Source organism: Bufo bufo, chromosome 1, assembly GCF_905171765.1.
Source record: "Bufo bufo chromosome 1, aBufBuf1.1, whole genome shotgun sequence".
Lineage (NCBI taxonomy): Eukaryota > Metazoa > Chordata > Amphibia > Anura > Bufonidae > Bufo > Bufo bufo.
In genome coordinates this window covers 201,620,185-201,681,132 of record NC_053389.1, presented here as the reverse complement: position 1 = coordinate 201,681,132, position 60,948 = coordinate 201,620,185, and the positions used below count along the sequence as shown (strand labels likewise).

At 41.2% G+C, this 60,948-nt stretch overlaps 1 protein-coding gene across 1 annotated transcript; it reads right to left on the bottom strand.

The window, feature by feature from the left end:
* Positions 1-251: 251 nt before the first annotated feature.
* Positions 252-37,252, bottom strand: IL11 (interleukin 11). The gene is made up of 5 exons (XM_040415597.1): positions 37,207-37,252; positions 11,912-12,075; positions 10,481-10,567; positions 1,215-1,373; positions 252-419 (listed from the first exon to the last, which is right to left on the bottom strand). Exons 1-5 carry the CDS (start codon positions 37,211-37,213, stop codon positions 252-254), a joined length of 585 nt encoding a protein of 194 aa, XP_040271531.1. The 5' UTR covers positions 37,214-37,252.
* Between the last annotated feature and the right edge of the window lie 23,696 nt (positions 37,253-60,948).

The window sequence follows — 60,948 nt, the reverse complement described above, 5'->3', positions numbered from 1 at the left end:
TTGACTTAAAAAAATTAAATATTAATAAGGAAAATAAATAAATAAATAAATAAACAGCATTATAAATAGACCAGAGACATCAGTGTACCATGCATGAAAAGTACCATAAACCAGGCACAAGAGGAGCAAATCTCTGAAAGAACTGGAACTTCCAGAATCGAGGAATGTCCATTTTGGTTTCATAAAGGCACATTTTCTTATAATTGCAATTCGACCATTTTTGGAGCAGATCTTGAAGTTGGAAGCTTTGTCTACAACTTATTTTTCATCAGAACGACAAGACGTGTTGTATAATCCAAGAAGAGGTGAAAGTGGTGGAATATAGCATGGCCAGTTTGCACTACACCCCACTGGGTGGTTGTGTTAGGAAGCTGCGGCAAAGGAGGGTCACTAACACGTGCGATGTTCATCTTTGTCATCTGAAAGAAGTGAGAAATTAATATATGTTACGCTGCTTTAAAACCTTCGTTTTTCCCTAAATGGGGGGTATACGTTATACGAGATACAGTGTATATCCTGAAAATGCCCATAGGGTATGAGCCGGACATATACCAAGAGTCTTTTTGGCATACATTTGGGAGGCATGCATTAAAGAGGACCCGTCATGCGTGGTGGTGACTGCTTAATATTGTAATTACTTAGAATTGAGTTTTGCATGCCCCTTTTAGGCCATATAAGCCCCCCTGTGGATCCAGCCATCTATGCACTACATGATCCATTTGAATGCCTACTATATCATTCTACATTTCCCCTGCAGTAGCCAGAGACGATGTACCCCAGTCCCAGTATAGTTAGACGTCTGTAAGATGACTGTCCAAAATTGAAAGATGGTCTTTTGTGAGGGTATTCTTCTTAAAGATAAAATGGCTGGTGTGCATAATATACTAAATGGTGGAACTGAAGATCTGTCGCAAGAATTCTACTAGTGATCTTCTCAAGGAGGAGGTCTTTTGTAGAGGTTTTACTGTACTTGATAGCCCAGGCCCTTGATACTTGATAGCCCAGGGGGTAGAGAGGTCAGAGAGGTAAGCTGGTTTTATGACATGACGCTTTTAAACCATATTTTCCCCATATTTAAAATAAAGATACAAGAGGTAAATCATGGCATAGGATTATAATTATTCCTATAATTATAATATAAATATAAAAACTCATATAATGTGTATATTTTCTCTAAACATATCAATTCATTTTAGCAGTCACCATTTGCTTACCAAGAAGTCAATTTTTTTCACCAGCTTGTCAATACGATTGTGGATGCTGGTAAATTCATGGTCTAAGGGGCGGACAACGTGTGCGGCTTTCTTCAGCCAATCAAAATGCTTCTGATATATGAACAATTCTGAGCTGAGCTTCGTTAAACCGGCTGGAATCTGTAATAAAAGAAGAAATGCAGTTATTTCAAACAGCCTCAAGTCACTATCATAGTAACGGAAAAATGTTAGCTCTGCACATTTGTAGACTTTATTTTAAAAGGAACCTGTAACACTCAACATGCAGTCTGATTTGTGGGCATCTTGTTATAGAGCAGGAGGAGCTGAGCACATTAATATATAGGGGTACATTTATCAAGACTGGTATTCTCATACACCAGCCTTGAATCCTGTGCCCAGGAGTGAGATGCACCTAATTTGTTCAGATGCCTCTTACTAAATTACTCGCATCTCTGGCAGTCCGTCCAGCTAGGGGCTGGCATAGGCTTCAGCTATAACTTATGCCAGATTATGGTGTAAGTTATTGTAAACCCAGTGGTCTGCGCAAAGCCCCATACCTTCCCTTAGCCTTCCTTTTTTCTTGCCACTATGCCTGTATTGAATTTCGCTGCATAGTGGTGGGTAATATAGACCTCAGGCCCCCCTGCTACATGAAAGAGACAGTTTGATCACCTGAACCGCAGTAATACTGATTGAGCCCCTTGGCCGAATTTGAGAAAGTTGTACAGGTTATATAGAAAGAGATTCAGAGAGAACTTTATTTGGCTTACTGTATTCTAGATACAACTTTGGCTACTTTCACACTGGCGATTTGGCATTTTCGTTTGTGAGATCCGTTCAGGGCTCTCACAAGCGGACCAAAACGGATCAGTTAGCATTCTAATGTATTCTGAATGGAAAAGGATCCGCTCAGAATGCATCAGTTTGCCTCCGTTCCATCTCCATTCCGCTTTGGAGACAGACACCAAAACGCTGCTTGCTTGTCCGTCTAATGAAACTGAGCCAATCTGGCACAATAGAAAACGGATCCGTCCTCCATTGACTTTCAATGGTGTTCAAGACAGATCCGTCTTGGCTATGTTAAAGATAATACAAACGGATCCATTATGAATGGATGCAGACAGTTGTATTATCTGAACGGATCCGTCTGTGCAGATCCATGACGAATCCACACCAAACGTGAGTGTGAAAGTAGCCTTAGGGAAAGCGAAATATGCAATATGTGTGATAAGAACTGTACCTGCCTTCTAAAAGTGGAGATATTTGTGAGCTGCAGAAGTTTCAAAACTGGCCTCATCATTTGTGGATCACTGCCACACATCCCCAGGACCCTGCCTTGCACCCCACAACTTAACACCAAGGGCACCCCAAACATCCACTAGGCAGAAGAGCCCCATATCATCAGGGTGCGCCCCTCCCATCACTGCATGGCCTGGGGAGCACCAAGGGGAGAACCACCAGTGGCATCACAAATTGCTTCACTAGTGCATAAATTGACTACTTTCATAGGCTTTGCTCTCCACTTTTCCAAATGATGGAGAGTGGGTGCTGGGGCTTGACACCATCTGGCACATTTATTATAATCTATGCCAGAAAATTGGCATATAATATACTTGAAATCTACACATTATTTAGCATATGCCTCTTCATAATTGTGACATATCTGATGCCAGCGGGGGTTAAGACTGGTCAATAAATCACTGAATTTACAAAATGCCCCCCAAATGGTACTAAATCTGGACCTTACTAATGTCTTATATATCTTGCCAAAAAAGATAAATAGGCTAATAGATGACAATGATTACTGCATAATTACTAGTAGCGGGTAGCAGTTGACTCGTGGATCAGGGAGGGTTAAACATTGTTTTACGAGAGTACAGTTCTCAAAAAATGTGGAACAATTTTAAAAAACATTTAAAGTGGTTTAGGGTAGAGTTCTAATGGGACTAATGTCTGTGTATTCAGCTCACTTATGGAAATTAAGCTGACACAGTAATACAGTCATTTGCTTGAAAATGAGAAAACTGCTGGCAGATGAAGGGTTACCTTGTTTCGAGGATGAAGGAGAGACTGACTCAATCATTTGGAAAATCTTAAGGCACAGGACCCTACTTGAAAAAAAAAAAGGTTTTCGTTTCTCCATTGCTGAAACTAATGTGGGAAAAATGGCACGGAATGATCTACTAGGAGAGCAGGCATTAGAAATCTCGAGACATCCTTGTTAGACTCTCTGCTAGTAGATTGAATTATATTAACCCTAGGATTGGGGAAGTGACCTAACTAAGACATCTTGCAAAGAATAAGGCTTCTGTTTAAAGAAGGAAATTAACTAAAATGGATAAAAAAAAAGACAGAGTTGAAGTTGTTTGCTGTCTGCACGCCATACTGTGTACAGCTGTCTACCGAAAGTTTTACTGTAATGACTGACCTGTAACTGCGGATTGCTCATCCTTTCTTTTCATTGAAGTGTTTATGGCTTGACCTGGATTCCTATGATATGGCACCTGATTGTCTGACAGTTTGGTATATTGGAATGCTAATGGAAGTGCTGAGTTTTTCTTCTTAAAAATACTAAAAGAACCCTGTAGCACTTACGTGAGATCTGTTCTCCTGCATCGTAGCATGTTTCAAAGGTGAGGGGAAACATTTTGTAACATTTTCTTGGAAAATGTTTCCCTCTCCTTTTGGCCGATCCTTCTTCTGATCTAGAAAAGGTGTCTGAGAGAACAGATCTGCGGTATTGATGCATTAGGGCCTGACCTTAATAGTTTACCCTCACTAAAGGAAATGCTACAAGTATTTTATTATATCAGTGTTACGTTTTCAATAGCTGTTATTTTGTTATGAGAAAGAAAAAGAAAACACTTCCCAAACTTGAAGAAGGATCCAATTGAAGTCCGAAACGCGTTGTTCACATTAAGCGCATATTAAGAATCAAGAAACAGGTATTCTCTGTAAATTATTGAGGGCAACACCAAAAAGGACCCAGTTTTATGTCACCCGCCACCCTGATTATCTTATTCTGAGTATTGTGGGGATTCGCTCTGGTAGACAGGACAAGTGGACGCAGTATAGAGGCAAAGACCAGTTTGTAACTCAAAAACTTCAGTGTTTTATTCACACTTTTGGCAACAAATCAGTACGACTGTCCATTTGCAGTTTTGGTGTTCGTTCACACCTAGACAGTTTCCTACAGCAAAAGAGTCACCTGTTATCCTAGGTGTTAGTTCACCCCTGATCGGCATTGCTCAGGACAGAGCAGACCTCCCAAACTCAGGCCTCCAGCCTAGCACACGGCTCAGATGCCAATCCAGTGATTGCCAGAGCTCCTCTGTCAGAGAGAGAGGTAATTACCACCAGCTGACACTGCTAGCTGTTTTTTTTCCATATAGGCCAGTCAAGACACTGCCTGGAACGTGGGGAGTAGTCACCCACCCAGCACTTTGACTACTCGCAGTAAGAGCCGTCCCGGATCAGCTATTACAGCTATACTAACTAGCAATGTGTCAAACAGCAACTGCTGCTGACACATGAAAACTGGCTCTTACTCCACCAAGGTCAGGAACCTTGGTGACACATACCTTCCACCAACGACGGTCCCTTGCGCCTTCCTACAGTATATATTACTTCATGTCACTCCCTGTTTACACTAAATATTATTGCAGTATCTTAGATCGTATACACAATAAACATGTGTCATAATAGAAAATTTACCATAAGGGCAAAGAGGTACATGAAGGTAAGCTTTCATAGTTTTTAAGGTTGGAAAAAGACAAAAGTCCCTCAAGTCCGACCTGTAATCCTGCTATATTGATTCACGGAACAAATCCCTGGATCAATGTCTATCTTCCTTAAAGCTCCATGCCTTAAAGATGTCACCTCTGTTGACTGTTTTAGTAGCTACTTGTATTCCCCATGAAATTTACTAAAACACTGGACAAGGCCAAAATGGTACTAGTTTAAACTATTACATTTTATTGATATGTATTAAAACTTTGTCCTTAATCACAAATAAAAGCTTCCTCAAGCACTGTCAGAGTGATAGGAGGTAATTTCTCCTTGTGTGGAAGGTAAAAGAAGTGGATGAGAATAATAAAGGATTCCTCAAGCACTGTCAGAGTGACAGGGGGCATTTCCTCTTGTGTTAAAGGTAAGAGAAGAGTATGAGAATAAGGGCTTCCTCAAGCACTGTCAGAGTGATAGGAGGTAATTTCTCCTTGTGTTGAAGGTAAAAGAAGAGGATGAGAATAAGGGCTTCCTCAAGCACTGTCAGAGTGATAGGAGGTAATTTCTCCTTGTGTTGAAGGTAAAAGAAGAGGATGGGAATTAATAGAGGTTTCCTCAAGCACTGTCAGAGTGACAGGGGGCATTTCCTTTTGTGTTAAAGGTAAGAGAAGAGGATGTGACTTAATAGAGGCTTCCTCAAGCACTGTCAGAGTGACAGGAGGGCATTTCACTATGTGTTGAAAAATCTACACAGAACTTAAGAGATTCCAGAGCATAAATGAAAGGCAGAGAGGAGCAGTAAGCCCTTCTCCTTGACATTGCTCGTAGCTCTGACTCAACAAAAAGTAACTTACCTACCAGAGAAGTCTGATCAACTTTGCCTTACATTTTCACTAGCAGTTAAACTCACCAAAGGTCCAGCTTCAATTATTTTATCAACAGAACACATTCCATAGCCACTTAAAATAACAGAGCACATGTAATATATACTGTGTTAAAATTCAGATTCAGCAAACTGTTCTCATGGACTGGAGCCACGAGGGGAAAAAGAGGTGGTGGAATTGTTTGTTTACACAGGTCTCTTTGGTACAGGGAGCTCCATGCACAGAATACTTCCATTGCTCTCTATGGACATATTCCATGTACACCACTTTGATGATGTTGGACTAGAGGCCCATGTACATCTTGCACGTCAGCACTCACAGTATTTGACTGTGCCGTGTATAGAAAGTATTCATCTACCTTAAACCCTATCTGTGGTGGGACTTACAATCTGTTTCCTTCAGTTCAAAGAGTCAGTTTTATAGTGAGTTGTATTGATATGAAGCATTAGTACTCTGAGGAAACCCACTCAAACATATAAATGATAAAATATATAATATTAACTATAACATATTGCCGTTATCAGGTTAAAAGCCAGGGTCCTAGTGATGCCAGACAGCTGCACCAACCTCCGAGCATCCATAGCATGTGTGTCTAAAGAGATACTTATTAAAATATATTTATTTTTTATACTTTTAAATGTAATAATTACCTTTTATTGTACTATTATGAAAAAAGGATGTTTGCTTTTTTTACTTTTACATTCTTTCTTCTGGCCATTGGGTGTCAGCACAGTTCACTGTCTGGGGAGCGCTGTACAGCTGTGCGTGTGTAGACAAGGTTCACTTTTTTTTTTTTTTGCCTGCGCTTTCCTTTTGGGACTGTGTTGTTTTGACTATTTTCCTGTTGTGACTTTAGATGTGCATTTGCCTAATACATCCACTTACGACAGTGAACGGAGACAGGAAATGATTTTTACTTCACTGCTTGCTTGGATGAACTTTGCTTATGATTGTGGGAGTTTTTGCTAAGCATTGATTTCCTGGGGTCAGGAATTGCGCAGGAAGCCCCATGTTTGCTAGTTGTTTCCAAAAGATTCCAGCTGTCAGTGACATCAAGCTCTTTGAATATTGCATCCCATGTAACATAAAACTGGGATTATATCACATGTCCATGTGACATCATCTATTTAATACACATTGCCCCCAAATGACAAGTTATTGTTTTTCTTCAATGACACAACTTAAGCTGGGAGTCTTATTCTCTTGGAACATGATATCATTTCACATGCGTAATTTTTATAAAAATAGAACTGGCATTTACAATTCATGATAAATTACACTGGAGCTCCTATTTTGTATTCAAGTTGTGTCTCTTTCCAAATTGTAGATTTTCCCAGCACTCTGTTTATACGTTATGAGGTCATATTACTGATACTTGTGTCACTTACAGAATATACATTTTAATCAGCATTTTCCAGTCACTCTTGGTTAAATCAGATTACACACTCTAGAAATAGTGTGCATGGGAAATTACAGAAGCACTCCCACAAAAGTTATCCTTTGGTCCATTAGTAATACATATGATGTAAACTGTAGTGCAGGTAATCTTTATTGTTGAGTTATACGCAGGTGCGTATGCAAATCTCGTAACACCCCATAGAAAATTTTGTATGGCCCCCTTACCCCACCCAGTTTGCCTGTAGGTGTGCGTCAAACACTTCCAGGCAAAGTGCGACGCCCCAAATTCATTAAAAAATTGTAATAAAAAGAAGTCATCCTTGCCCTCAGCTACTTTATCCAACTTCTCTGTTGGAAAAAGTGGAACAGGTGATTCAAAAATATGCCACTCTTTCTGTACAGCATACTCTCAATGTATTTACACCAGACAACTGGTAGTTATTGAATCTTTAGATCTGACCCTAATGGCAGACAAAGAAATAGAAGGGATTAAGATTGCCGATAACTTACCTATGTGCGTGAATAATATAGATAAGATAATGACGACTTTAACAGTCTTTAGTGAGCTTTCTGGTTACCAAATAAATCAAACAAAATCAGAAATACTGATACCTGTAAGGGACTCCGACATGTTGTGGAACGGGGGGCTGAATTTACACATAGCCAAGGAAGAGATTGAATATCTTGAGATTATGATCAATGGAGATATAAATAAGATATACCATGTTGATTCCCCTCCAGTTATTGAAAAAAAATCAAGAAAGAGCTACAGAAATAGAGGGATCTTCCCCTATCCAATTTTGGAAGTTGCCAACTGATAAAGATGATTAGTTTTACTCAAATTATGGGACATTAGATCAATAAAAAAGTCCTTTCTCAGCTTTATTCGGAGAAATAAGAAACCTAGGGTGACAAGGGATGTCTCGTGTGGGAGTACAATGAATTGCATTTCCCGAGTAACATACTTATAATTTAGCATGTATTTTGTTGAGATATATAAAAGAATGGTTTAAGGGTGGGGTGTGTCTAACTGCCCAGAAGTGGAGAGAGAGTTGGCAAAGCCCATATCACTACAGTGTCTTGTGTATTCATTTATACCAGACAATTGGCATAAATACATTGATAAATATCCCACACGCAGCTCTAAATCACTGCTTACACATAATATATTATAAAGCTGGATGCCTGCATCCACCACTAGGGGGAGCTCAGTTTATAGGAATGTATACAGTTACTGTAATAATCTCTTTGCATTGTGCTCCCGCTAGTGGCAGCTGCATGAAAATATGGTGGACGTTGTTCTCCCCAGGCGCCAAAGCAATTGGGCGGTCTGCTTCCATTGAAGGTACAATACTGGTTATGTGCGCTCTGGCCTGCCAAACCTTACAGCGTCTTTGTGTGGACTGGAAGTTAGTTTAACCATGCATTCCTGTGAGATACAGATTAAGAGGATAAATCAAATATTACCCTCAAAATACATTACCTCCTAAGTATCTTATAGGAATGAACAAAGAAATTGTCTTCCACACAAAGATAATACAAGATTTGATTGGTGAGAGTGCCGGTTACGTGGTACAACAGAGGAACAATAACCAATAAAGACACCGCTTAGTGGATTACTGCACTACAATCATGTACATTAGTGACAGACCAAAGGATAACACTTTTTGTCAGAATGCTTCTTGTATGGGATTGAAAACCTTTCTGTTGCGCATCCACATGGTATGCAAATTCCTGCGAAATCCTGTGTGCGGTGACGTATGACGTCATCACTCCGGCCGACATAATGATGTCATCACGGGCCATGCAAGATTTCGCACTGGATCTTCAAACAAGATGGCGGACTCTTCGCGATCAAATGGATAAGTATGATTATTTTTTTTATTTTTTATATAGACTTAAATATTAAAGTCAGATGCTGCAATCAGCGATGAATGCGGCATCTGAGGAGTTCAATGACAGGGGCGGCTCAATCGCTGTTCCCTGTCATTGCACCCGCTATTTACAAAGAAATGCGCTTTGTGACAAAGTAATTTGTCACAAAGCGAATTTTTTGAAAAATTCGGCGAAGCAGCCAAATCGAGTTTTAAAAACTTTGCTTAACACTTATCAGAATTCAAGGAATCACAAGTGTGAATTACTATAAAATCACATGATATATTCTGTTTAGCTTCAAAAATAAGATACCAGGGCTCAATCAGTTTAATTTCCTTATTTCAGATATGGAATGCATTAGTTAATCCACATTGCCCTCATCATTAATGATTGTGATTGACCAATGGCTAATTTGACCCGTAGGCTTAATGCCTTATAACTATTTCCCCTTGTCCATTCCTAACTTTACAGTGCAAACGATTCAGTAAGTTAATGCTCACATGCATTACTATGAAGCGCTTGCATTGCACACATCGAAACCTACACTGACTCCAACATCTGTAACACTGCGTAAAGTCGAGAGGTCAGGCTTAGTAAAAGCTTTACAAACAGCAGTTTAATGCGGGTAGCATTTAGCAAGCTTTCCTTTTGGACTCGTGAGTATAAGGCCTACAGTTTTCCGTGTCACTTTATATATAAAATAACAAAGTTCCAGAGATCTTGTAGTTTTCATGCTGACCACTAAGCCTCATAATAGGCTGACACTTCCTGTTCCTGTTCTGTAGAGATTACTTTGCAGCAGTCATCTCACTATCACCACAGGAAGGAGTACAATCAAATGTAACACCTTTATATAGCTAATAGGATTTACAATTCACAATAGGTGATGGACACATCTGTTCTATTACCCCTCCCTGGACAAAGACCTCTGCATAGGTTATAGGGTAAACCCACTACACTCTCCCATTGAAGTCAATGAGTCATCTCTAGACTACAGGCTCCTTTGGTCTATATGGCTGCTTTAATGTATATCTCTGAATGCTCTTAACAGCAGCACAGGCAATTTGACCACCCTCGTAATAATGTACAGAAAGCAGAATACACAAATATACATAAAATACATAAAATTTAAAAAAATAATATTATCAGTATCTAGTTTTAATTGGTATATATATCTAGGTAACCCCATTTCCTTTTATGCATTTGTGCCAAATAAAAAAAAAATACTGTTTGTGGCATGTGTACCTATTTTTGGTTCATGCTAGCCAAGTGGCCATATTTAGAAACGGAGATACTCTTTAGCTATATTCATGAAATGCAATTAAAAAATAGAGGGAGAAAGGTGTTAAAAGGATATTTAAAAACCAAATGTGTCCAGATTACCTGAATAGTAGACAATTCTGCAGCATTGATCGAGAGTACAGGTAAGCTTTCTAACTTGTGCTCTCCTTCATAAGGATACTTGGTTTTCTGCAAAATACACATAACCCAAGGACATAAGATATAGAATGATCACATAGGCATTACTGTAGATAATATACTAAACAAATATACACACAGAGCAGCAGTAATCATTAGGCCAAGTGTTCTAGCAAAAAGGCTTCAACCTCTTAAAATACATTTACTTTAAGAAATTGTTGTGTCAAAGAGTTGGTTTTGAAAAGAATTATAGTCCTCAATGCATAAAGGCAAAGTGGTGTGCCGAATCCACACAATGTGACCTGTATGCTCCAACCCACATCTAGGTCTCCAGGAATAGTAAGAAGTAGGTATCAGTGGACAGCTTTCAGGCATGAATATAATGATTTTTTCAAGAAAGCGCAGCAAAGAAGCATGTGTAACCATCTGGCTGTCCATTGAAAATGCTAAAAATATAGTATTGCAGCAATATTCTTGGCAACATGACTTACTTAAAGGGGTTGTCCGGGAATATAACACTTCTAACAGTTGCCGGCAGCCTGCCTCCCATTCTGCATGGATCATACTTACCTTCTCCACTCGAGTCCTTTGTGCTGGTTCCTGTGTCTCCATTTTCCGGTCTGGGGTTTGATCTCTTCCCATCCAGTATGGACATGGTCAGCTGCTCTTCTTCAGCCAGCCACTGGCTCTAGCACTTGACCTGGCGGCTGAAGAAGATCAGTTGACCATACCCATGCCGGGAGGAAGCAAACAAACACCAGGTAAGTATGATCCTTTCAGTATGAAAGGCAGGCTGTTAGAAGTCATGTATTCCAAGACAACTTCTTTAAAGGGGTTGTGCCACTATTAAATTTTTTAAAAATATAATTAACTAGTTACTTTTGTAATTTACTTTGTTATAAAAATGTTCCATTTAAGGGATATTCTCTTTACTTCACCATAATGGTACCCCTTTGTGTCTTATTTGTATAGTAATGTGCATGCCCAGCTACCGAGATGGTCACACATGCTCAGTTCAATCCTCGAACAGACACCATCCCTGTCTTCTGCTAAAAGCTCTGACACTTCGATGGAGAAAGCTGCAGCAAAAAGGACACTCCCACTGCAAAAGGATACACCCCATGAGAAATTACACACCCCTGAGGTGCCAGACTGAATAAAATCTAGCAGAGTCCTAAAGTTTTCTGTTGTTTTTTTTATGAACTGAATATATTGTAAAACACACAAAACACACACACACCCTAAATTTATTATTATGCAATATGATGGATGATCAAACCTTCACAGAACAAACCTATAAAAACGATATATATTTTCTCATTGTTCATTTAACTGAGAAGAGTACATGGACTTTGCCTACTGATCGATAAATATAATATTAGATAATACACTTACAAAGTTGTTGTACAGATGCTTGGTATCGCTTAAAAGATGCTTTGCCATGCTCAATACACTGTCAAATTCTGCTTTGGGGTCTGAAGGCTTTGGTTTTATAAGAGGAATTGACCATATTCCTTCACATATACTCATAATAGCTAGAATTATCTGGTAGAAGGTGCCTGTAAAAAGAAGAGAAAGCCTCAGTGTAAGTAATATATAAATAAGCAAGAATTGTTGTGTGGAGGTATGATGACAAGGTGGTTAACAGTTCAGTTACAAACATACATAAGTGATACATTTCTCATCAGGATCAAACGACATAATGGGTGTCCACTGTTATCTTATTAGGAACTCAATTAAGGACTTCAGTTTAGGGTCCATTCACACGTCCGCAAAATGAGTCCGCATCCGTTCCGCAATTTTGCATAACGGGTGCAGACCCATTCATTTTAAATGGGTCCGCAAATGATGCGGACAGCATACCGTGTGCTGTCTGCATCCGCACTTCCGTTCCGCGGCCCCGCAAATTTTTTTTTTTACAAATGCCCCTAATGTCATGGATAGTGTCCCTAAAAGACTATTCACGCTAATTTGGAATGCTATCCATACCAATTAAGTACAGTACTCCTGCCCATTAGGGGCACAGTCCACACCAATTAGGGACAGTATCCATACCTCTTAGGAACACTATCAATGCCTATTACGGACAGTATCCATGCTTATTATGGACAGTATCCATGCTCATTATGGACAGTATCCATGCTTAGTATGGACAGTATCCATGCTCATTATGGACAGTATCCATGCTTAGTATGGACAGTATCCATGCTTATTATAGACAGTATCTATGCCTATTAGGGACAGTGTTCTTGCTAATTAGGGACGCTAACCATCATGGCAATTAGGGGCACTATCCGTGCATTATGGTTTATTCTGTGGAGAGTTAAATGCAATTATGTACAGTTATAAGAAGGTCACTAATGGTATTTGTTGTATTACTATAATGTGATTTTTTTTTGTCTTAGTAGCTTATACACTATATCAACCAAATATGAACTGAGCCAGTGAAGCACATGCTTAAGTGGCTGACGTTTTATCAGTTGTCCAATCAGTCTTATTCCTCATGCACACAGCCATGTTATTGTTCAGTGCAGCCTCCGAGTTGTACAGAGCCATAATGTTACAATCTTAAAATTCTGTAGGACACTATGGAACCCCTGTCTTCCTCTGATTTTACCTAGAGATATAGTTTTTTTTTAATGTAGTTTTCAAATAGGAGGAAAAAGGCATATATGGTAATTCAAGGAGTCTCTTTGGCCAGTACAGCCATAGAGACTCTATGTAGCTCCATCCAAGCTCCACATACACAAAGCTCTGCCTAGTGCATAAAGACAAATCAACTACATAAAATACAAAAAAAAAAACTCTACGCCACTTTCACACGGTCAGAATTTAGGTTCGTTTTTTTTGTATTAGCAATTAGCCAAAACCAGGAGTGGAACCTACAGAAAAATTACATTTTTATACAAAAAGTATAATGGAAAGATTTACATTTCTTCTATGCTTTGGGCCCACCTCTGGTTTTGGCTTAGAAACAATGACCAAAATACTGCCTTGTGGAAGCATCCTTATTCTGACATAGATGAAACACATTAAACTGAGGTCAGGTTGAACAGTCATGTATTCAGGATGCTCTCAGTGTTGTTAAGTATCAGTCAGGCGTCCCTACATGCTGTGCAAATTTAATTGGCCAATAAAGTTTAACTGTACAGAAAACAGCAATAAAAGTGATACTTTACTCTTTCTCATTTTATTTGTCCCATTCCAACAGGGTCTTTGAAGCTAGGTATCTCATACCTTATGTAGTTTTCTGCAGGAATACTGTATACAAGTTAAAAGGTGCCTTAAAGAGCTGTAGTCAGATCTAAAGGACTATAAATCTTGACTCTTGCATTCAACTAAAAGAATAACATTACGAAATGTATTTACGTAACAGTTTTTCTCATAATGACTAGGACAAATTAATATTAGAATATTCTGGTACAAGCCAATAAAAAAAAGTTGCCGGATATATGGTGGGAAAGTGACTTGATATAGGAACCATGTTAGATTGAAAGTCTTACTTTGTCTGGGTGAACTAATAAGGGACCAGTGCCATAACCACTGTTGTAAACATGCCACCTAATTAAAAGAGAAGGAGGTGTGTGGGCCACGATGTTTATTTAAGTGGTCTCGAACAGCTGGATAACAGAATATTGGCCGTCATCCACCCAAAAGGCAATGTTTCTTCTACATACTGGGGAACACCAGAGAGGAAGAAAGTGATACAAATATGGAACATGGCAAATGTAAATTGCTTACTAGTAATGGCACATTTTCTTTCAATTACCAAGCAACTGCAGCTGTTCAGGAAGGAAAATCCTTTCTCATGTACATGTTCAGAAGAGGACACAAAGACCCCTATTTCAAATCTGGGCATCCAAGGCAACTGCCAGGCCCAAAGCAATGAAATTACAGTATATTCCTATTGCTGTTATTACTGTCTTAAAGACTGATTGTATTCACATTTAGTTCCCACCAAAAATGTATATAATGAGCTGTTAGTGTGCCAGTCACCGCATTAAAGGGAACCTGCAAGGAGATTCATGTTGCCCCAAGCACGAGAAGCATGAAATTGCAAAAGACTCCCTGGTTACAAACAGATATGTTTCACTAGGAAACGCTAAGAAACAAAGCTGAAAAACCAGCTGGGAACAGGGAGAAGACTGACCAGGGTGGATTGCCCCTGTGTTCTCCCTACTCAACTCAGCTTGATTGACAGACCTATCCCCATACACAAACAGGGAAGGACCTGTCAATCGAGCTGAGTCAGGTGGGAAGAGGCTAGCCAAAAGAGAATAGTCATAGTGCGAGTTTCTCTCAGCCCTGCTCAGCTAGGTTTACAGATTGACTAGATTGTATACATGGAGAGACCTGTCAGTCAATCTGCACTGGGCAGGGATAAGCTGTCAGGGAGCTGCCCAGAGGCTATTCTCCATGATTCTTACTCGTCTTTAAACTGTGATTTATTTGAAATTTTTGGAGTAAAATATGACTGTAATTAACCAGGGAACCTGTCAGGATTTCAAGTTGGGCATCCTTTGGGACAGGTTCCCTTTAAGGATTTCTGACTATATTGCTTTTATGGTATTTAGAGCTGCTTTGATATCACTTTTAGACCACAAACATTCTTTACTAAACCAATAGAAACTAAATATTTCTTCCACACATGTTTGCTCTACATTGTATGCAGAGTTTTATTTCGGAGAACCTCCTACTCATTAATCCAATTATGCACGCTATAATAAGCTGTGCGCTGCCCTGAAACTCTGCAGCGATCAGAGAGTTCAAAAGTTGCTTAACAGCCTCTAAACTAATAGGGAGATTTATGAATGGACAGTCTTTTGTTCCCAGCTCTCCCTGTCATTGTGACGTATATTCCTGGCATCCTTGGCAGAGCACTCAACCTTAGCTGCCAGATCAGTAACAGTAACAGTAATGTGAAAATTCTAGCCTGCTGTTCTTTTGTCTGTTTTTTTTTTCTAGTTGGAAAAACTAGAGTGAAGATAAAGAAAAGTAACAAAATGAAAAATGTGACACATTACATGTGTTTTCCTTGGGTCTTTTTAGCATATACTGAATTACTTTTACTTGACAAAAAGAAAGAAAACAAAAACTAAAAGAAAATAGCGAACATTCCTTTTATCCATTCTTCTCTCTTTTCTTTTTACCCCACATCTAAATTTCCTATAGTCAGTTAACATAGAATATATGAAAGAAATATATATATATAATATATATTGTTTCATGTAAAAACCCGTAAAGTTAATTTCTGATGTTTGCTACACATTATATGAAAAATTTGTTTAATATGGAGATAAATGGAAATGTCCTTATAAATACTTTGCGATTTTTATTATTATTTAAAGACATAATTGTCCTTCTTAAGGGTATATTAGACAGGCAGATTGTCTGCCAGATCATCGCTACGAGCATTCGTAGGAACGCTCGTTAGCGATTAACTGACAGTGTAATACTGCCGCCGATTACCCGATGAACGAGAAAATGCTCATTCATTGCGCAATCCCAATCTTTCAACAGGTTTAAAAATCATTGTTTGCCGAAGGCAGATAATGGTGTCTAGTCATGATCTGCTGCCGGCAAACAATGATTCAATATAGGCAACAGTGATGGTATTAGTGATCCCTCCTCCCCATACAGTGGAGGAGATTGCTGCATGTAATAGCAGAGGTCTCCTCCACTGACTAGCAGGCAATTGCCAGTAAGGAACACTTCCCTCCGGACAGTCACCTACCTAATTTGCCAGTCTAATACAAGCTTTATTTAAAACTAAAACACTTACCAATTAGGAATAATAAAAACATTTCCAGCATTGTACTTTGCCTCACTTGAAAGACATTTGTCATATACCGAGCCTTATATACAGTATTCAAATAGACACATCTTTCCTTATGTATAGCAAGTATAGAAAGTTCATTCCATATACAAAGCTGAGGGGCAATTCAACTACGAAAGAAACCAATTAAAAGTTTTCCAGAAAATTGCTGTTCACTAGTTCCTGATCTCTCTCGATACACAAAGGAAACAACTGCTCAGCCAATCGAATTCTATACTTTATTTTAAAAAATTAGCCAAATACCCCTTTAAGGATTTTCTGTCTGCATGATCAGTCTTGTTAAACTAGGCAGATTTCCTGCCAAGGTTGATCATGCTGATTAAAACAATACCTTAGTTATCTTTGCAAGTGGTAGCATTGCAGAGATATGAGGATTTTCATTTTTATGCAAATCAGGCATTTGGAGCACCAAGGGGCAGGGTGTAGCACTTTGAGCACCACTACAGTACGCGAATAGTGCTCATTAGACTCCCCCCTCCACTTTGATAGTCCTGTCTATTGGTGCCTGTACTGTGACTCTCAAATAATCATTGGTGGGTCAGCGTTAATATATTATATGGAGTCATTGGTGTCAGTGGGTTTTAACAAAATCATGCATTCCCCTAGGAATACGTGCTGTGGTGTATATGTTTGCAATCATTGGTGGCAGTGGAGCCTCTACAGAGAGGAGCAAGTGCTGTGCGGGAAGGAAAGGATACTTACCTTTCCATCCTGTCGGCAGCTACATTATTTGTGTGAAGCCACTGGCGACTATAGTCCATCCAGAAGTGGAGGTGCTGGCAGCTTCACACATGGCTGAGGAGCACAGCTTCTGGCAGTATAGAAAGGTAAGTATTCTCACCTTCTGGCACAGCGCTCACTCCTTTCTGCCACCAGTGATTCATTGACAAAGATAAAAATCCTCGTTTCTCTTCAACGTTGCAACGTACGTGTACAAAGATAAATAAGCTATATTTTTAATCAGCATGAGCAACCCTAATAGGCGATATACCTGGTTTAGTAGGGTTGATCATGCTGACAGAGGCTTGTTAAGTTGAACAAGTATTGAAATATATAATGAATATAAATGAGTTCAGTGTTTTCAGTAATATAAATATTAACTCAACCATTTTTTTCATCAAATGATCTTTTCTGTAATTATTTTCTTGAACGTTTCAAGAAAAATATAAAAGTAGAAATGGAGTAAATCATATGTAGAAAATGATTTAAAGAAAATCAATTAACCCTCTTAAAGTCATCACACCAGGAAATATGTTTTCTCTGGTCTTTTCCCTAATTGGCCTTAGAGACTGAAAGCATCTAAACTAAACCTGGTTTAAAGATCACTGAATCCCCTTTGGGCTATTTAAATCACTTGAACTCTGGAGCACGGCCAGCTATTCATAAGTGTACACAGGGCTGACATACAATTTCCTTGCACTTACATAGGCTTCCCTATTTCCTGCTCTTCTTAACAGCTTTGTGCACATTCTTCTCGCCTTTGAAGAGCAATTCCACACATATAGTACTGGAATTTAGGATCATAATGTCTTACAGCTAGTAGTCACCATATTGAAATGTTTCAAAGAGTAGCCGTACGCATAGTCATGTCATCATTCAAAACATTCTTTCGGAAGAGGGCAAAATCATTTCACGATTCTATTTCATGCTGCCTATAAAAATTACTAATATATTCCGGAGTCCACCACACATTCACATCAGTCCATCTGATGGTGCTGACACTGTAATTTCCCTAATTCAGATGGACATCTAAGAAGGGAAAACTACATACCCTCATTTGAAGGTAAAAGGACGCTATCACATTCAACATGGTGTCTGGTCTGATCTGATATAGAGCAGCTTGATATATTGTTTTGTGGGTAAGAATTGGCATAACTTGTGTTTATTAATTTACATTGCTGCTATTTCTATGTGTAGGGGTCTAGTGGGCAGTCCTACCCATCCCTTTCCTTTATCAGAGTGCATACAGAAGTAGCTGTCAGTAGGACCACCCACTGGACTCCTTAGCATAGGAAGAGCAGGAATTTTCACCCCAAAACTAGTCCAAAACGGACTGCCGGAGAATGCGCCTTATTTATCACAAGGTCTGCCCCATAGAAAATGCATAGAATACATCGGTCTTGCTAAATATCTCACACTGTATCAGTTAGAGAATCAGAGTGATGAATACATGACACAGCTGAGGATCAGAGGGGATCGGATAACCTTAAAGGGGTTATGCCATGACTAATGTAAAATATGAAAATCAGACATCATATAGAACACGACAATCTCTTTCTAACAAAGCCAGAACCAGCCCTGCACCTCACATGGATCCAGAGATCTCCCCATTCATTGCTGTGCCAGATTTATATCAAGCTGACAGCTCAAGGGGAGTGTCTTTTCTGCTGCAGCTAAGGGGGCGTGTCCATGGTCTCCCTATCACAGCTCAGGAGGCCTTTGAATGATGAAACTGAGCATGTGCGGCCTTCTCAGTGAGCAGGGCAAAGAAATAAGAAAAAAACAGCAGGTGGCGCTATACAGATACATTTTATTGAATAACTCATTGGCTATACTGAATATTTATTTCCTTGCACTTACAAAAGTATTCACATCCAGGTGCTGGTTTGAAAACTAGAATATTTTTTTGTGGGACAACCCCTTTACATCATGTACCTTTCTAGCAGGCCAGAGAATAAATCATTTGTCGGAGTGCTTCGTTAAGGCTCAGACTAGGTTGTCATAGATTTCACTGCACTTAAAGGGGTTGTCCGGGTTCAGAGCTGAACCCAGACATACCCTTATTTTCACCCAGGCAGCCCCCCTGAGGCTAGCATCAGAGCATCTCATGCTCCGATGCGCTCCGTTGTCCTGCGCTAGATCTCTTTTGTTTATCATAACACACTGTCGGGTGGAAGCTTCCGCCCGGCAGTGTGTTCGGTGATGTCACCGACTCTGATGGGCGGGCTTTAGCACAGGGCAAAGGAGAGCATCGGAGCATGAACTGCTCCGATGCTCAAGTCATGGGGGCTGACGGGGTGAAAATGGAGGTATGTCCGGATTCAGCTCTGAACCCGGACAACCCCTTTAATGTATGATATTCTAATAAATACACTGCATAATTGTGCACAGAGAGGTGTTTCTGTGTTTCCTTGTGTATTTAAATGCAATGGTTTTTCAAACGTTATCATAAGATTTTTATCACTTTTGAACTCTATGGAAACTACACGCTCATATTGCTGAACTAAGCCTTTGAGGTTTGGCTAACATTCCAAGTTTCATTTCATTCCCTATTTTAGCCAAAAAGGCAGTGAGATAAAGGTCTTGTCTGATGAGCTTAGCAATGGGTAAGCCTTAGGCATTCGGAACATTCTTTATATTGCTTGCTGTCCTCCTGACACGCAGTAATTAATAGGATTAAATTCCAGTTACCTCTACACTACATCCTGCCACTCGCTAACACCATCCCAAGAGCCTAATAAAAATGTCTGCCTCGTAACTATTAAAGTACTACTAAATCTGTCTATCATAGATGCTGTTACACTGTTGTCAGAAGTATCGCTGGCATCCCTTCCCCGTAGTTTTGCTAGATTTGAAACACTCGCCCAAGAAAAAATGTTGCTTCGGGGAAAGAATATTTATTTCAAAAATGAAATCTGTGCTACCTGACAAAAGCTGACTGTGTTGAGTGTGATTGTGACAGCAAAGGCGACATTTTGGCACAACTGGTATGGACAGAAAGCCAAGATGCATATTCAAAGACTGTGTGTGGTCCCAGGAATGAGATGACTGACAGTTCTGCTTAGCAGCATTACAGCATAGAGCCACGTGTGGGGTCAGACATGAGACTTCCTTGTCAGTGCTGTACAGATAGCCTCAATTCTCATCCTTTTACAATATTTGCTGCATGATAGCTTGCTTAGTTGAATTTGCATTTTTGTGTCTTTTTAATCACTAAAAACTATATACATTAAGAAAAGAACCAATGTGTCTATAAATTATTTTTCTGACCTTCTGTTATAATGTATCATATTAAAAATGCATTAAAAATTAAGGGGATTTTTAGGTGTAGTTATCCCAGTGTCAGACTGGGGTGCCCAGAGCCCACCTGTAAAGTTCATTTTGGGGGCCCACTATTCAGATAAATGGAAATAAAACCTGCTCATACAGAGGTAGCAAGATGCTACAAGATGATTATGGGGCAGCCTGCAGCAAATTCAAGAAGGTGGGTTCCTAGAAAAACAGAATACTGGCTGGTATGCTTCTGTACTTAGAAGTCATCCCAGCCACCCAATGAATCTATAATAATAATCTGGGTACTTTGTTAAGCTGTCTACCTATGAACATTGGCTGGATGACATGCTGTACGCTGCCTATTTCTATTCAGTGCAGTCAGTCTACTGTGTTATGAGCCACTTGTGCGGACTAGGGGCCCACCTTACTCATGGGCACCCTGGGAGATTCACCTGTACTCCTGTGGGCCAATGTGAGCCTGGGTTATACTATAACTAGGTTCACACAGAGCTTTTTGGAGAAGGTTTTGAGGCTCACATCCCTGCTGGTTTTTCACCCAAAGCCAGAAGTGGATCCAGCACGAAGAAGTAGCACACCGTATTTTTCGCCCATAAGACGCACCTAGGTTTTTGAGGAGGAAAATAAGAAAAAAAAATTTTTTAACCAAAAGGTGTGCTTTTGGTGGGTTTTGAACTAATGGTGGTCTGTGCATGATACTACTATGGGGGATCTGTGGTTGGCACTGTTATGGGGGGGATCTGTGGATGGCACTGTTATGGGGGATCTTTGGATGGCACTGTTATGGGGGGATCTGAGGGGGGCATTGTTATGGGGGGATCTGTAGATGGCACTGTTATGGGGGGGGGTGATCTGTGGATGGCACTGTTATGGGGGGTGATCTGTGGATGGCACTGTTATGGGGGGTCATCTGTGGATGGCACTGTTATGGGGGGGATCTGTGGATGGCACTGTTATGGAGGGGATCTGTGGATGGCACTGTTATGGGGGGTGGATCTGTGGATGGCACTGCTATATATGTGTCACCCACAGATCCCCCACCCCATAACAGTGCCATCCACATATCCCCACCCCATAATAGTGGCCTCCACAGATGCCCTAATATACCGGAGCTAAACCTGTGGGAGGGGCCGGTGGCATGCAAATGCGGCGGGGCCGGTGTGGTCACTGTACTCCGGCCCCGCTGCTCACTCACTGCTTTATTGCCTAAACCTTTTATAATAATAACTTTAATTGAAGTTTTGATCCCCAGCCCCATCTGTACTACTTACTAAATGTCCTGTAGCAGGCAGAGCAGGGAGGCCGGTCGGCCTTAACTCACTAATGTCACGTGCCTGCGCCGCCTACTTTATGAATGAAGTAGGCGGCGCAGGCACGTGACATCAGTGAGTTACGGCCGGCCGCCCGCCCTGCTCTGCCTGCTACAGGACATTTAGTAAGTAGAACAGATGGGGCTGGGGATCGGAACTTCAATTAAAGTTATTATCATAAAAGGTTTAGGCATTAAAGAAGTGAGTGAGCGGCGGGGCCGGAGTACAGTGACCGCACCGGCCCCACTGCATTTGCATGACACCGGCCCCTCCTCCCTTCCCCCTCCAGCTGATACATTGCAGACTGCAATGTAAAATGGCAGCATTCGCCCCATAAGACGCAGGGGCATTTCCCCCCCACTTTTGGGGGGGAAAAAGTGCGTCTTATGGGGGCGAAAAATACGGTAAGTCTTTTGTTTATTATTGAATCCACTTCCTGCAGGAAAATCTGCCTCAAAACCTGTTCCAAAAAAACTTAGTGTGAAACTACCCTTAAGGGGTTGTCCCACGAGTATACCTCATATTAATATTTCCTTTCAGGACATATGGCTCTCATAGAAGTGATCCCTCACTCAGCCAATCACTGTCTATAGCAGGTCATCGCTGAAGGACAAGCTGAGCTATCACATTTCCATGTTGAGAGGAACTTGGAAATACAGAGACTGGTGGAGGACACGGGAAACATTGGGATGGGGGGCAGGGTATTTGTGATGCGAGTGCTACTTTTAATTTTTTAACCGTTCTGAGCCTTTAAAAAACAAAAAACATCTGTATGCCTTAATCTTGAGACCACTTTAATATATTAGGTATGCATGTGTTAATTTTATTAATTAATTATATATTTTATATTAGTTATATAAAAATATTGACTTCCTTTATAGCTGTTGTTGTAGTCAATATGCGTCATAAATGCAAGTCCTGTCAAAGTGGTTAGGTTCACCTGCTGATAACCGTATAACATAGTAACATATGGGGTCATTTATCAAAGGTGTAAAGTAGAACTGGCTTAGTTGTTCATAGCAACCAATCAAATTCAACATTTCATTTTCCAAAGGACCTGTCAAAATGAAAGGAGGAATCTGATTGGTTGCTATGGGCAGCTAAGCCAGTTCTACTTTACACCAGTTTGATAAATGACCCCAATAGTCTGAGAAAAGACATCTGTCCATCCAGTTCAACCTGTTATTCTGCAAGTTGATCCAGAGGAAGGGGGAAAAAAACTGTGAAGTAGAAGCAAATTTTCCTCATTTTAGGGCGAAAACTTCCTTCCTGACTCCAATCAGGCAATCAGAATAACTCCCTGTAGTAGCTGAAATTTCAAAGATGTAAAAGGACTCAACAATTATTTCTTTCCTGTGAAGAATAAAGCTATTTAAAAATTAATCTGTCGGGACCATTTGAAAATGGTTTGCCAAATATATGACCTAAATGTATACATCTACATGCCCATATAGTTTCATATTTATACCATTGCTGTATGCCTTTTTGTAAAGTTGCATTGAATAGCATGCTTGACTGCACTTCTAAATACTGCTAAGGCTGCAGGACCAAACATATGTCAAAAGTACCCTCTGATGTAGTAAAGTCAATAGTCACATTGGCGTGAGAATCTGTGCTCCACAGAAGTGGTGTGAATTTAGTCTTGGTTACCATGGAAGCTTCTGACGTCATGAAGATGATGTTGAATGGTTTCTGGTGACGCAGACAGGTAGAATAAATGTTTAAGAGACTGAAGTTTCCATTACAATAAATGACCGCTTGCAGTAAAGTCCTACTGAGATAGTTTAAGAAAAAACCTAGATAAGGTCAAAGGACGTTTAGACTCTATATTATGGCTCTCTCACACCTCTAGTCTGCTGGTAAAACCAAGAAAAAGAATGCAAAGTTTTTGATAATGGAAAAAAAATTAAATACAAAATAAAATAGGCAAAATGAATTGTGGAGAACACTGACAAACTCCACAATTCCAAGAAGTAATCATCGACTTTGCCATGATGAGAGAAAAAAACTGTTAAAAAGATAGCAAAGACCTACCAAGTATAGTAAGTATGTGAATTTCTAGATTGGAGTAAAGTTTATTTTATCCTTAAAGGAAACCTGTCATGTGGATATTTGATTATAATCTAACTAATTATATACAATCATTAAGTACTAAAAAGTGCCTTAGATGTAGTCACTTACTGGTGTGACAGATGGTTACCTCATAATATACACACAAAAATGCCACATGCCGCATGCTAATGAGCTGATTTGAGTCCAGTGTGATGTCAGTGAGTCCAGCGTTTTTTTAATTCAGAGCTATAGCCACTCCCCTGCCCACCTGCTGCTGATTCATATGGAAAATAACTGTCAATCAGCAGCAGGTAGGCGGGGAGAGTCAGGAGCTCATGAATATTCAGGACACATCATTATGAGCTGGAGCTTTTCAATACAAGACGCTGGCAGATTGACTGGGTCAATTAAAGAAAGTGACCCAGCATTTTGCTAAGAGAATCAGTCACTTATTTATGTTGCCCTTAGTTAGGACACCATAAAACTGGTGACGGGTTCCCTTTAAGTTATGATCATCATAGTCACCAGAGGTAATTATCCTTTGGCAGCAAGGTGAGGTTTCTTGATAATTGCCTTTTTTTAAATCTAAGTGCCTGGTAATGTGATGTAGATTATAAAATGTAGTATTGTGTATGCTAAAGTACATTTCTAAACAGCTATCTGCAGATGAGGTTTTGGCTTAGTTATTATCTAAGCATGCCTCAAGGCCTGTTTAAAAGGTTGAACATTGACTTATAGGATAGCTACCTTATATCTGGTCGCATTAGAGGCAGAGCTTACGACGAGCTGATTTGCATAATTCTGGTATTCGTTGATTTGCACTTTTGAATTTTTAAAACTTAAAAGTATATAACTGCCATCAGTGGGATGTATATTTAGAATTAGCTCTGAGGTGTATTGGTTCTTATTGAAGAGACCCTGGTATATGGAGACTTACAGCCAATGCTCCATGGGAAAAAAAATATGCAAATGAGTTCTCTTATTAGTTTCCAAAAGGAAGAGACACCTATCTGTAGACAGCTGTTTTGTGGTTCCTCCTCCTTGAGCAGGGTACTCTTTAGCTGGATGAGATATCTTGCATGCAGCTCTTGGGTGGTGGGGGTTACTGGTTCTTACTGAAGAGTCTCAGCTAGCATATGTAGACTTACATACAGATAATGATTCATGGGAAAACTATGCAAAATTGTTTTTTTCAAGGAAGAAAACTCATATCAGCCAAACCAGAGCCTTCTCCAAAAGAAAAAGATACCCATCTGTTGACAGTTGCTTTGAGGCTCTTGCCCTCTGGTGGTACAGAACAGGGGCCACCAAAGGCTGATTGAGATGATGCAGCTCTCATTGGAAACTAGTCATACTTGAGCAGACCCAGCTGGTATATGGAGAACTCCGATGTGTGGTCAATCTTGAAGTGTGACTCTAGATGCTTTATACTTTTTCTTTGGTGTTTCATACCTTCACCGCATAATAATGTGTGTGTGTTTTTGAACACTCCTTTGAAAATGCATTTAATCCTGTGGTAGTGACTGTTTCAAGTTTTCTGTATACCTGGCCTATACATTTAATAATCATGTAATCCTGTCCTTCAGACTACACACAGGGAATGCTAACAACCCTAAATAGGCTTGCGTAGCTCAGTAAAAAAGTGTTTTTGACAAAAAGAATAAAGCATAGATCAATTCCTTTCTGCCAACTTAACTGGCAGAGACATGCCTTTCAGGCAGTCATTCAACAAACCTATTAGAACAGACCCATGAGGACATCATTAGGCAGGGCGGGGTTGACCGGTGAATGGGTTTTGCATTCGTGTTGAGACGTCCAAAAAAATTTTTTGCCATGTGAGAACATCTCATGTCTCCATAGCAATTCCTCCACGCCGTAAAAGAGGTAAAGCAATGTAGAAGAGGGAAAAAAAAGGACAGAGAAAGGCTAAAGTGAAATTCGGAAACACTGATGGTGTTCAAGCTTTCCAAGGAGGCGAGGCTGGATGAAGTCAAATATTTTATGGAAAGTGGACTGTAAAGAGCAAGGAAAATGGCATTTAGAAAGAGGTGCCATTGAATGGGCCATTCTTTTTCCAACTAAACCAAATCTTATTGGAACACTTCATGTTCTTCCAGTAGTAGAGACACTAAGTCTGCTCCTAAATATGCTGCAATAGGCAAAATGCTGTTGCTTTTTAAGAGAATCCTATATTACACTCAGTGCTGTGATAGTTAATCTCTTAGCATAATGAATGCTTTTATACAGAAGTTCACAGTGTAGGTGAAATCACTGTGGTAGGGTGGGCGGATCACAAATACCCAGACCAGCTGTGCAGTCTTTAGGGTTTTGCTTACTGTCATGTAAAATTAAGAAAAACTGAATATTAACAAGAAAATACAAGTGTAAATAGTAAAACACTTTTTATCACATAGATTATATACATTACTGGGAGTGGTCTTTTGTGCTGCCAGATCCATTCCACACTGAAGAAATTGGGAGGATTGTGTTTCTAAACTACTGATAAGGTAACTTTATAGAAGAATTTAAGAAAGACCAGACCTGCTTCACAAATAGTGCTCATAAGAGTCAATGGTAGTTAAAGAACAATCCAAACATACTGTTCTGTATATCAAATGGATAGCTTCTTGCTGGAAGATCCCATCCACCCCAGGAAAGACGATCAGCATGTATGGATGTACATGATCTGCATTGATGGATTCATACCCAAATCGGTTGAGATTGCCTTCCACATGGATGAGTGGGTACAAAGAATGCCACAAAAACATTCCCTAGACTATAATGCTGCCAACACCAGCTTGTGTTCTTCCATCAATGGTTACAGGGTGTTTGTTCTCTGATGTTTCTCACCTGACACACCAGTGTCCATCCGTTTGATGAAGCAGATAACATGACTCATCAGAGAAGGCAATCTTTGCCAATCAGCAGAGGTCCAATTCCAATATTGCCACGAAAATTGAGGACGTTTCTGCTGATGCAACTTTAGCAGAGCTGCAGTAGGGTTGACTGAACTGTTGTTTTAGACACACTTCTGGTAGCCCTTTGGTTCATTTTGGTGGTAAACTGCTCCACTGTAGAATGTATGTCTACCCTTGCTTAGCTTCATAGCCAACGTTCACCTCTAACATCATTTGGCACGTGGTGCTCTGCAGTTTCCACATTGCTTATTCGCAATGGTGCCATTTGTCCACTCACAATACACTTTCATCACAGCAGCATGCGAACAGTTCACAAACTGCGCAGTGTCAGAAATACTGCCACCCTTGACCCAAAAGCCAATTATCATCCCTTCCTGCAACTCTGATAAATGGCACCTTTTATCCATGACAACAATGAGGGATATGTGTGCAGACAGCCTGTCACGCACCTTACATATCTAACCACTTAGCCAGCTCACGGCACGTGACTTCCTTCATGAGCTAAGTTTTGTGTGGTCATAATAATGTGACTTGACTGTGTATTTCTTAGGCCAATGTTACCAACTTGTCAATGTGACTATGAGACAACAAGTGGAAGAAATCCAAAACTTCTGGGGTTTAGCCTCATTCACCACTATTTGTTGCAATTCTGGCTGTGTTATGTTATGATCGTGCGGACATACATTGGTGTGTGGCTTATTAGACAGAGCAACAACTTTGCTACATTTTAGAAACAGCTCCAGCTGATCAACATAAGCCAGGCATCCTCAAACTGCGGCCCTCCAGCTGTTGCAAAACTACAACTCCCAGCATGCCCAAACAGCCTACAGGTATCAGCCTACAGCAGGGCATTGTGGGAGTTGTAGTTTTACAACAGCTGGACGGCCGCAGTTTGAGGATGCCTGACATAAGCCATGAGAGCACTGCAAAAAGCATGTGGGATGCATTGCAAAAATAGAAAGATCCAATTTAGGCTGGAATCACACATGCAATTTGTGATGCTTTTTTTTTTTTTTTTTTTTTAGCCAAAGAAGTGGATCTAACACAAAGAAGTACAGGTCCTTCAATGACATTTCACACTTCTTGCTTTGGCTCAAAAAGTCCATAAAAAACTGCATCAAAACTTCCACAAAACTGAAAAAATGTCTGATTCCAAGGAAATTTTTCAGAATTCAGATGCAACAAATAGGGACACTTAAGAAAACGCTGTACAGTATAGAAAAAAGAATAGCAAAAGGGATTTCCAAAATGGACGAAAAAAAAGTAAAAGCTACAGTTTCGGATACATGTGCAGGTGGCAACGTTAAAGTGACAAATAGTCAGAAGTTGCAAGGCTGGTGCATTGACATAACAAGTCCCATGGCAAGTAAAAGAAACTTTTCATCAAACTTTAGGAAACGCTCTGTTTTGCAGATGGGAGCAGAATAAATGCAGAAGGAATTGGGCAGGGAATACCCTTGTACTTCCAAAAAAATGGACGCAAGTAAAAGACATATTATATGTTCCCATTCTAGGAGGAGGATTGTTATCCATAAGATGTATGACAGCTAAAGGACTCACTCTAAAATGCAACAAAGATGTGTATGCTATCCTGGATGCAAAGCAGATAGCAGCCAGTGCCAAAGCGGATGAACATTTGCATAACCAGTGGCGGAACTGGTTAAACTCATGCACACATGGACTTTCTATCCACATGTGGCACAGGTCTAGATCACAGACATCCAGAAAGCAAAATAAAAATAAAAGTGGATCCTGTCAAAATGATCTTTTACTGTCCACTTGTTGTTACAATCAGTGGGTTTGGAACCACAGTGTCAACAAACTAGTTTGACTTTGGGCTAATCCTGTCAGTCCCCTGGTACTAACTGTTTAACCCCTATACAGGGGTCTAGACTTTACTGCAGGGGATCCACCAGGCCACTACCTTCTAGAGTAGTCCTGGTGTGGTTAACAGCTGATCTATGGGGGTCAGAGATACTGGTGCGGGGCACCTAGGGATCATGTGAAACTCATAGTAGCAGGCTGAGGTCAGGGCAGGCAGAGTTTGTGCAAATTCAAGAAACAAGTCTGAGGTCAGGGCAGGCAGCAGCAGATCAATACAGTAATTAGGCAGAGGTCAGGTAGCAGAGGGTCATAGTTAGGAATCAGACACAGGTTGGTGCACAGGCAGACAAATGGAACAGCACACCTTTCTCAGGCAGAGAATGAGACAAACAGCATGGCATATATAGCAAACACTGATTAACACATTAGAAGCAGCTTGATGCTAATGTCTGTAAAGGGCTAAGGAACATATTAGCACTATATAAGTGCATAAAATAAATAAATAAGCAGCTTCACACAGAACCAAAAGAGGATTTAACCCTTGCACTGGACCTGCGACAGACACAGGGTAAGTGGAGCAGCTAAGGCTGCCGACATAACACTTGTCAGTTCTGATTGCTGCATTAAATTTAAAGCTGCATTTTCTAAAAGTCAGAATAAGGTCTCATGATGTGTGTGGTCCCATGTAACTAGCTACACCTGGAGGTAACAGATATATAGTGACTTTTACTTCTTTAACTTTACCTTTTCCATTAACTCCTATTCATATATGTTAGGAGGATCCTCACTTCTGTTGTTGCTATGTTCAGTATATCCTGATCAGAATACATTTGTGTCTTCTGCACAAGTGGCTGAAGTCAGTGCAAGCCCAAACTCAAGTTAGCAGACACAACTAAGCCGAGATACAGAGCCAAGATGCTCACATCTCTTACACAAGTTAAGCACAGTCATTGTATATGATTCCACAACTTGGAAAGACATATCTCAACTCTCAGGAGAAGCCATAAATAAAAATCATGCATAACACCATGCTATTATTAGGTTAAATATTTGCTAGTTTTTGGCAGGGACTGTATGGCAACCTCAACTTCCTATGATATATATGCTATATATTAGGTGAGCTAGTTACAAGGGTTGTTTAGCAGGAAAAATATATATATATTCCATTGTATCTGAAATGTCAAATAGTTGTACTTACTGATATCTTTTATTGATCCTAGGTCCACCGATCTTCCACTTTCAGCCCTGGTTCCAGGTTCTGGCACTTCTTCTTCTGGCCTGGTCTTGCCAAATTAGAGAGCTTCTTCTCTCCTCCCTGATGTCAGTGACATGCTTGCAGAGGATGATTGACAGGCTCATTTCAACAGCTAAGTCAGCACGCTGATGCAAGGAGCCAGTCAGTCAACATGTCACCGGCTGATAGATGGGAGAGGAAGCTCTCTCCTGTTTCAAAACCAGGCTGGAAGAATTGGTGCCCAGACCCAGGCCCAGGGCTAAGAGTAGGAGATGAGTGCAGCTTTGATCAGTAAAGTATATTAAGTATAAACACAATGGAAATGTTTTAGGTTTTTTTTCTGCTGGAAAGAGATGGGTAAGACACCATGCTAAGCAAGTGGCAATGTCTATATACGTTGCCATGTCAACATTCAGCTTGTCACCATATAGTCCCAATGTAGCTTTACTGGCAAAGTCACAAGAAATAAGTGTAACATGAGCATAAAATGCCCAACTACTATCTACCTATAAACATACTACAATATGTAATGATGTATTGTATATCTTGTAAATGTGAGTATACACTGTATTATTTACCAATGCTTAGAACACTTACACTGCATCTGTATCTATACTGCAGAGTATATCGGTACATATACAGGTGAAACACGAGAAATTTGAATATCGTGCAAAAGTCCATTTATTTCAGTAATGCAAATTAAAAGGAATTGCATTAATGCAGCTTAAAATTTGAATTTTGTGAAAAGGTTCAATATTCTAGGCTCAAAGTGTCACACTCTAGTCAGCTAATTAATCCATACCCCCTGAGCAAAGGGTACCTCAAAATTGTGACTTTGAGGTTTCATAAGCTGAAAGCCATAGTCATCCAAATGATAACAAATAAAGGCTTTAAATATCTCGCTTTGCATGTAATGAGTCTATCTCATATGTTAGTCTCACCTTTTAAGTTGCATTACTGAAATAAATGAACTTTGCACGATATTCTAATTTTTTGAGTTTCACCTGTATGTGTATTTGTTTGCAGAGGTGGACTCCACCTCCTTTCATGGTTTTGGACAGAGAATTCCCAGTCCATCTCCAAAGGATGTTATTACGAGCTCATGATCTTCAATAAGAAGTTGTCTAATGAGTGAATATAAATGAAGCAGACAGGGAGTTTACAATTGTCACTAGTGTTGAGTGAAGCGAAGCATTCAAAGCGGAATTAGGTCCAAAGTGTAGGAAAACTTCGATTTGAAACAAATCCGAATTTTCTCGTGCTTCATGGTAACAAATCAGGTTTTCCTAAAATGGTGGCTGCACGTGTTATAAAGCGAAACTAAGTGTAGAGGAGACAAGCCTGGGAACACAAGATCACCCGTAATGCTGTGCAGCCAGCCAATCCCCAGATAGCTATTCCCTGTCATGTCACAGCCCTATAAAACCCTCATCCCGCATGGTCTCCTCCATTGTCCTGTGAGCTGAGAATAGGGATAGACGTGGAAAGCGCTCATGTGCAGGGAGACTCATTCTGTGTCAGTTTTATTTTATTCCTACATTTACTTATTCCCACATCAGCCATAAACTAAGATATGCAATTCAATAGCAATAAGATGGAAGCCTTTATTATTCCACTGCCAGTGTGCCAACCAATACCATCCAGGCGGCACCCCTTGTAAGGGGGGGCAGGAATTAATGATGACCGTCCTTATCTTTTGCTGGCTTTACTTCTTCCAAATCATCCTTCAAAGTCTCCATGTCCTAGAAAAGTCAGAAAGATTTAGAGAGAGGAGGAGCTGGATGTTCCTGATGGCATATTCTCATCGATATTAGATGATGTGGAAAAGGAGGAAAAGCAGATGTCAGAAGGGCTCCCACCTGTAGGGCAGGAGAGCGCTGGGGTTGGAGAAGTGGGTATGCCAGAGCCGATTAATATTCTATGTTTACTGTCAAATAACCTGCAGGAGATTTCAGGCCTGAACAGCAATAATATGCATTTTGTCCCCCCACCTAACCAGCCAAACCCTATACCAGCAACAGCCCCTTCTAAAGGTGCCGCACAGCCATTAACAATGAAGACGGACTATACAGTGCGGTCTTCACTATTAAATGGAAGGCAGCTGAGGGCTAATTGGCGGCACGGTTCTTCACCGCAGCATGGCCGCAACCCAACCCGAGTGGCCATACCCTAAGGCAGAGTGGCCTGGGTATACCTGATTTATAGCAATTCGTGACAAATTCATTTTAAAACTAATAAAATTTCTTGGCGAACTGTAATTCACCATTACATCTGTAATTGTCACCAAAGACTAGAAAAGTAAAAAAAAAGATATATAAAAATTTTGGCTCAAATGAATTAATAACAGTGTGGTCATGCTCCAGTAATTCTCGAAATGTATACACTGCGTGCAGAATTATTAGGCAAATGAGTATTTTGACCACATCATCCTCTTTATGCATGTTGTCTTACTCCAAGCTGTATAGGCTCGAAAGCCTACTACCAATTAAGCATATTAGGTGATGTGCATCTCTGTAATGAGAAGGGGTGTGGTCTAATGACATCAACACCCTATATCAGGTGTGCATAATTATTAGGCAACTTCCTTTCCTTTGGCAAAATGGGTCAAAAGAAGGACTTGACAGGCTCAGAAAAGTCAAAAATAGTGAGATATCTTGCAGAGGGATGCAGCACTATTAAAATTGCAAAGCTTCTGAAGCGTGATCATCGAACAATCAAGCGTTTAATTCAAAATAGTCAACAGGGTCGCAAGAAGCGTGTGGAAAAACCAAGGCGCAAAATAACTGCCCATGAACTGAGAAAAGTCAAGCGTGCAGCTGCCAAGATGCCACTTGCCACCAGTTTGGCCATATTTCAGAGCTGCAACATCACTGGAGTGCCCAAAAGCACAAGGTGTGTAATACTCAGAGACATGGCCAAGGTAAGAAAGGCTGAAAGACGACCACCACTGAACAAGACACACAAGCTGAAACGTCAAGACTGGGCCAAGAAATATCTCAAGACTGATTTTTCTAAGGTTTTATGGACTGATGAAATGAGAGTGAGTCTTGATGGGCCAGATGGATGGGCCCGTGGCTGGATTGGTAAAGGGCAGAGAGCTCCAGTCCGACTTAGACGCCAGCAAGGTGGAGGTGGAGTACTGGTTTGGGCTGGTATCATCAAAGATGAGCTTGTGGGGCCTTTTCAGGTTGAGGATGGAGTCAAGCTCAACTCCCAGTCCTACTGCCAGTTTCTGGAAGACACGTTCTTCAAGCAGTGGTACAGGAAGAAGTCTGCATCCTTCAAGAAAAACATGATTTTCATGCAGGACAATGCTCCATCACACGCGTCCAAGTACTCCACAGCGTGGCTGGCAAGAAAGGGTATAAAAGAAGAAAATCTAATGACATGGCCTCCTTGTTCACCTGATCTGAACCCCATTGAGAACCTGTGGTCCATCATCAAATGTGAGATTTACAAGGAGGGAAAACAGTACCCCTCTCTGAACAGTGTCTGGGAGGCTGTGGTTGCTGCTGCACGCAATGTTGATGGTGAACAGATCAAAACACTGACAGAATCCATGGATGGCAGGCTTTTGAGTGTCCTTGCAAAGAAAGGTGGCTATATTGGTCACTGATTTGTTTTTGTTTTGTTTTTGAATGTCAGAAATGTATATTTGTGAATGTTGAGATGTTATATTGGTTTCACTGGTAAAAATAAATAATTGAAATGGGTATATATTTGTTTTTTGTTAAGTTGCCTAATAATTATGCACAGTAATAGTCACCTGCACACACAGATATCCCCCTAAAATAGCTAAAACTAAAAACAAACTAAAAACTACTTCCAAAAATATTCAGCTTTGATATTAATGAGTTTTTTGGGTTCATTGAGAACATGGTTGTTGTTCAATAATAAAATTGATCCTCAAAAATACAACTTGCCTAATAATTCTGCACTCCCTGTACATGGAACACTCAGCGGACGCTCGCTTTTTTTGATGCCTGTCCTGGTTATCTGACCACATCTTATATATGTATAGGGAAGTGCTTTCTAGCAGCACGCAAATGGGAGACATGTTTTTGGTGTTTACAACTGTAAAACCTACTTATGTAAGCATTGCTTGCACATTCTGCAGAAACAGACCCAGGATGTGGAGCAATATATGAATCTGTCATGTGTGAACAGATCCAAAGGGCTTGTTCGCATGTGGCATATTTCGGCAGTGTGTTTTTTTAGTGAAAATAAAAAATGGCAGTAACATGTTTGAGGACATACGAGTAGCATTGTCAGCGGCGCCTGTTGCATTATTGCTGAACCCTGAAGTAACAGATATCTGCACTGTTGGTAAAGAAGAAAGGCTCTTGTGTACAGAGCCGCACAAAACGATTCACTCCACTCACAATGTTACCCAATGATGACAGCACTAGCTGAAGAAATTGGATTGTTGAAAGCGAATTTGTGGCTTTGAGCCACTATTTTATGAATATATTAGAAAGTTATCATCAACTGTATAGCAATTCCAATAGATAACGTTGTTGCTGTAAAGACATCACATTACACTAAAGTTGAGGAAAATGGCCTCAACTTTCAGGTGGAATTTAACAATGAACAAACTTTTTAGCCACCGTCATTGTCTGGAATGAAGTCGGCTATTACTTAATTTTTTGGCCAACTGTGTGTTTGATCAATGTTCAGTCAACTGCTATTTAATGTATGTGGTCACCTTTAAAAGGTTGAGTAATGTGACTTTTAAAGTTAACCTTAAACACCACAATATAATCTGTTATTAATATTGGAAAAAAAACTAAAAAACTTAATTTAATATTTAGCGAATTTCAATGAAAACAGTGGCAGTGTCTGGTAGTAATGGTGAATTAGAAAAGTGCCCTTTTTGCACGAGGCATTACACTGTAGTCTGGTTTAAGAAAAATTACTTTGCCCCTTCATTAAGACATTAAAGGGGGGCTTCTTAATGTAGGTGTATTTGAGGTTTGACTGGAGTGGCTATGCACACCTGTGCCAAATTTATGAAAAATGGAGCATGGTGAAATTTTACTCAAGTGCAATATAGTTGCAGCTATTTCAAAGATAGTACGCCTGGGGGGTGCCTGGTGTGGAGTTGCAACTTTTTTAAAAAAAAGTTGCATTTCATAAATGTGACACAAAAATTATCTATGATACAGAAAGAAGAATGGAACCACAATTGCGGCTCTGTCAGCAGGGGACTGGATACTTCGTAGGTATAAGTAAATATGTTTATTAACCGTCAACGCGTTTCAAGGGCGAACAGCCCCTTTCGTCAGGATAAAAATGATCTACTCTGAAATCCGGACCAAACTTTCCCTCTCCATCTGTAGGTAGTCACAAAATTTTCTGCCCAACTTTTTGAAGCCAGAATTCTGGCGTGCAGGGCTTGATAAATTACAAAGCTCAGCTAAACTTATAGAGGCGCCTGTTGTCAAAGCAGAACTTTGAATACAGCTCTGGGCTATAACATTAGATGCAATTCAGGAGGGTCGGCACAAGATAAGTAATACAATGTATCTACAAAGTTACAACGTGTAAGTCTGTTTATAATAACATAATAAAATATTTACATATAACTGGGAAATTTTGTGAAAGTACAACACCCTAAACACTGTACTACAGTATATTAGCGAGCACCGATACATAACATGAAATGTTTTTCACTTTGGGCATCGTCTTATACAGGATTCTATTAGAAGCGCTGTCTCATGTGGGAATAGTTGCATCATAATATTTATTTTCCAAATGGCGTTCTGCCCTGACTTAATGCGGTTCTAATGTTCAAACCTAGGAGATTAAACGCCACAATTGCAGCCAGACATTTATTCTGTGATTGCTGGTTTGGAAGTAGCAGCGATGCTTTGCTGCAAGACATTATCAGGCGGGATATCGTATATCACAGTCTTCATTTGCAGATGAAAACATAATAAGGTAACATAATTAGTTAAAATCATTCAAATCAATTAACTCCCACAAATGAAAGCAACTGCCATATCACCTCATATCAGATCCAAAAGCTGAACCCGCTCTTGGTACTAAATACAGTGTGACAGAAAAATTATATCATTTACAGTAATTTTGGTAATGAACTGCGTATGTATTTTAGGATGCATTATAATGGCAATTGGATAAAGGAAGGACGCCAATAGCAATGAAAGTGTCTGACAATGCATTGTATGCACTCGACGTACCTTCTATACATCTGTGTATTGGTGTGAGGTGGTCCTTCCAATATAATGGGGGAGATAATGGACGTTACATGGTACTGTTGCAAAAGTTACAATTTTTGGTTCATGGACACTGCTACTTTAAATCACGTTTAATATACAGTAATAGCAAACGTTGACACTTCATGCATTAAGTACACAGTTGCAGCAAACCTTGACTTGCCATTTTTCAATGTCTTTTGTTGTCTTAAGCGTCGGTTTAAAGTTTGCTGAAACAGTCCATAGAATGTGTTAAGTGTAACGTTAATGTTTGCTATATGTGCCCCCAAAGGAGTTGTCCCGCTTTGGCAAATGCCATTTACCATGTAGAGAAAGTTAATACAAAGCACTTACTAATGTATTGTGTCCTATGTTGGCTTCATTCATTTTTCCATCACTTTAGACATGGCTATGACCACCCTGCAATCCAGCAGCGGTGGTCGTGCTTGCACACCATAGAAAAGTGCCAGCCTCTCTGGTGGGGGCGGGACCGTGGGAGTACGTATAGGTCCCGTCCACCTTGTATCTGCGCTACAGCTCTGGCCGTACCCCCCTGGAAAGGAGCCATGAATAATGTGATGGAAAAATGAATCCAGCCAGCAAAGGAGGCAATATGGAGAATCACAATACATTAGTATTAACTTCCTCTACATGAAAAATGCCATTTGTTGAAGTGAGACACCCCCTTTAATAAAATCTGAATTTAGAGCCATTACTACGGCTACGTAAAACAATGCTTTCTTCCAGTACCTACAGTACAGTACTATTACTCCAGTCATACGTACCACTCTTACATTATTGTTTAGCAATTCTGTACACCATTTGGCGGCAGTCAATATCTACCGTACCGTACATGTCTGTAATGCCATTCTTTTGGTAATGATACAGTATCCTATCTAAGTCATTTTGTTTTTAAGCACATTTTTAAGTGGCAATGTCATTTACAAATGATATAGTAACAACGTTACCAGGAGATAAACTTTGGATTTGCTTTCCTGAAGTACAAAGAGGAATTTCCTCTCTAAACAGCAGGCGGCGCTATGGCTTCACCGAGCTTAGCTGGACCAGTTGCTTCTGCTGAGGTGATTCCCCCAGAGGTGTCTCTGGGTACCAAGCATCAGGATGCCCTAAGTTACAACATTCGCAGTCTTCTCTCAGAGTGGAAGAAATCTTAGGCATACCGTGAAATCCTGACCCTTAAAGCATTTCAGCTGACAGCCTAGCGAATATGGTTCCAAAGTACGCACACAAGGAAACTTCAGAAAACGGACATGTTGTAGATTTACTTACTTTTCATAGTTCGAGTTGCTTCGGTAAGATGTTTTCTGTTCTGACGATTTTCTCCCTGCGTATTAGTTGTTCCTATTTATCTTTCCACAAGCTATGCCGCACCTTTATCAGGGTTGGTCAGGGTTCCACTTTAATTCACCTGCTCCCCGGCTGTGAGGTAGAAAACAGCAAAGCAAATCCCTGTATTCGCTATGCACAGTGTCTGACAGAGAGAGTGAGTGTGACTGACTTGAGTGGATATATGTGTGAGCATTTGAACTCACACCACTACAAATTGGGGGTTTATATACACCACTGATGGAAGAAAGCAAGTCTCACTATGTGGATGTGTGTGTGTGTTTTTTTTTTTTTTTTTTTTCAGAAGATGACACATCTTGAGTCACATCTTTTCCATTGAAAAAAAAAAATACCTCATACCCAAACCCCTCCTTCTAAAAGTTAAATTTGCATGGGCGTCATGCATTAAAGACTATGACACATTCTACTGCAATTTACTTGCTCTCTTTAAAATGTAAGCTTGAAAGGAGTGGGTGCAGGATGCAGCAGGAAGAAAGGTTGATAAGGTCACTGAAGATACGCTGCCCTGTCCTTTTTCCACTTACTTCATTGTGTCTGCTTCTAAGCAAAGTCTTCTCTTTATCTCTGGGTCATTGTCATACATTTTTTATTACTAATCAAACTGACGGATATTAGCATACCTAGGAGCGATCAAGAACATTCCAAAAAAAATTGGATCGTTTCTTGATTAGATTTTTTTTTTTCCAGGATAGATTTACCTTGTGTCTACATGTACATAGACATTGAAAGAGGACCTGTTACCTCTCCTGTCTGATGTGGTAACTACTTGTATTCCCCATGTAATAATAAAAAACTAAAGCAAACTCTGAAGCATCTATGTTGTGTCATTCCTCTATTATTCCTGCTAGAAGTGTAGGAATGAATTGCTAGCAGTCTTCAATAAAGTTCCAGCTGGGCGTTACCCTGCACGGTCTGCCACCATCTATTTCACCTCAGCGTTATGAGTTCCGTTATTGCTTTCTGTTATAACGTGGTCGACAGGACTTTCTTTTCCGTCCTGCATAACGGAAACCAGACGGATCCGTTCTGCTTGCCCATAGTCCTCTATTTTGATGGATCAAAACGCAATGTCTCTAAGGCCTTGTTGTTGTGTTCCGTTCCGCAAAATGGGGTTCCGTGATCCGTTTCCGTTATTGTTTCCGTGTGTTTTCCTTTTTTTTTTAGTGGTCCCATTGATTTGAATGGGTCCGAAAACCGTTTTCTGCGGAAATAATAGGACAGGTTATATTTTTTTGACGGACTGGAACCACGGATCACGGACGCGGATGGCAAACGGTGCACTATCCGCATTTTCAACGGCTCCATAGAAATAAATGGGTCCGCCCCTGAAGGGCTAAAATCGGCGGAACGGACGCGGAAGCAAACAACGGTCGTGTGCATGAGGCCTAAAGGTTTCAGTTTTGAGGAACAACGTCTCACGAATTCCGTTATTTTCCGAAAGCAATAACGGAATGCATAACGAGCTGATGTTAACCCGCCCTGAATAGATGGTGGCAGACGGTGCAGGGTAACACCCAGTTGGAACTTTATTGAAGACTGCAGGCAATTTATTCGGAACGTTCTAGTAGGAATAATGGAGAAGTGGCAGAACATGGTGTTAGATGAAAAGATGTCCCAGAATGATTATTACATGGGGAACGCAAGTAGTTACTAAAACTGGCATTTCAAGGAAAGGTGACTCTTTAAGGGACAGAGAAGGAAACCTATTTTTTCATATTAGATGTATAGATATATCCTCCTTATACCTGACATATACCATGATGTATAGCGCAAGAAGTTAAACATGAAAAAAAAGCATAAAGTACGTCCACCCATTATATGTCAGCCGTAGGATCCCATTAAAAAAACATACTCAATGTGTATAACATATACCGTTTTTCTACCAGACTATTACACAAGATTGTATTTAATTTGTATCATGACTAACTCTGCTCCAGCACTGCTACTCCAATCCTCCCCGCGGTTCCTGGTTTCAGTGAGGATTTGAGGTAAGTAATTGGCTACAGTGATCATTTATGTAAAGACAAGATGGAAGGATCAAAGCAGTGGCACTATAGCATGCTTTTTTTAAAGGACGTCTGTTCGCATCTTTGTCCTATGTACCTGTCTGACCTGTTGTATGTGCACTTGGCAGCTGAAGACATCTGTGTTGGTCCCGTGTTCATATGAGCCCAAATTGCTAAGAAAAATGATGTTTTAATATATGCAAATGAGCCTCTAGGAGCAATGGGGGCGTTACCATTACACTTAGAAGCTCAGGTTTGTCTGCAACTGCGGCACCCTCTGCACTTTGATTGACAGAGTCAATGTAATGACATTTTCACTGCCTGTCCCTGTCAATCAAAGTGCAGAGGGCTTGGCAGTTGCAGAGAGAGCAGAGCCTCTAGGAGTAACAAGAACGCCCCCGTTGCTCCTAGAGGCTCGTTTGCATATATTAAAACTTAATTTTTCTTAGCAATGCGGGCACATATGAACATGGGACCAACACAGATGTCTTGAGCTTTCAAACGCACATGTAACAGGTCAGCCAGTGTCATAAGTAAAAATCTGCTGACAGATGTCCTTTATGTGGAACAACCTTTTTAACACAATTTAGGAACAGTTAAAGGTTTTTTCAGGGTTTTTATACTCTCAGGATAGGGCATCAATATCAGGGTCCAACCTCCCCCAATGAGCTATTCTCAATTAGTCCCGATGCTGGAAGTACGTAGGTGCTGAAACTACACAGATCCATCCATCCATAGATACTGCAGCACTGCTCCCATTGAACTGAATTTGGGAACAGCTGATCAGTGGGGATGTGGGGTGTCGGACTCCCACCAATTTAATATTGATCAGTATAAAAATCATGGAAATCCCCTTTTAAGGTCTTTGACGTCAAGGAGACAGTCCTATCAATGACTGACAGCAACCTGTGTATCTACAGTCATAGAGGGAAGGCTGTCAATCACTGATAGGACCATCTCCTTCACTTCAAAGCCCAGAATGAGCGGAGATTTTAATGAATGAAATCCAAGTTTTACAGCATCTTTTTCCACAAAACTAAATATCAATCTGCTCAGCTCCTCCTGCTCTATAACATGCTGCGTGCAGCTTACATTGCATTTTCCTGGTGCCAGGTTCCCTTTAAAGGGGTTTTCTCATCTTAGACAATAGGGGCATATCGCTAGGATATGCCCCCATTGTCTTATAGATCGAGAACGGAGCCTCGAAAGTAAAGTAGAGTGCACTGCGCATGCGCAGCTGCCGTCTATTCATTTCTATGGGGCCGCCGAAAATAGCCGAGCATGGGAATGGGAGCATGGGCCGCGCATTCACTTCTATGGGAGAGTCGGGGATTTGCGCTTGGTGGTGGACGGACCTCGGGAAATCTGGGGTCCTCCAGCCACAGCGCTCCCCGCTCCATTCTCGATATAGGTGCGGGTCCCAGCGATATGCCCCCATTGTCTAAGATGGGAATACCCCTTTAAGGGTAGATGTATTTGTATAGGTTGTAGCAATTGTATGCAGTAGTCCTTTTGTATTGTTTTATGTGTATATACGGTAATATATTTGCCCCCTCCAGTTTAGCAATAGGAAGGATCATGCAATACTGAAACAACCTCACATTAGTATTACTTCTCCTGAATATTAGTAAAGTGTTCCCTCTACTGTTTAGTTATTTCCATGAAGTCTGTTCATAGACAGCTCAAGGCTCATGAACAATTAGCATAATATCCTTTACGTGTACACAGTGTGAGAAATAAGTAGTAATGTTGGTCTGAGGTCTCTATTTGCCAACGATTGGCGCTCACAATGAATCATGTGATATTTGCTTTATCTCAGCATGACAACATTGTAACTTTCAAGGTTTGTTTTGATTGCCTTACATTTGTATTACTGAATACTTGTAGATTTATGTCATGTCTACAGGATCTGCGTGTGGAAGTCAGCTCCAAATTGTGGTTTTAAATATCTCTCCCCTACAAAGCTTAGGCTGTACGCATGAGATAGCTGTCACCAAATACTTGTTTGGCTGACAGCGATCTCTCCCGACCCTCCACACAAATGCACGCTCCAGGTCAGGGGGTGCACAACCTTTTCTGGTTGGGGGCCACATTGTCAGACTGAAGGAATCCCAAGGGCCGAAAAGAAAAATTAAAGGGGTATTACCAACTAAACTACTGTATTTATGGCATATTGTACATACAGTATATACTATAAATGTCTGGTTACATATTCAGGATTCCCATCTAATGAGAGAAGACATGAAAAATGCATGAGAGCAGCCACAAGACATAGTCATAGCTGTCTGTTACCAGATGGTTGGGGGCCGCATAGAATGATACCGAGGGCTGCATGTGGCTGTAGGAGCATGGAGAAGATGAGTGGAGAAAGCTGCTGCAAGACACCTGTGATGGTGGCTCATCTTCACGAGAAGCATCTGAATGGGCATTTGAAATCTAAAATCTGCCATCGGGGTGAGGTTGGGAGGTCCTTGTGCACATCAGATAGTTGGCCGAAATCATGCGTATGGCCACATGTGACAAATTAATTGCAGAAATTTTGCAGACGGAAAAACCCATTCCATATTATGTGCAGTATGTGCATGGATTTCTGCAAGACCAAGTCAAACATGCCAGGAAATGCTACTGAATCTTCAGAATAGTAACCAAAATCTAGAAACAGGTTGTCTAGTTTCAGGAGTTCTCTGTACAGCATTCAAAAGTATGGGCTCCGGCGAGGGAAATTCGTTATTCCCAAAGTCTCGCGGGTTTGATTTTTCAACTTTAAAACCATTTTAAAACTTGGATCCAAAGACGGCTTCGTAAAGTTTAAAAATCAATGAGCGAAGTTAATCACCGTAGTCTCTTGAGAATTTGGGAATAATTTACTTCACCTTGATGGAGCTCATACATTTTAGCTTGCACTAATCCGTGGCCTCTTCAAACAGCTGATCGGCGGGAGTGCCAGGAGTCATACCCCCACCCATATGATATTGATGACCTATCCCGTGGCTAGGTTATCTATATCATGACAATGATAATGACAGCAGTTTCCAGCATTAAGCTGGCCATACAAAGTCTCTTGTTGGCCGAACCTGTCAAGAATGGCGGGTTCAGCCGAAACTTCAATAAACGCAACACTTTCGGTTTTGCTCCCATTTAGTATGAGCTGAACTCAAAGATCTGAAACATTTTCTACATACACAAAAGATCCATTACTCTCAAATATTGTTCACAAATCTGTCTAAATCTGTGTTAATGAGAACTTCTCCTTTGCCGAGATAATCCATCCCACCTCTCAGGTGTGACATATCAAGGTGCTGATTAGACAGCATGAATATTGCACAGGTGTGCCTTAGACTTCTCACAATAAAAGACCACTCTGAAATGTGCAGTTTGATCACACAGCACAATGCCACAGATGTCGCAACGTTTGAAGGAGCATGCAAAAGGCATGCTGACTGCAGGAATGTCTACAGCTGTTGCCCGTGCAATGAATGTTCATTTCTCTACCATAAGCCATCTCCAAAGGCGTTTCAGAGAATTTGGCAGTACATCCAACCGGCCTCACAACCACAGACCACGAGTAACCACACCAGCCTAGGACCTCCACATCCAGCATGTTCACCTCCATGATCGTCTGAGACCAGCCACCCGGACAGCAGCAGCAACAATTGGTTTGCATAACCAAAGAATTTCTGCACAAACTGTCAGAAACCGTCTCAGGGAAGCTCATCTGCATGCTCGTCATCCTCATCGGGGTCTGGACCTGACTGCGTTCGCCTTTGTAACCGACTTGAGTGGGCAAATGCTCACATTCGCTGGCGTCTGGCACATTGGAGAGGTGTTCTGTTCATGGATGAGTCCCGGTTTTCACTGTTCAGGGCAGATGGCAGATAGCATGTGTGGCATCTTGTGGGTGAGCGGTTTTCTGACGTCAATGTTGTGGATCGAATAGCCCATGGTGGCGGTGGGGTTATGGTATGGGCAGGTGTATGTTATGGACAACGAACACAGCTGCATTTTATTGATGGCATTTTGAATGCACAGAGATACCGTGACGAGATCCTTTTGTTGTGCCCTCCATCCACAACTATCACCTCATGTTGCAGCATGATAATGCACGGCCCCATATTGCAAGGATCTGTACACAATTCCTGGAAGCTGAAAACATCCCAGTTCTTGCATAGCCAGCATACTCACCGGACATGTCACCCATTGAGCATGTTTGGGATGCTCTGGATCGGCGTATAAGACAGTGTGTTCCAGTTCCTGACAGTATTCTGCAACTTCGCACAGCTATTGAAGAGGAGTGGGCCAACACTTCACAGGCTACAATCAACAGCCTGATCAACTCTATGCGACGGAGATGTGTTGCACTGCGGGAGGCAAATGGTGGCCACACCAGATACAGTAAGGCAAAATTGTGCACATTTCAGAGTGGCCTTTATTGTGGGCAGTCTAAGGCACACCTGTGCAATATTCATGCTGTCTAATCAGCACCTTCATATGCCACACCTGTGAGGTGGGATGGGTTATCTCGTCAAAAGGAGAAGTGCTTACTAACACAGATTTAGACAGATTTGTGAACAATATTTGAGAGTAATGGGTCTTTTGTGTATGTAGAAAATGTTTCAGATCTTTGAGTCCAGCTCATGCAAAATGGGAGCAAAACCGAACGTGTTGCGTTTATATTTTTGCTCAGTGTATGTGGGGAGGTCTCCCGAGCCAGACGTGTATGAGGAAGCCGGGAGGGAGTCGGGAGAGAAAGAAGTTCAGCAGACACTCTATTGAATGTGTGTGGGAGCCTTTATTACTGAACTCCTTAGATGTGGCCACACTTATGTTATTGAGATATGAATATTAAGGTCTTGTACGTAAAACCTGTATGACACTGTAGGCTGTGCCTGAGATGTTTCACCTCAAAAGTTGTGTCTTTATGTTATCACAAGTAAGTATCCGTAGTGCTTTTCTTTTAAAGGGAATCTGCAGTAGTCCTGCAGATGAAGACTCCAGATCACTAGTTTTAATTTTCCTACTGCCTCTAGTTAATTTACTGTCAGTGCTTAGAGCTGCACTTAAATACACAGTCAGAACTGCTGTGCAAACATAATGGAGAGCACCCTTGTGCTCTCCATTATGTAAATATAATATAAATATAATGTGTTAAATGGCTTCTGTGCTCTCTGCTGGGTCCTTTTCGTCGGTTGGTCCCAGCAGAGAGCACAGATCACAGTGAGTACACCAAGCACTACATATTTAGCCCCAGATCACCCCCCCCCTCCCCCATCACCCCAATTAACCCCTTGATCACCCCTGTCAATCACTAGTGAAAGGGAAAAAAGTGATCAGTGCAAACTGTCACTTTTTTCCCCCCACCAGTATTGACTGTTAGGTTTAGGGTAGTTTAGGCCCTTTTGTAGGTAGTTAGCTTCAGTTAGCGCCCAGCCCACCGCACTGCAGTCACTGATTCGCTGATTAGTGTATCGCTAATCAGCATTGGTACTTTATAGTATCTGTAAGTGATCAGAACTGATCACAGTCAGATCTATAATAGTATTAGTGTCACCTTAGCTCGCCCTCCACCCAAAACGCAGTGTTTGTCCGATCAGGCCTGATCGGTCGCCCACACGTGCGTTCACCCACGCCCGCCCCGCCGCAGTGACAAAAATTTTATATTTTTTTTTTATCACTGCACAATCACTACACAAGCCCTGCGGCAATAAAAAAAAATCAGTTTTGATATTTTTTATCAATCGCAGCGGCTTCCTGTACTTCACTAGCCTCCCATTTGTAAGACAGGCTTGCTTTTTTTCTTGGGTAGTCTCAGGGAATACCCCCTAAATTTAGTTGACCAAATGGCAAGGAAGGGGTATTCTTCTGAAGAGGCCTACAGGTTTCTGACACAGTCGGATGAGGAATGGGAATCCTCATCTGACGAATCCAGCGGGTCAGAATACGAACCTGTAGAAAGCAGTGGCAGTCTGACCCAAAGTTCGGACAATGAGGTTGAGGTCCCTGATACCACCAGGCGTACCCGCCCCCCGTGTTGCTAGACCACAGGTTGCGCAGGATGCGCTTCAAGGGCAGCAGAGTGGGGCTGGCGCTGTCGGATTACGTGGTGAGGCATACACCAGCAGCGCAGCCCATCCTGGACCTAGTACCAGCACTGCCGTAGAACATGGTGAAGTAGCGAGCACCAGAAGGGCAGTTGAAGCTGGTACGGTGGCACGTGCAGTAGTTCCCCCGTCGCAGCCACCGCACAGACAGGCCCGTAGAGCCCCTAGAGTCCCTGAGGTGCTGGCAAACCCTGATTGGCAGCCCCCATCTTCAGCCGCTCCAGTAGTTCCCCCTTTCACCACCCAGTCTGGAGTTCGGGTTGAGACAGCTCAGATCGGATCGGCACTGGGGTTTTTTGAGCTGTTCTTCACTGCGGAGCTCTTTGACTTAGTCGTGGCAGAAACAAACCGGTATGCCACTCAATTCATAGCCGCCAATCCGGGTAGCTTTTCTGCCCAGTCTTTCCGGTGGAAACCCGTCCAAGTTTCCGAACTTAAGACTTTTCTGGGCCTTCTCCTCAACATGGGCCTGACAAAAAAGCATGAATTGCGGTCATATTGGTCCACGAACCCAATTCATCACATGCCCATGTTCTCTGCTGCCATGTCCAGGACACGATTTGAGACCATCCTGCGTTTCCTGCACTTTAGTGATAACAGCACCTCTCGTCCCAGAGGCCACCCAGCTTTTGACCGGCTCCACAAAATTCGGCCCCTCATAGACCACTTTAACACCAAATTTGCAGATTTGTATACCCCTGAGTAAAACATCTGCATAGACGAGTCCCTGATACATTTTACCGGGCCCCTTGGCTTTAAACAATACATCCAAAGCAAGCGCGCCCAGTATGGGGTCAAATTGTATAAACTCTTTGTATATAAAAAAAGAAAAATTCCGGCAATGATTTATTCATCCTCATCGATTGATGTGAATGGAGAAATCGGGTTTGCCAGGGCATACGGGCTGAGTGGGTTTGGATGTTGGGCGGAGCTCCTATGTCCTGGCAGACGCCTTTCCCCTCTTTTTTTTTTGCACATTTTTTGGCAGAGATTTTTTCATCCACATTGATCGATGCGAATAAAGAAATCTGTGCCGTTCATTTTTTCTTTCAGCCCAGAGGCTGAACGGAAAAAAAAATCTCATTACCCGTATACTCAATATAAGGAGAATAGCAGAAACGCCTAATGCTGGCCATACATGTAATGATTGCGGAGACCCTCAAATGCCAGGGCAGTACAAACACCCCACAAATGACCCCATTTTGGAAAGAAGACACCCCAAGGTATTCGCTGAGGGGCATATTGAGTCCATGAAAGATTGAACTTTTTGTCACAAGTTAGCGGAAAGGGAGACTTTGCGAGAAAAAACAAAAAAAATCAATTTCTGCACTTTGACTTTCTGAGCACCTGTCATGTTTCCTGAGGTTCTACAATGCCCAGACAGTAGAAACACCCCACAAATGACCCCATTTCGGAAAGTAGACACCCTAAGGTATTTGCTGATGGGCATAGTGAGTTCATGGAAGTTTTTATTTTTTGTCACAAGTTAGCGGAAATGGAATTTATTATTTTTTTTCTTACAAAGTCTCATATTCCACTAACTTGTGCCCAAAAAAAAAAACTTCTATGAACTCGCCATGCCCCTCACAGAATACCTTAGGGTGTCTTCTTTCCAAAATGGGGTCACATGTGGGGTATTTATACTGCCCTGGCATTTTAGGGGCCCTAAAGCGTGAGAAGAAGTCTGGAATCCAAATGCCTAAAAATGCCCTCCTAAAAGGTACTCATTGGAATTTGGGCCGTTTGCGCACCTAGGCTGTAAAAGGTGTCACACATGTGGTATTGCCGTACTCAGGAGAAGTAGGGCAATGTGGTTTGGGGTGTATTTTTACATATACCCATGCTGGGTGAGAGAAATATCTCTGTAAATTGACAACTTTGTATAAAAAAATTTAAAAAGTTGTCATTTACAGAGATATTTCTCACACACTGTATGGGTATATGTAAAAATACACCCCAAAACACATTGCCCTACTTTTCCTGAGTACGGCGATACCACATGAGTGACACTTTTTTGCAGCCAAGATGCGCAAAGGGACCCAAATTCCAATGAGTACTTTTAGGATTTCAGAGGGCATTTTTACACATTTGGATTCCAAACTACTTCTCACGCTTTAGGGCCCCTAAAATGCAAGTGAAGTATAAATACCCCACAAGTGACCCAATTTTAGAAAGAAGACACCCCAAGGTATTCCGTGAGGGGTATGGTGAGTTCATGTAAAATTTTATTTTTTGTCACAAGTTAGTGGAATATGAGACTTTGTAAGAAAAAAATAAATAAATTCCATTTCCGCTAACTTGTGACAAAAAATAAAAACTTCCATGAACTCACTATGCCCATCAGCAAATACCTTAGGGTGTCTACTTTCCGAAATGGGGTCATTTGTGGGGTGTTTCTACTGTCTGGGCATTGTAGAACCTCAGGAAACATGACAGGTGCTCAGAAAGTCAAAGTGCGTAAATTAATTTTTTTGCACCATAGTTTTTTTCACTATAGTTTGTAAACCAATAAATATACACTTATTGCATTTTTTTTTTTTTATCAAAGACATGTAGAACAATAAATTTAGAGAAAAATTTATATAGAAATGTAAAATTCATTTGGGTGGTAAGTTGTATGACCGAGCAATAAACCGTGAAAGTAGTGTAGTGCAGAATTGTAAAAAGTGGTCTGGTCATTAAGGGGCTTTAAGCTAGGGGGGCTGAGGTGGTTAAGGAAGCAGTCAGCCCCATTTTTCACCTGCATTGTACATAGTTAACACAATATAGAAACATTGTTACAAATATTAGAAAAGTACAATAAAGGTTAACCCCCTGACAACCGTATTAAAATTGTAAAAACCCTCCATAAAATGTCACTTTTGTATTGTAGATTTCAAGTTTATGTCTCAAATAAATATAGTTGGGGCACAACTCAGATGCCTCAAATGTATTTTAACCCCTCAATTATGTAATTAATTTAAATTTTAAAAGGGTTGGCCACATAATCTGTATTGCTAGTGGCAGGCTGTAGCCAATGAGCTTAAAAGGCTTTCCTGCAGATTGGCGGGGGTCTCAGGTGTCTGACCCCCAACGATCAAATACTGATGACCTATCCAGAGGTCATTAGTATTAAAGTCTCAGAAAACCCCTTTAATCCTTAACTACAGCATTGATTACATACTTGCATCCAGTCCCAAAATGGCCTCTAATGGAGGGTCATGTGACCAGTTCCGTCCATCAGCAGCCTCCATTGACTAACATTGCAGTCATACAAGGGAACTAGCACTTGTACAATCTGTCTGCAGTTTTTCGTCAGTAGAGGCCATGGATAGATGGGACAGGTCATATGACCCTCCATCAGCAGTAATTTTGGTCCCAGAGACCCTGGCTGCGAGTAACTATCAGACATTGGCACAGATGGTTTAACTCCTTCACGACCACTGTTGTATTTCTTGAGAACGCAGCCGGCACCATAGCCACTGGGTTTGTTTCTGCTGTTTCAAACAGCAGACACCCAGGGCTAATGTCTGCAATCACCGATAACGCCAATCACAGACATTTTGCCCCACAGAAGTGGCTTTCAGTTCCACCATATGGAGATCAAGGGAGCTGTTCATTTTCTGCAATAGCCTGGGTCTATCAGAAGAAACCTATGCTATTATAGCTGCAGTTCTTATGGAAGCCTGCAAGTGGCTGTAGTTCTTATGGATACTTATGGAAGCCTGCAAGTGGCAGGGCTCCATAAGCACATAGTAAGTCTGAAGATTGCATGTTCAGGTCTTCTAAGAGGCAAAAAAAAAAGGTAGAAAAAAGTAATAAAAAAATTATATACGTATATATACAGTATGTAAATCCAAATCACTCCCCTTTCCCCATAATTAAAAAAAACAATAAAAAAAATAAACACCATAGGCCTTGAGGTTGGACTTTTTCCAACCTTAACAACTATGTAACTATGCATCTCTGCATCCCAAAATGCCTAAACTATTAAAATATAAATGTATCCCATACAGCGAATGCTATAAAAAACTAAAAATCAAAGTGGACGATTTTTTAGTTGCTTCACCTTCTCAAAAAATTGAATAAAATGTGTTTAAAACGTCATACACACTCCAGATGGTATCAATAAAAACTTCAGATCACACTTAAAAAAACGAGCCCTCACACAGCTCCATAGACTTAAAGGGTTGTCTGGCTGAATTGCGCAGGGCAAAGGCATTTTCTAGAGTCCCGGTGACGAACCGAGCTCTCCTTAGAGCTGTCAGGCTGAGGCTTCCGCCCAGCAGTAAGCCTGTGACGTCACTGGCACTGATGGGCGAGCTTTAGCGCTGCCCTAGCCTGTAAAACGGCTAGGGCAGCACTAAAGCCGGCCCATCAGAGCTGGGGACGTCACCAAACACAATGCTGAGCGGAAGCCTCCGCTCGGCTGTGTGTTATTGTAAATAAAAGATTCCTTGCCCTGCGCGATCCAGTGCAGCACAAAGGAGAGTATCAGAGCATGAAATTCTCTTGTGCTAACATCAGGGGAGCTGCCTTGGTGAAATTATGGGTATGTCGGGTTCAGAGCTGAATCCAGACAACCCCTTTAACTATAAAAAATGATGGAGATAAGAATTTTTTCAAAAAATTTATTTTTATTAAAACACAAAAAAGCTATATAAATATATAAATTGGTATTGTTGCAATCATACTGACCTGGAGAATGAAGGTAAAAGGTCAGTTTTACCGAATAGGGAATGCCAGCAAAACAAAACAGATAAAAACTGTGGCAGAATTTTGTTTATTTTTTTTCAATTTCACACCATTTGCATTTTCTTCCAGTTTCCCACTACATCATATGCAAAATTAAATGATGTCATTAGAAAATACAGCTTGTCCTGCAAAAAAATAAATCCTCATATGACTATGTGAATGTAAAAATAAAAATACTATAGCTCCAGGAAGAATGAAAATGCAAAAATGAAAAGTTGCCCAAGGTAGAAGGGGTTAATAACAGTCTGTCACTAGCTGCCTTGATGTGCTGTCCCCAGCACATGTGAAGCAATACACATGAAATGGTCAGCTCTTTTTGGACCAGTATTATCTTCCTATGCTCTAATGTTAAGAGTTTTTTTGTATTTTCTCCAGTGTAGCCATTTTGTGCTAAATTTCTATAGTTTTTATGTTCTACTGCTTGCAAAATAAAAGCTTTTTTATTTTCAAAATAATTTGTTTTTGTGTTGCCCCAATCCAAGACCCATAACATAGTATTCAATGGCGCCCATTTTGATTGTTTTTTATTCTGTTTGTGGCCTGTGAATTGAATAGTAAATAGCAATTCTGGTATTTATTATGTGTTTACTGTTACTGAAATAATGTATTTGGTTTATAGTATGGGCCATTACGGAAGCAGCATATGTTTTTAATTTTTTTTTCAATAATAAAAAATTGCATATGGGAGAAAAGTTTATTTGCAATATTTTTTCTGGAAAACCACCTTGGTCCTGTGGTCAACATCGACCGTGACATCTGTCGAGTTAAACAGCTAGTTAGATGTAGAGGAGTGATTTTAAAAGACCCATCTGCCCCAAATTAAAAATCATAAAGCAGTTATGCTATGATTGATATGAGGGAGATACCATGAAAAATTTATCTCATTCCTCTGCCTAAGATACCCATATAGAAACAGGAGGAAGATCTGACCTGTGAGCTTCCTCCTCTCCCTGTATGCTGACTGCTTGTCTCCGTTCAGGCTCTCTGCTCCTCCTCTACACAGAATGAAATGAGAGCTTCAAGAATAGTATAACCTAATTCAGGCTAGATCATTGCTCAATTTGAATATTCTTGCCTTTAAAACTAGACCACGGCTGTAGCTGCATACTAGCATGAGATAGAGCTCTCCGAAATGACCCTCCTTTGCAGCCACACAATCCGAGCTGGAGTCATTCAACAGTATTTTCCTGTTCTGCTTGAACGAATCAAACTTGGGATAATCGGTAGGAGGATTAAAGGAGCTTTCTAGTGTTGGAAAAAATAGACAAAATTGAAGAAATGATATAAAATAAAAAAAAGTTGAAAAGTTGCTTAGTCTCACATTGCTTACTATGTTGTTTAGATTTCTAGGAGTCGGTTCCCACCCCATCAGATAATATGTAGAAAAACTCCAGAAATATCACGATTCGTAGTTTCTTTGAATATTACGTGCTTTATTAAATGCGGCTGATTTTAGTTACGTTTCTGACTATTTTGGCCTTTACCAAACTATAACAGAATAGAAAAAATATCATAAATAACATGATTCATCTATGTACACAATGGCAGTGGTGGGTATTGTATAAGGACATGGTATCTTATATAATCATAGTTAGTCACATGATTTAAATGTTCCAGATCTCATGATACATCTGAAGTGTACCGGAAAAAAGTAAATACAGTAAACTGGAATGTAAAAATAAATACAATTTTATAAACAAGTATAGATACAGTAAAAGGGTCCTGAAACCGCGCTGGCCACAAAGTGAAAGCACCACTAATTATCCCTGTGTATTTAGCAGGGAAGTGGTTAATAGATACTACTAGTTGGATGATCGAAACTTGGTCCAAATAGGGATCTATTGATGGATGGAAGGACTACACTAACTCTAAAATGGCACTGGAGTAGTCGCTTTAAGGTAGGAGACTGTCATGCCCTGCTCAGGCTATGTGCGGAGGTCTGCCAGATTAGTAGCAAGTGTGTAGCCTTTTGTTTTTGTTTGGAGTTGAGCTATATCCGCCTCCCTTCAGGTGCACTGGGTGGGGTCGTTGGTTTGAGTTTTAATTATGCCCACTCCCAGTGTCCTGTGCGGGTTATAGCTTTTGTCTGGCTCAGAGGAAGGAAGGAAGGAATAGCTGTTCCTGCTCAGAAAGATAAGTTGGTGTTGCTTTCTTGTGGTTGACTGACAAGGCTGTTGGAGAGACGCCTGCCCCCTCCAGGTCTGAGGGAGCAGGCAGCCTCTTTCCCCCTTTCACCATCTTAGGGATTTTAGGGTATCTTCAGCCTAGGCACGGGGACACGGTCATTCCCACCTTCAGGGTCTGAATGTGGGCATAGAAGTCTAGGGAGAGCTGGTAGGGATTTGTCAGGAGGTGACCTTCATCCCCAGCTTCTTGCCTAGACACTTGTTTGTTTATATTCTGTGCATCTTGTATCCTGTCCGCCGTGACATTATAACCCGCCAATACTTTGACTGCCATTTCTCAGCTGTTTTGAGATGGAGTCAATTGATGCGCTAGTGATCGCATGCAGGGATTATCCCTAGAGGTTGCGGATCTGCGTAATTCGGTCACACGGTGTCAGAATGCGCTGGCATCTGGTGCAATAGGAGGAAGTCAAATTTATGGGGAGCCTAAGGTCACTGTCCCTGATAGATTTGCAGGGGGTGTGGATGACTTTATCCGCTTTAAAGAGTCATGCAAGTTGTATTTTCGGCTGCGCCCATCTTCGTCTGGTGATGAGAGTCAGAGGGTAGGGATAATCATTTCCCTGCTTAAAGGGGACGCGCAATCCTGGGCCTTTTCTCTGCCGTCCAGTTCTCTGGCCCTCCGGTCGGTGGAAGAATTTTTTAAAGCCTTGGGATTAATTTATGATGATCTAGATCGGGTCTCGATGGCGGAGTCTAAATTGCGCAATTTATTACAAGGTGAAAATACTGCAGAGGCTTACTGCGTTGAGTTTAGGAGATGGGCTACCGAGTCAGAGTGGAATGACCCCGCGTTACGTAGTCAGTTTTGTCAGGGGTTATCTGAGAGATTGAAAGATGCTCTTGCTTTTCATGAGTACCCAGATACATTGGAAAATGCTACGTCTTTGGCAATACGGTTAGATAGACGTATTAGAGAGAGGTGTAAGGTTCCCTCCGCGCAAGGGATCCCTTCTGTGAGTGGTTTTGTCTCACCTGCTCCCCAGGGTTATATGGCAGGTAAATCTGGGGTAGGGGAGGAACCAATGCAGCTGGGTCAGGTATCTATCCGTTCTGGTAGTAGGAACTTTAGGAGGTTGCATAAACTATGTTATTACTGTGGAAAAAGTGGTAATTTTATTTTTGCTTGTCCTTTTGTTAAACCGTATGTTGATGAGAAAGAATCGCAAAGAGGTTTACTTAAAGAAAAAAAAAAAATCCCTGACTCTTGGTAGTGTGAATGGGGTGGTGGAGCAAGCAGGTATGCAAGCTCCCTGTAATACTCGTTTTCTCCTTCCAGCTATGGTGGCGCTAGACTCAAGATTTTTTTTTGTTAAAGTATTCATTGACTGTGGTGCTGGGGTAAACGTTATTGATTTTCTTTTTCTTTAAAATTTGGGTCTAAGTACTTGCACTTTAGAAAGAGAGATTCCGGTGTTCGCAATTGATTCTTCCCCTCTTTCTCAAAGGAGTCTCACTCATATTGCTCACGGTATTCTGTTAAGGGTGGGTGATTCACATGTTGAGATCATGTCTTGTTTTGTCATGAAGGACTTGCCCGCTCCTATAGTCTTAGGGTTACCGTGGTTGACAAAACATAACCCAATTATAGATTGGCAAGCAAGACAGATCATTGGTTTGAGTGAATTTTGTTCGGACAATTGTCTTGGTACATCTATCTCTGGTGTGTCTACTACGGCCTTACCTCAGTATCTCTCAGATTTTGCGGATGTCTTTTCGGAGGGTGGGGCTCAGGAATTGCCCCCTCATCGTGACTATGATTGTCCAGTTAATCTCATCCCAGGGGCTAAGTTGCCAAAGTCTCGGCTTTACAATCTTTCTCAACCTGAAAGAGAGATCATGCGGAAGTATATTGCCGAGAGTTTGGCAAAAGGTCATATTAGGCCATCTAAGTCTCCGGTTGCAGCGGGTTTATTCTTTGTAAAAAAAAAGGATGGATCGCTGAGACCTTGTCTGGATTTCCGGGAATTGAACCGTATTACGGTCCGTGATCCGTATCCCCTCCCTTTGATCTCCGATCTTTTTGATCAGATTGTTTGAGCCAAGGTGTTCTCCAAGTTGGATTTAAGAGGGGCCTACAATCTGATCAGAATCAAGGAAGGGGATGAGTGGAAAACGGCCTTCAACACGCACGAGGGTTATTTCGAGAATCTGGTTATGACTTTTGGGTTAACTAACGCGCCAGCGGTATTTCAGCGATTCGTCAATGACATTTTCCATCATTTTGTGGGGAGGTTCGTGGTAGTTTACTTGGATGACATTCTAATTTACTCTCCTCATCTGAAGACCCATCAGGATCACTTGAGACAGGTTTTGTCGATCCTTCGGGATAATAAATTATATGCCAAATTGGAGAAATGTGTGTTTTCTGTGCAGGAGCTTCCGTTTCTGGGTTATCTGCTTTCTGACTCTGGTTTTCGTATGGACCCCGAAAAGGTCCGGGCAGTGCTGGAATGAGACCGACCGGAGAATCAGAAAGCTTTGATGCGGTTTTTGGGGTTTACTAATTATTCTAGAAAATTTATCTTGAACTATTCTACCATTGTAAAACCTCTGACCGATATGACTAAGAAGGGCGCCGACATCTCTGTCTGGTCGGATGAGGCATTGCAGGCCTTTTCGGCTATTAAGGAATGTTTTGCGTCTGCTCCCATTCTGGTGCAGCCCGATGTGTCTCAACCATTCGTGGTGGAGGTTGATGCATCAGAAGTGGGGGTTTGAGCAGTGCTGTCGCAGGGTTCATCTCCTGGCAAATGAGTTCCGTGTGCTTTTTTTTCCAAGAAGCTCTCGGTCGCCGAGAGGAATTATGATGTAGGAGATAGGGAATGGCTGGCCATCAAATTGGCCTTTGAGGAATGGCGTCACTGGTTGGAGGGGGCTTCTCATCCCGTTACAGTATATGCGCATCATAAGAATTTGGCTTATCTACAATCTGCCAAGCGTCTGAATCCTAGACAGGCCAGATGGTCACTGTTCTTTACCAGGTTCAATTTTGTGGTTACTTTTCGCCCGGGGGTTAAAAACGTCAAGGTTGATGCGTTGTCTCGCAGTTTTCCTGGGGGATGTGATTCAGAGGATCCTGCTCCGATTTTGGCTGATGGGGTGGTGGCCTCCGCTCTGTACCCCGAATTGGAGATGGAGGTGTTGGGAGCCCAGGAGGGGGCTCCTGGTTCTTGTCCCCCAGGGAGGTTGTTTGTTCCTGATGGACTGCGATACAAGGTATTCAAGGAACATCACGATACTGTCCTTGCTGGACATCCTGGTGGTAAGTCCACCTTTGATCTTGTGTCCCGGAGGTTCTGGTGGCCCGGGTTACGTAAGAGTGTTGAGGATTACGTAGCAGCTTGTGAAACCTGTGCATGGTCAAAGGTTGCTCACACTCGACCTGCTGGTTCACTTCTTCCTTTGTCTATTCTGTCTCGTCCTTGGACGCACTTGTCTATGGACTTTATTACGGATCTGCCGAGTTCCTCCGGGAAAACAGTAATTTTGGTGGTTGTTGACCGTTTTAGTAAAATGGCTCACTTTGTATAGTTAGCCAGTCTGCCCAATGCCAAGACTCTAGCTCAGATCTTTGTTGATAATATCGTGAAATTGCATGGCATTCGCTCGGATGTGGTTTCTGATAGGGGCACGCAGTTTGTCTCCACGTTTTGGAGGGCGTTCTGCTCTCGGCTTGGCATTCAACTTTCGTTCTCTTCGGCTTTTCATCTGCAGTCGAATGGGCAGACAGAGCGTACTAATCAAAACCTGGAGACCTACTAATCAAAACCTGGAGGTGCTTTGTTGCTGAGAATCAGGAGGACTGGTCCTCATTCTTGTCCCTAGCAGAGTTTGCTTTGAATAACCGTAGGCAGGAGTCCACGGGTAAGTCACCATTTTTTGGCGCATACGGTTTTCATCCTCAGTTTGGTACCTTTTCTGGGACTGGTTCCTCTGGGATGCCAGACGAGGAGAGATTTTCTTCTGCCTTGTCTTCTATCTGGCGGAGGATCCAAGTGAATTTGGAGAAGATGGGTGAGAGGTATAAGCGAATGGCTGACAAGAGACGTGTGACTGGTCCGGACCTGTGTGTGGGTGATCTGGTGTGGTTGTCTACTAAAAATATTAAACTGAGATTACCAACTTGGAAACTGGGTCCAAGATTTATTGGACCTTACAAAATATCTGCGGTGGTCAATCCAGTAGCGTTTCGTCTGGATCTTCCGCAGACTTGGAGGATCCATGATGTGTTCCACAAGTCTTTACTGAAGAAATATGTGAAACCGGTGGAACCATCGCCATTGCCTCCTCCCCCTATTCTGGTTGATGGAAATTTAGAGTTTGAGATCTCCAGGGTTCTCGACTCAAGAGTTCTTCGGGGTTCCCTTCAGTACCTAGTACACTAGAGGGGATACGGCCCTGAGGAGAGGATGTGGGTTCCGGCTGTGGATGTTAGTGCCAGCAGACTGGTGAAGGCTTTTCACAGATCCCACCCGGGGTGTGGGTGTCCGGAGGTCACCCGTAAAAGGGGGGGTACTGTCATGCTCTGCTCAGGCTATGTGCGGAGGTCTGACAGATTAGCAGCATGTGTGTAGCCTTTTGTTTTTGTTTGGAGTTGAGCTATATCCGCCTCCCTTCAGGTGCACTGGGTGGGGTCGTTGGTTTGAGTTTTAATTACGCCCACTCCCAGTGTCCTGTGCGGGTTATAGCTTTTGTCTGGCTCAGAGGAAGGAAGGAAGGATTAGCTGTTCCTGCTCAGAAAGATAAGTTGGTGTTACTTTCTTGTGGTTGACTGTCTAGGCTGTTAGAGAGACGCCTGCCCCCTCCATGTCTGAGGGAGCAGGCTGCCTCTTTCCCCCTTTCACCATCTTAGGGATTTTAGGGTATCTTCAGCCTAGGCACGGGGACACGGTCATTCCCACCTTCAGGGTCTGAATGTGGGCATAGAAGTCTAGGGAGACCTGGTAGGGATTTGTCAGGAGGTTACCTTCATCCCCAGCTTCTTGCCTAGACACTTGTTTGTTTATATTCTGTGCATCTTGTATCCTGTCCGCCGTGACAGAGACAAAGCGACCCAGCTGGACTAAACTACTTATAAGCGACAATGCTATAGTAATATCTGGTATAATGTATAGATCGCAATCCTTGGAATGCAATAAGCCCAGGTACTCACTTTTGCTTCTAATGGTCATCGCCAACGGGCTCTGGGATGCAACAGTCAGTGGGGCAGATGATTCGGTGAGTAGGAGCGATCTTCTGTTTCCTCTGCCAGCGTGCTTGGTCCTGTCTCAGTGTTGCTACCATCTCTCTGTCCCTTTCTTTGCTTTGGGCGAATGATCGGGCAGCCCACCTTGTCGCCGTATTTAGGGACAGTCTGAGGGAGAGATTGAGGGGGCTGTTTATGAGGTGGATGCAGGGCAATTACAGGTCTGAGAGACCCGATCCTGTATCCTTTTAATATTTTCACTTCTCATGCCTCTCTTGGTCTCTAATTAGCAGTGTATACGCACATTGTATGCTACTGGCATCCATACCCTTTTGGTTCTATATTCACCATTTATTGTGGTGGGGCTTATTTTATTGATTTAATAAATGTTACGTTTTAAAGGGTTACCACATATATTATTTTTAATGAGAGAAAGGAAAGAATAGTAGAGAGGATGGAGTGTAAGTGGCAGATCACAGAGCGCAGATGAAAGGGGACAAAAGATAAAATAGGGGAAAAGAAGAGAGAGAAGAAACAAAACAGTATAATGAATAAATAATGGTCTAACATGCTAGGACAAAGTAATAATAAAAGTATAATGAAAAATAATGAAGAATAAAAAAATAGAAAACATCTAAAAGGAATAGAGGAAAATGAATTAAAAATTGAAAAAAAAGAAGAAAAAAATCAGTGAGGATGAAAAAGAGTGAATAAAAAATGAAATGAATAAAAAGGTTGAATAAAGGAGTGAAAAAAAGAAGAAAAAAATGAAAAAAATTATTATATAATTAAAAATGGAAAAAAATGTAAAAAAATTAAAAGATTTTTAAAAATTATAGTGAAAAGAGGAAGAGAACATACATAGGAGGAAAATACTGTAGATATGTAAAGGATACCCAGTTTAGGTGGCACCAGGGTCCAATACCCATACTAGTGGATCTGTTATAAATAAAGATAATGTGTCAGTAACAGTATATACAAGAAAACATTCTACAGTATAATAGAGTACACTATATACACATATGTATACACATACCTATAAGTATGGTAAGTAACCTATTAACGCCCTGAGAGGCTATCCGAGAGTCCCTGTTCATCACTTTCGGTTCTAGACTTTCCAGTTTATGTATCCAAAATGCTCTTCTGGTTTGAAGTCGTTTTATTCAGCCCCCGCCTCCCCTAGATGGTGCAATGTGTTCAATCACCTGGAATTTTAATTGGCCAGCCGAGTGAAAATGCGCTGGTACTGGCAACAGTTGTTGGAAGATCCGATCACAATTTTTTTGTGTGGTTTCACCCACATAAATCATTCCGCAGGGGCATTTGAGTAAATAGACCACAAAGTTCGAGTCACAGGTATAGAAGTCATTAAAAGGGAAACTCCTGCCTGATTGAGGGTGATATACTGTATGTGGGAGCCCTTCTGTAGATTAGAACATTGGAAGCAATGCATGCAAGGGAATGTGCCTACTTTGGGTACATAGGAAAGTTTGCTTAGGGATAGTTCTTAACGGACCAATATCTGCTTTTACGAAAAAGTCACGTAGAATTTTAGTACGATGTGTACAGGGTAAAAGAGGATTTTGGAACTCCACTATAGTCGGATAGGCTTTATGTAGCAATGGCCAATGGTTTCCAACACTATTTAGAACCTTATTGGTAGTGGGGTGAAAAGTATGTACAAAGGCGATACGAGTTCTTGGGCCTAGGATTTTTTGCTTGGTCAGATATCTGAAGCAGCCGTTGGGGATATCCTCTGTCTAGAAAACGTTGTTTCATTTCAGCTAGTCTCACCTGGCAAATAGAATCTGTTTTGACTATGCGTCTAGCCCTCTCAAATTGGGAGTTCGGGAGGGATTTCTTAGTGTTAGGTGAGTGAAAACTAGAAAAGTGTAAAAGGTTGTTGCGATCAGTGGGTTTACGGTAGAGGTCAGAGGTAAGGGTACCAGTTGTAGTTTTCGTAACTGTTGTGTCAAGGAAATTGATGGTACTGGGATGGTGATGGATGGTAAATTGGAGCTCAGGGTAAATCGAGTTGAGAAATGTATGGAATTGTAAGAGGGAGTCCAATGTGCCCTCCCAAATGCAAAATATATCGGCAATATAGCGTTTCCACACTATAACGTGAGAGTTGAAAGACGGATCAGAATAGAGGAAAGTATCTTCAAAGTGCGCCATATAACAATTAGCATAGGGAGAAGCTACATTGGACCCCATCGCGGTACCCTGTCGCTGAAGAAAGAAGTCATCATCGCCAAACTTAAAGAAATTATTAGAGAGGACTAGTTCTAGTAATTCCATGCAAAAAGATATGCTATTGGGTTCCATTGTGGTGGAATGAAGCAAGTTGTTGGCTGCTATGAAGCCTTTGTCATGCCGAATAAATGTATAAAGACTAGTTACATCCCATGTTACCAGGATTGTGTCTTGTTTCAAGGATGGAATTTTGTCAATCATCTCCAGAAACGCAGAGGTATCTAGGAGAAAAAATGTTGTATGTTTGATTATGGGTGTCAGGATTTTCTCCAGAAAGACCGCCAGGGGAGATAGGATGGAATCAGTCTAGGCCACAATTGGGTGTCCAGGAAGGTTATTGAAGTTCTTATGTATCTTGGGTAATGTGTAAAAGAGGGGTGTCACAGGATGAGTGTTAGTTAGAAAAGTTACAGTAGCATCGTCAATTACATTTAAGTTCCAATAATTTGTTAAAGTATCGCGGATCTTGTCTGCTACTTGTTTGGTCGGATCATGTTGTAGCTTTAAAAAGACATTGGTGTCCTGTAACTGATGATATATCTCCCCTGTGTATGTGTCCTTATCCATGATCACCATAGTTCCTCCCTTATCTGGTTTGAATATTAGATCACTTCTCCTTTGAAGAGAGTATAGAGCCTGTCTATCAATGTTGTTTAAATTGTGAACAAATTTATATCTGCCCCTTTCCAGATCCTTTTAAAAAATTGCTATGTCACGTTGCACATAAATTAAAGAAGGTCTCAATAGCAGAGTGAATGTGCTCTTGTTGTGTAGGCCCAAATCTCTTATAGAGATCTGGGGTGGTGAGGTGACTTCAGTAGTTCTCTCCGAACTCGAAATCTTTTAAAATTTTAAAATTTTTTTCAATTTTTCAATTATGTAATTATTTTTCTCTTTTTCTTTTTTTTTTTCTTTTTTCACTCCTTTATTCAACCTTTTTCTTTATTTCCTTTTTTATTCACTCTTTCATCTTTACTGATTTTTTCTTCATTTTTTTTTAAATTTTCAATTCATTTTCCTCTATTCCTTTTTTATGTTTTCTATTCTTTTATTTTTCATTATTTTTCATTGTTTTAATTTTTTTCTTTCTTCCCGTTTTTACTTTGTCTTGGCCTGTTAGACCATTATTTATTCATAATACTGTTTTGTTTCTTCTCTCTCTCCTTTTCTTTTCCCCTATTTTATCTTTTGTCCCC

Excerpts from the sequence above, each read along its gene's own strand:
- IL11 (XM_040415597.1), bottom strand. Across the intron at positions 1,374-10,480 it reads CAGAATTGTCTACTATTCAG|ATTCCAGCCGGTTTAACGAA; the intron begins GTAATCTGGACA and ends CTTTTATTACAG. Across the intron at positions 420-1,214 it reads TGAAAAAAATTGACTTCTTG|ATGACAAAGATGAACATCGC; the intron begins GTAAGCAAATGG and ends CACTTCTTTCAG.